Genomic DNA, 72,089 nt, shown 5'->3' on the forward strand with positions numbered 1-72,089 from the left:
ATGCCTTCGACACCAAGTGGCACGCCCAAGTGTTGGATCTTCTCTCCCTTCTCTGGAAAATTGAACTAGCGTGCCACGCCTTCATGTTCAAGTGGCACGCCCATGTTGGTATGAACTCCTTCAAGCCTGACGTGCCATGCCTAGAGCCTCAAGTGGCACGCCCAAGTAATGGGTAATAGTTGGCGTGCCACGGGCCCAAGTGGGCCCAAGATCCAACAAATATAAATCCTAACTCCATCAAACTTCAAACCACCATAAATTTTGATTCGGAGCTTTGATTGACGAGCCGTTTGTAGCCACGCGTCGCTCTTCTCATCCTCTTTGATTCTATCTAGGTATGTGGTGAGTATACTACTGTCCTCTGCCCAGTTTCGATATTCCTCTTTAAATTCAAAATTTGATATAGGTATTGAGTAATTTTGTGATTTTGGTTGTTTAGGAGTGCTCTAATATGAGCTATTGGTGATATTCATCACAAAATTCAGTGAGTTAAGGTAAGAAACCTCAAAACCCTTGTGATTTATCAAATTTTATGAACCCTAGATTAATGTATATTTGAAATTGGTTATGTTAGTGTTGTTGGGTGTATTTGGAGCACTTGGAATAAGGTGTTGGTAGCTAAAGCTTATTGGTGATGATTGAGAGCCTTGAAGCTTAAGTTATGATGTGTTTGGGTGTGAACCACCGTCATTAAGGTACGGTTTAAGTTTCATTTAAGTATCGTGTGGTGTGATGAGAATTCCTAGGCTAGAAGCCCCTAGGATTAGGTTTGGATTGTGTAAATGGTTGGTATTAATATGTATAGTTGATATGTTGTGTAAAATAATGATTAGGTTGAGAATTGTGTAAAATTGCATGTTTGGTGTGTTGAGAAATTTGATGAATTGGATAACGATTATTGGTTTGTGGAATATGCATTGAAATTGTGAATTTGGGCCGGAGATCATGGATTTTGGGCCAGAGACTGGAAAAAGGTAAGGACGGTAAGTGATGATTGAATTGTTGATATTGTATGAGATTGAATGAAGAATAGTATGCAATGTATGAGAATTTGATTAATTGATGAAATAGTGGAAAATGAGGTTTTTGAAATATGGAATGGATGTATTTGAGTTGGAATGTGTAAAAGGAGTAGGTTTGAAATTCGTTGTGTGTGAATATGTAACTTGAGTTGGTTTGGGTTCATTTGTTGGTTAAAATTGATTGAGGCTAGTGAATCATTGGAAAATTGGTAAATGTGTGCTTTTGGTAAAAACAGATTTTTGGCCAACTTCAGTGGGCTATAACTTAGTCCTCGGAGTTGGAAAACTTTCAAAATTAGATTTTTATGAAAATTTATTTATCGATCTTTCCAAGGTTTGAGAATGGTTGAAAAAGGAATTTTGTGGAAAAAGTTATGAGGTTTTGAAAATTGGATTGAAAAACTGATTTCTACAACATATCAAATTTTCTGTTTTCTGATATGAATGCATACGTGGCCTTTGACATGCATACATGGGAGTTGATATGGATGCATACGAGGACACTGCATGCGTACACAGAATGGTCTAAAATTTGGGTCATGCGTACGCGACACCATGCATGCATACGCGACTTACTAAGTTTTCACCTTATGCATACACGGGCCTTTGCATGTGTACGCGGATACCCAAATTTTCAGCCTGTGCATACGCACACCACATGTATACGTACGCACACCTCCCAAAATTTGGAAAAAATGTGTTCTTATGGCTTTCAACCATTATTTTGGTCTCCTAAAGCTTTATAAACTTTGATACGGTTCTAGAGCCGGTGGGATTGAGGATGGAAGAGTTAGTGATAAAGCCAAACGAGTTGAGTTAGTAAAATTGAAAGAAATAAACAAGATGTTAAGTGAGAAGGATGATGATTATGAGATTGTTAATGAGAATGATGAGATTATAAGATGGATAATAAGAATGATGATGCTTATGAGATTGATAATGAGAATGATGATGATTATGATATTGATAAAGAGAAAAATGATGATTATGAGATTCACGATGAGAATGATAATGATTATGAGATTGATCTTGTATATGATTGATGTGAGGATTATTGTCGGATAGGAATTTTTACAAGATAATTCCGTTGAAGTATAGATCCAAACCAACAAATAACCCTCAATTAAAGTTTAATTTGGTTGTCACAAGTTCAACCCAATAAAAATAACCGAGAGTATTACTCTCGAGTCATTCTCCCTGTGAATTACAATCGAGTACTCAATTATTGGTTTATGAGATTCACAAAGTTGGGTTGATGATAAAGAAGCAAGAAATTAAGTGGCAAGAAATGTAAATGGCAATAAAATAAAGTAACCAACTAAAGATAACAAATACTAAAAAGCGGCATTCATGGCAAGGATTGAAAATCAAGATTTTCTATCCTAGTCATCAATCATAACATAATAATTAACAAGAGATAATCATATTTTGTTATCTCCAACACCGAGAGAAAATCAAATAAGACTAGTTAATCTCAATGCATAAGTCCTAATCAACTTACTAATTGAATTAGTAAAAGATTAGCGTCAATGGAAATAATATTAACTAACATCTCTAGATCACCAACATAAGTTGGGTATTAATGACTCAAGAGTACCTAATTTCTCCTTCCAAGCCAAGAATGTACAAAATCTACTCTAAACCTAAGCCAAACATTTTATCAAACACTTGGTGTGCATAAAAAGAAAAGCATATTAGATTGCAAGAAATATAAAATCTAAAGCTACCAAATGCAAGATAACAATAATAACAACTCAATTAAACAATAAGAAACATAAAAAGATATCAAATTGCATTAAAAGGAATCAAAATTGACAATAGTTCATGAACTAAAAAAAAAGTATTAATGAGAAATTGACAAGAATAACTAAGAAAGTTAAAGCAATGGAACAAGAAAAAGTAAAAGAAACTAAATCAAAGCAAGAATTAAAACCTAAATCTAAGAGAAATTAAACTAATTATATCCTAATTCTAGAGAGAAGAGGGAGCTTCTCTCTCTAGAAAATTACCTAAAGCATGATAGCTAAGCTACATTAATTGCTCCCCCTTGTTCCAACTTGAATTCTGCCTCAAATACTTCAGAAATGAGTTGGATTTGGCCCTAGATAAGCTCAGAAACTGTCCCCAGTGAGTTTCTTTAATGAGGTCACGTGACAAGTCATGCATACACGTGGCCTTGCATTCACCAAATCATTATTTTTTCATGAATTCTCCATCTTGCATGCTTTTTCTTCACTTCTTTGATCCAATTCTTGCCTCCTAAGCCTGAAATCACTAAACAAATACATCAAGGCATCGAGTGGAATCAATGTGAATTAAATATAGCATTTAAAGGTTTAAAAAGCATATTTTTACTCTTAGGTGCAATTTAGGAGAAATTCACAAAACCATGCTGTTTCATTGAATAAATGTGAGATAAGTTGGTAAAATCCACTAAATTCAACACAAGATAGACCACAAAATTGGGATTTATCAACCTCCCCATACTTAAACCAAGCATGTCCTCATGCTAAACTCAAGAAAGATACAAGAAAGGGGTATCAACATTTATTCAATGCAAGTAAACTATCTATATGCAACCTATGTACATGCATGCAACTACTTGGTCAAAATAAATTAATTTCCAAGAAAGCATGTATAAACATAAGGGCTAAAGCAATCACAATCAAATCAAATCCACAATTGAATTGAGTTATTGAACAATATTTAACAACTTGCAAGAAAAGAGATGATCATAGGTGAAAACATGTAATTGAGCAATTGAACCCTCACTGGATGTGTATCCGCTCTAGTCGCTCAGGGTTGATCCACTCAATTCTCTTCTAATCATGCTCTCTAAAATTTATTTTTCATCTAACAATCAACAATTATTCAATGCATGCATACAAATATCACGAGGACTTTCCACAAGGTTATAATGGGGCTAGGGTAAAGGTAAGGATGCATATGGTTAAGTGAGCTAGAAATTTGCATCTTTAATTAACCTAAGCTCTCACCAAACACATATAACAACCTATACAATTCTAATACAATACCTAGCTACCCATAGTTCTCAATTTTTCATACACTCATGCATTCTCTTTTTAATCACAACACATATGCATTCCTTTGGGGTATTTTGTCCCCTTTTTATTGCTTTCTTTTTATTTCTTTTTTTATATTATATTTTTTTTCATTTTCATTTTTTTTCAATAACATAATATATACAAAAATATTAATGCATATGGTTCAATATTCAATGCATGAGTATGTACCCAACTTACAAGATTTTTAATGAAAACTCAAAAATACACTTTTATCTCAACCAATGTTCTCAAACTTTCCACACTTGAATGATAAACACTCTCACTAGCCTAACCTAATCAAAGATCCAAATTAAAGACATTGATTGTTTTTCACTTAGGCGTAGTGATGTGCTAAAATTAAGAAGAAAAGGGATTAAATAGGCTCAAAAATGGTTAACAGTGGTAGATAAAAGGATAAGGCTATTTGGGTAAGTGAGCTCAAATGAAATAAATGCCTCAATCATATAAATGCATTCATACACAAAATAATGGATATAAAGAATCAAACAAATCAAAGACTACAATCATAGAGAGAGAATAACACACAAGAAGAAAAATAGTAGTTATATAATGCAATCACAGAATTAGGCTCAAAAACTCACAAGCTTATGTGTTCTTAGCTAAAAAACATGTTGCACAATATATAATTCAAGCAAATTCAATGAAAATTTTTTTTCTCAAATCAATTGGGGTGCCCTATAGATAAATTTCTTGGTAAATTTTATTATTTTGACTAAGCTTATTATATATATATATATATATATATATATATATATATATATACACGCAAACCAAGAAAAATGCAACTAAAAATTCTAAAAGACCTAGTAATAGAAGAAAAATAAATGAAATGTGAAAGCGTTGGGATTAGAAAATTTTCACCAAAAAATCGGCCGATTGGTCGGACAACCTCCCCACATTTAAAAGTTTGTATCGTTCTTGGTGCGTTCAAAGATGAGCAAGGGGGTACGACGACTTCACAGATTGCCACCTTCAACTAGTGGTTCAATTGGCTGCTGCATGTTCTTTCTTTTGCTTCCCTTTTTGCTTATGGTGGTTCATCCTGAAAGATAGAAAATTGGATATAGTAGACGAGTAAATGCAAAAGCAAGGAAGCATATATTGTTAGAATAAGGTAAGAATCACTAAAATAAAGTGAGTTAATAAGGTTGTGACATTGATAAAAATAGTACGTGAATTCTATGTTGCATGCGGGATAGAATTCACGCACTAGCATTCAAAAGCTATGTCACAACTACACAAAAAAGGTATGTACTTCACTCATTTTAGTGTGCTTGAAATACTTGAAATAGAACTTGTAGGTTAAGATAACCAAACAAGTAATAAAGAAGTATAAAAGCATTCAAGCAATAATCAAGCAATTGTGAAAATGGATAATGAATGGACATTGGTTGATGTGCAAGAGAATTCAATGAATAAAAGGAAATATAGAACTCGCACATCAAACAATGATACACTTTGAAGTTTGGTTCGCATCACCTAGTTGACATAAAATGGGAGACATGAGTGCTATGCAATTTAGAAAAAGAGAAATAGAAGTTAAAATCGATCACATAGCAAGCATGATCCATATAGCTTAAGAATTTCAAAGATATATACCTAGGTGAGCTTAGAATCCAATTTCACAAACGAAGCATTATGCCAAAATGACTAGTTTAAAATATGTGTAGAGCACATAGTTAGACAATTAAGGGCTAACATATCATTAAGGCATAAGCATAACTTATGGATGCATATAATCAAGCAACACAATGCATTAAGATAAATGCACATCATCCAACATCAAGAAATTTTCTAGTCATGGTTAATGAATTTAAATCACATGGTGGCCAAAATATGCAATTCAAAAGATTTAGAAAGCTTTGAAGGCAATGTCATAAGCACTTGGTATGCACAAAATTAAGCATGAAGAATTCAATACCAAGCCATAAATTACAACCTCAACAAAGAAATCCAACAATGAATATTTTCAGCATTGAGAAACAGTAAATCAAATCAATAATCTAATACTTATCACCAAAAACAAAAATTAAGCTAACTAACTAACTAACTAAAGGAGGTGGTGGTTGGAGAGGAGAAGAAGAGAAAAGACAAGAAAAGAAGAAAAAAATGGAGAGAAGAGAAGAAAAGAAGAATATGTGAAGCAGGGATAGTCACGCATACGCGTGGGTCACGCATAAGCATGCGAGGGGCAAATAGGGTGCGACGCATATGTGACCGGCAAGCATACGCAGGGAAGAGAAAAATAGAAGGTGACGCGTACGCGTGGGTCACGCGCACGCATAGAAAGAAATTGTGCTAGACGCACAGTTCCCATATACTACGTGCACAACTCACTGTCTGAACCGTGCGATGGCACAGTGCCAACACCAAAAATTCATTATCCAGGTTTATGGGGTCACGCGTACGTGTGAGAAGAGTTGTGTGTCCCGCATCAAGCCAGCACGGTCCCAGCACAACTTGCTATTTGGACCATGCGATGGCATAACCCACGCTTGATCCTGGCACGTTCAGATTTTAGGGTCACGCATACGCGTGGCTCAAGCGTACGGGTGGGGTGACTCTTTTTTTTTGTTTTTTTTAAGCATAAAAATAGAACAAAACTAATCCAACCATTATATACATTTTTAAAACCAACCAAAATTCAAATTTATTAAAATTCTTAACTCTTTTTGAAAAAATTTTCAAATATTCCACTAGGCAATTCAAACAAAGATGAAATTCAAAACAACTAACCTACAACTTAAGGCATATATCTAAACAAACTAACTAACACATGGCAATATATACAAGAGTAATATAAAGAGAGAAAGTATCTAGTAATAGAAACTCACTTTATTCATCAACTATATACAAAAGAGAAAAGTGGAAAGAGTTTACCATGGTGGGGTATCTCCTACCTAGCATTTTTATTTTAAGTCCTTAAGTTGGACATTGGTGAGCTTCTTGTCATGGTGGCTTGTGCTTGTATTCATCTTTGAACTCCCACCAATGCTTGGATCTCCATTGGTTGCCAGAATTTCCAACCAAATGCACCAAATATTGATGAAGTTCTTCACAAGCTCGGAGCTCCCAAAATTGATCCTCATCACATATGCCGGGATCCCAAACTTTGTTCCTACTCCCGTCTTCAAGTTGATCATTACAATTCTAATAGGGTGATAAGCTCACTTTAGAATTCTCATACAAGCATCCAAACATCCTCCTAGACCCATTCAATTTAGCAATCCTCCAACCATTGGATTTAAACTTTGATGACTTAACCATGATGAATGGTGCACGAAATTGTGATCTCAATGGCGCTAACAACTTGGTACACACAATTGTAATCTCAACTCTTTTTCACAACTTCGCACAACTAACCAGCAAGTGCACTGGGTCGTCCAAGTAATAAACCTTACGTGAGTAAGGGTCGATCCCACGGAGATTGTCGGCTTGAAGCAAGCTATGGTCATCTTGTAAATCTCAATCAGGCGGATTCAAATGGTTATAGATTTTTGATAATTAAAAGATAAATAAGCATAAAATAAAGATAGAGATACTTATGTAATTCATTGGTGAGAATTTCAGATAAGCGTATGGAGATGCGTTGTTCCTTCTGAATCTCTGCTTTCCTATTGCCTTCATCCAATCCTTCATACTCCTTTCTATGGCAAGTTGTATGTTGGGTGTCACCATTGTCAATGGCTACTTCCCGTACTCTCAGTGAAAATGGTCCTCTACGGTTTCTGTACGGCTAATCAACTGTCAGATTTCTCGTCTCGGATGAAAAATATCAAGCACAGATATCGTATGGCTAATCAGCTGTTGGTTCTCGATCATGTATGAATAAGATTTACTATCCTTTTGCGTCTGTCACTACGCCCTACAGTCGCGATTTTGAAACTCGTCACAGTCATCCCATCCCAGATCTTACTCGGAATACCACAGACAAGGTTTAGACTTTCCGGATCTCAAGAATGCTGCCAATGGATTCTAGCCTATACCACAAAGATTCTAATCTTGGATTCAGATGCCCCATTGTCATAGGGGAGTCGATGTAAATCATTGATTAGAAACCCAAGAGATATACATTCAAGCTTGTTTTTATGTAGAACGGAAGTGGTTGTCAATCACGCGTTCATAAGTGAGAATGGTGATGAGTGTCACATAATCATCACATTCATCATGTTTTTGTGTGCGAATGAATATCTTAGAATAAGAATAAGCTTGAATTGAATAGAAGAACAATAGTACTGTGCATTAATACTTGAGGAACAGCAGAGCTCGACACCTTAATCTATGGTGTGTAGAAACTCCACCGTTGAAAATACATAAGTGATGATGGTCCAGGCATGGTCGTGAGGCCAGCCTCCAATGTCTAAGGACTAAAAATAATTCAAAGATATTCCAAAAGGTCGTCCAAAGATGATCTAAGGATAATCCTCAAATGTCTAATACAATAGTAAAAAGTTCTATTTATACTAAATTAGTTATTAGGGTTACAGAAACAAGTAATGATGCAGAAATCTACTTCCGGGCCCACTTGGTGTGTGCTTGGGCTGAGCATTGAAGCTTCCACGTGTAGAGGTCTTCCTTGGAGTTAAACGCCAGTTTGTAACTTGTTTTTGGCGTTTGACTCTATCTTGCAACTTGTTTCTGGTGTTTAACGCCAGAATAGGGCAGAAAGCTAGCGTTAAACGCTAGTCTTCGTCATCTAAACTCAGACAAAGTATGAACTATTATATATTTCTAGAAAGCCCTGGATGTTTACTTTCCAACGCAGTTGAGAGCACGCCATTTGGATTTCTGTAGCTCCAAAAATTTTATTTCCAGTGCAGGGAGGTCAGAATCCAACAGCAACTAAGTCCTTTGTCAGCCTCTGAATCATTTTTTTGCTCAGGTCCCTCAATTTCAGTCAGAAAATATATGAAATCACAGAAAAATACACAAACTCATAGTAAAGTCTAGAAATGTGAATTTTGCTTAAAAACTAATAAAAATATACTAAAAAGTAGCTAGATCCTACTAAAAACTATCTAAAAATAATGCCAAAAGCGTATAAATTATCTGCTCATCACAACACCAAACTTAAATTCTTGCTTGTCTCCAAGCAACTGAAAACAAAATAGAATAAAAAGAAGAGAATATACAATGAAACTTAGTCCCAATTAGATGAGCGGGGCTAGTAGCTTTTTGTTTCTGAACAGTTTTGGCATCTCACTTTATCCTTTGAAATTCAGAATGATTGGCATCTATAGGAACTCAGAATTTTAGATAGTGTTATTGATTCTCCTAGTTCAGTATGTTGATTCTGAACATAGCTACTTTATGAGTCATGGTCGTGGCCCTAAGCACTTTGTTTTTCCAGTATTACCACCGGATACATAAATGCCACAAACACATAACTGGGTGAACCATTTCAGATTGTGACTCAGCTTTGCTAAAGTCCCCAATTAGAGGTGTCTAGAGTTCTTAAGCACACTCTTTTGCTTTGGATCATGACTTTAACCACTCAGTCTCAAGTTTTTCACTTGGACCTTCATGCCACAAGCACATGGTTAGGAACAACTTGATTTAGCCGCTTATGCTTGGATTTTATTTCCTTGGGCCCTCCTATCCATTAATGCTCAAAGCCTTGGATCCTTTTTACCCTTGTCTTTTGATTTAAAGGGCTATTGGCTTTTTCTGCTTGCTTTTTTCTTTTTCTTTTCTTTTTCTTTTAATTTCTGCCATTTTTTTCGCTACTTGTCTTTTTTTTCGCAAGCTTTGTTATTCTCTTGCTTCAAGAATCAATTTCATGATTTTTCAGATTATCAATAACATTTCTCTTTGTTCATCATTCTTTCATGAGCCAACAATTTTAACATTCATAAACTTCACTATAAAAAATATGCACTGTTCAAGCATTCATTCAGAAAAAACAAAAAGTATTGCCACCACATCAAAATAATTAAACTAATTTCAAGATAAAATTTGAAATTCAAGTACTTCTTGTTCTTTTGTAATTAGGCACATTTTTCATTTAAGAGAGATGAATGATTCATGGAATTATTCATAGCTTTAAGGCATAGACACTAGACACTAATGATCATGTAGTGAAGACACAAACATAGACAACACATAAAGCATCAAATTCGAAAAACAGAGAAATAAGAACAAGGAAATTAAAGAACGGGTCCACCTTAGTGATGGTGGCTAGTTCTTCCTCTTGAAGATCCAATGGAACGCCTAAGCTCCTCTATGTCTCTTCCTTGCCTTTGTTGCTCCTCCCTCATAGCTCTTTGATCTTCTCTAAGAGGTGTTGAGTTGCTCCCAATAGTTGTGTGAAAGAAAATGCATCCCTTGAGGCATCTCAGGGATTTCATGAGGAATTTTCTCATGCTCTTGTTGAGGTCCATAAGTGGGCTCTCTTGTTTGCTCCATCCTTTTCTTAGTGATGGGCTTGTCCTCTTCAATGAGGATGCCTCCTTCTATGTCAATCCCAGCCAAATTACATAGGTGATAAATGGGATGAGGAAAGGCTAACCTTGCCAAAGTGGAGGACTTGTCAGCCACCTTGTAGAGTTCTAGAGGTATGATCTCATAAACTTCCACTTCCTCCCCAATCATGAAACTATGGATCATGATGGCCCCATCCACAGTCACTTCAGATCGATTTCTAGTAGGAATGATGGAGCGCTGAATGAACTCCAACCATCCTCTAGCCACAAGCTTAAGGTCCGGTCTTCTTAATTGAACCGGGTTACCTCTTGAGTCTCTTTTTCATTGAGCTCCTTCCACACATATGTCCATGAAGACTTGGTCTAACCTTTGATTAAAGTTGTCCCTTCTAGTTTAGGGGTGTGCGTTTTCTTGCATCATTGGCAAGTGAAACGCCAACCTTACATTTTTCGGACTGAAATCTAAGTATTTCCCCCGAACCATTGTAAGCCAATTCTTTGGATTCGGGTTCATACTTTGATCAAGGTTCCTAGTGATCCATGCATTGGCATATAACTCTTGAACCATTAAGATTCCGATTTATTGAATGGGGTTGGTGAGAACTTCCCAACCTCTTCTTCGGATTTCATGTCGAATCTCCGGATACTCATTCTTCTTGAGCATGAAAGGGACCTCAGGGATCACCTTCTTCTTGGCCACAATTTCTTAGAAGTGGTCTTGATGGACCTTGAAGATGAGTCTCTCCATCTTCCATGACTCAGAGGTAGAAGCTTTTGCCTTCCCTTTCCTTTTTCTAGAGGTTTCTCCAGCCTTAGGTGCCATAAATGGTTATGGAAAAATAAAAAAGCAATGCTTTTACCACACCAAACTTAAAAGATTTACTCGTCCCCAAGCAAAAGAAGAAAGAAAGAAGGGGGAGAAGAAGAAATTAGAGGAGATAGAGGGAGATAGAGGTTCGGCCAAGGGGTAGGAGAGTGTTTGTGATGTGTGAAAATGAAGGAGTGAGGAGGGGTATTTATAGGGAAAGAGATGGAGAGTGGCCGAATGAAATTGGGTGGGTTTGGAAGGGAAAAATGTTTGAATTTGAAAGTGAGGTAGGTGGGGTTTTTGGGGAAGAGATATGAAAGTGATTGGTAAAGAGAATATAAGGAAGAGGATAGGATTTGATTGGTGAGTGGTGTTTTGGGTAGAGTGTTTATAAAGATGTGTGAGGGAGAGAGAGAGAGGTGGGGTAGGTGGGGATCCTGTGGGGTCCACAGATCCTGAGGGATCAAGGATTTCTCATCCCTGCTCCTTTTAGGCGTGCAAAACGCCCTTAGTGTGCAATCCTGGCGTTTAACGCTAGACTGCAGCTTGTTTCTGGCGTTAAACGCCAGCTTTTATTCCTTTCCTGGCGTTAAACGCCAAGCTGCAACCTATTTCTGGCGTTTAATGCCAGTTTGTTGTTTCTTTCTGGCGTTTAACGCCAGTCTGGTGCTTTTTTCTGGCATTTAACGCCCAGAATGGTGCCAGACTGGGCGTTAAACGCCCATGCTGCTACCCTAACTGGCGTTTAAATGCCAGTAAGTTTTTCCTCTAGGGTGTGCTATTTTTAATGCTATTTTTTATTTTTTTTATTTTTGCAGTTGTTTTTGTGACTCCATATGATCATCAACCTAAAAAAGAAAATAACAAAGATAAATAAAATTGGGTTGGCTCCCAATAAGCGCTTCTTTAATGTTAATAGCTTGACAGTGAGCTCTTATGGAGCTTCACAGATGTTTAGAGCATTGTTGGGGCCTCCCAACACCAAACTTAGAGTTTGAATGTGGGGGTTCAACACCAAACTTAGAGTTTGGTTGTGGCCTCCCAACACCAAACTTAGAGTTTAACTGTGGGGGCTTTGTTAGACTCTGCATTGAGAGAAGCTTTTCTTTCTTCCTCTCCATGGTTACAGAGGGAGATCCTTGAGTTTTAAACACAAGGTAGTCCTCATTCAATTGAAGGATCAACTCTCCTCTGTCCACATCAATCACAACTTTTGCTGTGGCTAGGAAGGATCTTCCAAGGATAATGGATTCATCCTCATCCTTTCCAGTGTCTAGGATTATGAAATCAGCAGGAATGTAAAGGCCTTTGACCTTTATTAGCACGTCCTCTACCTGTCCATAAGCCTTTTTCATGGATTTGTCTGCCATCTCTAATGAGAATTTGGCAGCATGTACCTCAAATATTCCCAGTTTCTCCATTACAGAGAGTAGCATTATGTTTATACCTGACCCCAAGTCACACAGAGCCTTCTCAAAGGTCTTGGTGTCTATGGTACAGGGAATTAAGAATTTACCAGGATCCTGTTTCTTTTGAGGTAATGTTTGCCTAACCAAGTCATTCAGTTCATTGGTGAGCAAGGGGGTTCATCCACCCAAGTCTCGTTACCAAATAACTTGGCATTCAGCTTCATGATTGCTCCAAGTTACTTAGCAACTTACTCTTCAGTAATATCTTCATCCTCTTCAGAGGAGGAATAGTCATCAGAGCTTATGAATGGCAGAAGTAGGTTCAATGGAATCTCTATGGTCTCTAGATGAGCCTCAGATTCCTTAGGTTCCTCAATTGGAAACTCCTTTTTGTCCAGAGGACGTCCCATGAGGTCTTCCTCACTGAGATTCACGTCTTCCTCATCCTCTCTAGGTTTGGCCACACCAAGTAAGGTTATGGCCTTGCACTCTCTTTTTGGATTCTCTTCTGTATTTCTTGGGAGAGTACTAGGAGGAGTTTCAGTGACTCTTTTACTCAACTGACCCACTTGTGCCTCCAAATTTCTAATGGAAGACCTTGTTTCATTCATAAAACTTAGAGTGGCCTTAGATAGATCAGAGACTGTGTTTGCTAAGCTAGAGGGGCTTTGCTCAGAATTCTCTGTCTGTTGCTGAGAGGATGATGGAAAAGACTTGCTATTGCTAAACCTGTTTCTTCCACCATTATTAAAGCCTTGTTGAGGCTTTTGTTGATTCTTCCATGAGAAATTTGGATGATTTCTCCATGAGGGATTATAGGTGTTTCCATAGGCTTCACCCATGTAATTCACCTCTACCATTACAGGGTTCTCAAGATCATAAGCTTCTTCTTCAGAAGATGCTTCTTTAGTACCGTTAGATGCATTTTGCAATCCATTCAGACTCTGAGAAATCAAATTGACTTGTTAAGTCAACATTTTGTTCTGAGCCAATATGGCATTCAGAGCATCAATTTTAAGAACTCTCTTCCTCTGAGGCGTCCCATTACTCACAGGATTCCTTTCAAAAGTGTACATGAATTGGTTATTTGCAACCATGTCAATGAGTTCCTGAGCTTCTACAAGCGTTTTCTTCAGGTGAATAGATCCACCTGCAGAATGGTCCAATGACATCTTAGACAATTCAGATAGACCATCATAGAATATATCCAGGATGGTCCATTTTGAAAGCATGTCAGAAGGACACTTTTTGGTCAATTGCTTGTATCTTTCCCAAGCTTCATAGAGGGATTCACCTTCTTTCTGCTTGAAGGTTTGAACATCCACTCTAAGCTTGCTCAGCTTTTGAGGAGGAAAGAACTTGGCTAAGAAAGCCGTGACCAGCTTATCCCAAGAGTTCAGGCTATCTCTAGGTTGAGAGTCCAACCATGTTGTAGCTCTGTCTCTTACAGCAAAAGGGAAAAGCATAAGCTTATAGACCTCGGGATCAACTCCATTGGTCTTAACAATATCACAGATCTGCAAGAATTCAGTTAAGAACTGAAAAGGATCTTCTGATGGAAGTCAATAAAACTTGCAATTCTGTTGCATCAGAGAAACTAATTGAGGCTTTAGCTCAAAATTGTTTGTTCCAATGGCAGGGATTGAGATGCTTCTTCCATGGAAGTTGAAATTTGGTGCAGTGAAGTCACCAAGCATCTTCCTTGCATTGTTGTTGGGTTCGGCCATTACTTCTTTTTTGAGATTCTCTGTAAGGTTTTCTTTGGATTGTTGTGCTTTAGCTTCTCTTAGCTTTTTCTTTAGAGTCCTTTCAGGTTCAGGATCTGCTTTAACAAGAGTGTCCTTGTCCTTGCTCCTGCTCATATGAAAAAGAAGAGGACATAAAAGGAAGATGAATCCTCTATTTCACAGTATAGAGATTCCTTTATGTGAGTAGAAGAATAAGAATGAAAGAAGAAGAAGAAAAATTCAAACACAGAGAAGGGAGGGGTTTGAATTTTGAGAAGAGAAGTGTTAGTAAATAAATAAAATAAATAGAAAGAGAGAGAGAGGGAAATTCGAAAATTAGAAGAAAAGAAAAGAAAATTGTTTTTTATTTTAAAATTTAGTTAGAATTCGAAAATTAAGAGAAGAAATAAAATTAAAATTAAAATTAAAAACTATTAGTTAATTAAAAAGAATTTTGAAAAAGAGGAAGGTGATTTTCGAAAATTAGAGAGAGAAAAGTAATTAGGTAGTTTTGAAAAAGATAAGAAATAGTAAAACAAACAAAAAGTCAATTAATTAATTGGAAAATATTTGAAAATCAATTTTGAAAAGATAAGAAGTTAGAAAAGATTTTGAAAAAGATATGATTTGAAAAAAAATATATTTGAAAAGATAAGATTGAAATTTATTTTGAAAAAGATTTGAAAAAGAAATTTAGAAAGATTTGATTTTGAAAATTAAAGTTAATGACTTGACTAACAAGAAACTAAAAGATATGATTCTAAAATTTAAAGTTTGAATCTTTCTTAACAAGAAAGTAACAAACTTGAAATTTTTGAATCAAACCATTAATTGTTAGTGTTAATTTCGAAAATAGAAGATAAAATTAAGAAAAAAAGATTTTTGAAAATTAATTTTAAAGAATTTTCGAAAATAATAAAAGGAAAAAGAAAAGATTTGATTTTGAAAAAGATTTGAAAAGATAAATTTTGAAATTGAAATCTTGACTTGACTAACAAGAAACAACTTATTTTAAAATTTTTTGACTAAATCAACCCAAAGATTTCGAAATTTGTGAGAGAAATAAAGGAAATATATTTTTTTATTTTTGAACTTTTAATGATGAGAGAGAAAAATCACAAAATGACTCAACACATAAAAATTTTTGGATTAAAACAATTGATGCATACAAGAACACTATGAATGTCAAGATGAACACCAAGAACACCTTGAAGATCATGATGAACATCAAGAACTTATTTTTGAAAAATTTTCAAGAAAAGAAAAACATGCAAGATACCAAACTTAGAGATTTTTAATGCTTAGACACTAACAAACTAAAAATGCATATGAAAAACAAGAAGAGACACAAAACTAGAAAATATGAAGATCAAACAAGGAAACTCATCAAGAACAACTTGAAGATCATGAAGAATGCAATGCATGAATTTTCAAAAATTTTTTTGAAAAATTAAAACATGCAATTGACACCAAACTTAAAAATTAACACTAGACTCAAACAAGAAACACAAAATATGGGGGTTTTTATGATTTTATTAATTTCTTTTTTTGTAATTTTTCGAAATTTATTTTTAGAAAAACGAAAAAGAAGAAAATTTTTTGAAAGATTTTGAAGACTTTTTGAAAATAAAATAAAGGTTGAAACAAAAGGAAAATTACCTAATCTGAGCAACAAGATGAACCGTCAGTTGTCCAAACTCGAACAATCTCCGGCAACGGCGCCAAAAACTTAGTGCACAAAATTGTGATCTCAATGGCGCCAACAACTTGGTACGCACAATTGTAATCTCAACTATTTTTCACAACTTCGCACAACTAACCAACAAGTGCACTAGGTCGTCCAAGTAATAAACCTTACGTGAGTAAAGATCGATCCCACGGAGATTGTCGGCTTGAAGCAAGCTATGGTCATCTTGTAAATTAAGTGAGGCAGATTCAAATGGTTATAGAGTTTTGATAATTAAAAGATAAATAAGCATAAAATAAAGATAGAGATACTTATGTAATTCATTGGTGGGAATTTCAGATAAGCGTATGGAGATGCGTTGTTCCTTCTGAATCTCTGCTTTCCTATTGCCTTCATCCAATCCTTCATACTCCTTTTCTATGGCAAGCTGTATGCTGGGTATCATCGTTGTCAATAGCTACTTCTTGTCCTCTCAGTGAAAATGGTCCTCTACGGTTTCTGTACGGCTAATCAACAGTCAGATTTCTCGTCTCGGATGAAAAATACCATGCACAGATATCGTATGGCTAATCAGCTGTTGGTTCTCGATCGTGTAGGAATAGGATTTACTATCCTTTTGCGTCTGTTACTACGCCCTACAGACTACAGTTGCAAGTTTGAAGCTCGTCACAGTCATCCCATCCCAGATCCTACTCGGAATACCACAGACAAGGTTTAGACTTTTCAGATCTCAAGAATGCTGCCAATGGATTCTAGCCTATACCACGAAGATTCTAATCTTGGATTCAGATGCCCCATTGTCAGAGGGGAGTCGATGTGAATCGTTGATTAGAAACCCAAGAGATATACATTCAAGCTTGTTTTCATGTAGAACGGAAGTGGTTGTCAATCACGCGTTCATAAGTGAGAATGGTGATGAGTGTCACATAATCATCACATTCATCATGTTCTTGTTTGCGAATGAATATCTTAGAATAAGAATAAGCTTGAATTGAATAGAAGAACAATAGTACTTTGCATTAATACTCAAGGAACAGCAGAGCTCCACACCTTAATCTATGATGTGTAGAAACTCCACCGTTGAAAATACATAAGTGATGATGGTCCAGGCATGGCCGTGAGGCCAGCCCCCAATGTCTAAGGAATAAAAATGATTCAAAGATATTCCAAAAGGTCGTCCAAAGATGATCTAAGGATAATCCCCAGATGTCTAATACAATAGTAAAATGTTCTATTTATACTAAACTAGTTACTAGGGTTACATAAACAAGTAAATGATGCAGAAATCCACTTCCGGGCCCACTTGGTGTGGGCTTGGGCTAAGCATTGAAGCTTCCACGTGTATAGGCCTTCCTTGGAGTTAAATGCCAGTTTGTAACTTATTTCTGGCATTTGATTCTAGCTTGCAACTTGTTTCTGGCGTTTAACGCCAGCATAGGGCAGAAAGCTAGCGTTGAACGCCAGTTTGCGTCATCTAAACTCGAGCAAAGTATGAACTATTATATATTACTAGAAAGCCCTGGATGTCTACTTTCCAAAGCAGTTGAGAGCGTACCATTTGGGTTTCTGTAGCTCCAAAAATTCCATTTCAAGTGCAGGGAGGTCAGAATCCAACAGCATCTACAGTCCTTTGTCAGCCTCTGAATCAGATTTTTGCTCAGGTCCCTCAATTTCAGCAGAAAATACCTGATATCACAGAAAAATACACAAACTCATAGTAACGTCCAAAAATGTGAATTTTGCTTAAAAACTAATAAAAATATACTAAAAAGTAGCTAGATCCTACTAAAAACTATCTAAAAATAATGCCAAAAAGCGTATAAATTATCCGCTCATCAATGAACCTAGAATGGTGCTTCCAAATTTCTCTCTTGCTCTTAATTCTACAAAGAGCTCTAAGTTGACCATCCGTTTCAAGCAACCCATATTCAAGCGGAATAAGAAGGCTAAGGGATATGAATTTTACCCACTTGAGTGATGTAATGGATGATGGTGACCTAGGAAGGGATGATTCCAATAGTCTTGCAAGTTCCACTTTCTTGTGCTCTTCTTTGACTATTTTCACCTCTTGATAAGCTTCCTCAAATTCAAATGTTTTCTCACTAACTTCTTCTAACTCTTCCCCATCACATAAGTCATATCTTGGAGGTTGAGGAAAATCTACCTTAACATCAAATTCAAGTTCAATGGGGGGAAGGATTCATCAAGCTCAAAAGGATCATATGTTGATGCAAAATAATCATCAATAAGAGGACTTGTTGCTTGCTCCATTTCTTCCAATTCTTCACTCACAATATGCTTTGGAGGTTGTGCACTATCCTCCTCAACATCACTTTCAAACTCCATGGAAGAGGGCTCTACAACTTTAGATTCCTTTTTGCATTCAACATCTCCTAAATCTTCAACCACTTCTTCCAGTTCAATTATCTCAACTTCCTCCTCTTGTTGCAACTCTTGCTTCAACTCATTCTCTTCTCCTTGAAGCTCGAAATTCTCCTTCTCAGTATGCCCCTCAATTAATCCTCCACATTCATCGATGGGAGTGTCCTGATTGCATGAGCGTAGGTGGAAGGCTATGTGGTTAAAAACTTCAGTCATGGTAGCCACCATGGTTCCTAGCCTCTCTAGCTCCTTTTGCTCCTCTTCTTTTTTCTTTTGGCAATAAGCTAGAAGTTCTTGTTGTTCTTTGCGTTAGGGGTTGGAGAAATTCGTCCAATGAAGGCGATGGTAGAAAAGAGGATTCATTATTTGGAGAAAATGTGTCATAGTTGGAAGGTGGTTCATATTGGTGAGAGTCTTGAGGTGGTGTATATGAAATTGGTGGTTCTCGGGAGTATTGGTATTGGAATGGTGGTGACTCTAAGTATGGCTCATATAATTATTGATATGGTGGGTATGAGTAAGGATTATATGGAGGTATTTAGTGGTATGGGGCTTGTGAGTATGGTGGTTGAGGGCTATGTCGAGGATAGGGTTCATTGGCATATGGTGGTTGTGGTTGATACCCGCAAGGAAGTTCATCGCATTCGTTAGATTAGTATGCATTAGGAGTTGGATTATATCCATAAGAAATCGGAAGAGGTTGTTGCCAAGAAGAGTATCCATATGCTTAAGGCTCTTCCCACCTTTGATTTCCAATTCCTTGATGCAAACTGATGAGCGGATATTTTATACGCTTTTTGGCATCATTTTCATATAGTTTTTAGTAGGTTTTGTTTAGTTTTTATTAAGTTTTTATAGGTTTTAGTGTTAAATTCACATTTTTGGATTCTATTATGAGTTTGTGTTTTTGTACAATTTCAGATAATTTTTTGCTGAAATTGAGGAGCTGGAGCAAAAGTCTGATTCAGACACAGAGAAAGCACTGCAGATGTTGTCCAGATCTGACCTCCTTACACTCGGAAGAGCTTTTCTGGAGCTACAGAAGTCTAAATGGAGTGTTCTCAATGGCTTTGTCAGGCTTACTTCCAGAGCTTTCCAGAAATGTATAATAGTCTATACTTTGCTTCAGATTAGAAGGCCCAAAACTGGCATTCAACGCCAGCTTTCTACCCCCTTCCAGGCGTCCAGCGCCCAAAGAGCAGAGACCAGTGTCCAAACTTCTAGAGAAGACCCCCTAGCCAGCGTTCAATGCCCTAGAGGTCCCCTAGCACGTGGATCTCATCAAAGTTCAGCCCAAACACTCACCAAGTGGGCCTCTGAAATGGATTTAAGTATTAAATAGATTGTTTTACCCTTACTAGTCATCTGTTCAGTATTGAAGAGTTATTTTACACGATGTCTTCAGACCTCTTTGGGAAGATACACATTATTTTCGAGTTTTATCACTGTATTTCCTTTCAGTATGAGTTTCTAAACCTCCTAGGTTGAGGGGAGGAGCCTTGTTGAGTCATATGAATTAATAAAAGTATTACTGTTTCTTCTTCAATCCGTGTTTGATTTATTTCTAAGATGTATATCCGCTCTTTAACATGCTGAATAGGATGATCAGTGACAATCAGCTCTGTTCATCATACTAAGACGAACGTGCCTAACAAACACCCGTGTCTACTTATTTTCGTGTGAATACGTGACTAGAAAGCACGAGCCAACAGCTATGTTTATACATCTCTCAGATGGCTAATCCACGACTTCATTGGGGACTTCTCGAGACACCAGTTAAGCCGATTTCCAGGGAGATTAGGGTCTTTGTGGTATAGGCTAGAATCCAAAGAAGCAGTATTCTCTGATCCGGAAGATTCGACCTTGTTTGTGGTGTTTTAAGTAGGATCTCCAGGAGAATGAACTGCTAGAGCTTCACCCTTCGTCAAATTGGATGACCACGGCCAATGGTGTTTAATCTGTAGCAGAGGAGATCAATGACCACGGCCCATGGCATTGATCACATACAGCCTACCACAGAAGAGATCATTCACAAGCAGAGAAGACAGTAATACCAGAGTTAATTCAGAAAGACAAAGCAATTCCAATCTTCAACTATATTCCTATTACTGATCACATTCTAGTTTGCAAAGTATTTTCTATCCCTTTTGCTTTATTCCTTTCATGTCAACCCAGTTTAGATATCACAAATCCACAACCTTCTGATTCGCCTGACTAAGACCTGCAAGATAACCATAGCTTGTTTCAAACCACAATCCTCGTGAGATCGATCTTGACTCGCTCAAGTATTACTTTGACGACCTAGTGCACTTGCTGGTATAGCTGTACAAAAGTGTGAGGATTCGTGAACCAAGTTTTTGGCGCTGTTATCGGAGATTGTTGAGTTTGGACAAACTGACAGATTGTCTTGCTTCCTAGATCAGGTACTTTATTTCTTGATTATTTTCAATTGAGTGTTTTATTTTTGTTTTTATCTTCTTTATTTTTTCGAATAATTTAAAAAGTTTTCTCAAAAATATTTTTCTTTTCTTTGTTTAATTCTTGTTCTTGGTTAGAGTATTACATGTTCGTGTTTTTCAATTCCAAAAATTTTAAAACTTTCCCAAAAACCTTTTTCAAAGCAGTTTATTTTCAAGCATTCTTAACTTTTTGTTTAAGTCTTTTGTGTTTGTTCTTGTTGAGTTTTTCGTTTTCTTTGAGTCTTTCATGTGTAGAATCTTTCGATAATGTCAATAGAATCATCAACATACCGCCACCCCTTTCCATCTATTCACATCACAACCATCAATCCATAACCCAATAACCCAATATCATAATAACCATCAACATCCACCAATTATTCAATCAATAATAACAATATCACCATGAACACTAAGCATTCCACATACACATACATTCCAGCCTTTCATATGGTCAGCTAGCCTAAGTTTTCACAGAACATTATATATTAAATATGCGAAACCTAAACCATACCTTGGCCGATTTCCACGTATTTCTTGAGACACCACCAAGGCACCAAACACAACCCTCAAGGTTCAAAATCTCCAAGACAAGGTCTCCCAAACTCCATCAAGCCTCCAACATACACATATACAAGCCTAATTCACCTACATCACACATAGATACCCAAATTCAATACCCAATACACAAATTCAAGAAATTGACTAGGGTTGATGATCTTTACCGTACCCACGGACCAAACGGACCAAGCCCAACAAGTTTTGCAAGCTAGAACGAACCTAAAGAACCAAAATCAACAAATCTCAATATGGATACTTACTAACTTTTTAAATTCAAGGGGGTAGAGAAATTGGAGTGAGAATGACGCTTACCTATGAAATTGTTCCGGTAGATTTCTAGAGCCCGACGCGGTGGTCTCGTGGCCGCAAACAGTGCGGCGATTGGAGCTCGGAGCTCGGAGATATAGTGGTTTGTTCACAAGGTTAGGGTTGAAAGCTTTTTCCCCTTCTTTCCTTGTTGTGCAGCGTAAATGAAGAAGAAGGAGAAAGGGGGAAGCTGTGGTTTATTAAGGTTAATGGGTTGAGTTGGGCCTTGGGCCCAGTTCGTCCGGTTCGGTCCGTTTGACTTAATTTTGGGCCAAATTCTTTTAAATTAGTGTCAAAATTTTCGTTTTAATGAGCTCTGTCATATTTTACTATAAAATTTGCATTTTCTAATTTCCTTTATTAAAATTTAATTTATTAGTTAATTATTCGCTAATTTTTCGGGGTTTACACTCATCATATATAGTCGTTTATATATATTTCGGATATTGTGAATGTGTGGCAAGTAGGGAAGCCCGCCCCGTCCTCCCAAAAACCTGTCCTTTGGCGGGCTGGCCCGCCCCGTCCCGCCTAATGAGGCTGTCTTGAAATCTCACCCCGCCCCGCTTAACAGCGAGCTGGCGGGCAGGCTGGCCAAAACCGCCAAATCTCTTTTTTTTACTATTAAATATTAAATAATATAAATTACCAAAAAAAGTATTAAATAATATATATAATTTCACAACTATTTTAATAAATTATAATTTTTAAATACATAAAAAATATATTTTTTAAATTCACAAACATTAAAGTCTTTATAATTATAAATATGTAATAAATATAATCATAAACCAAGTTTTTTGAAACAAAATAATAAAACCAATATTGTCCAAAGTAAAATAAATATTGTCCAAAATATATAATTAAACATCTACAAGTTTAGAACATAATCAATCAAAAATAAAACATAATCCAAAATACTAAATTAGAACATTTTCAAAAATTCCTAAACCCGACCAGAAAGCCTGCCCCACCCCGCCAATACCCACCAAAACTCACAGTTTAAGTGGTGCAGGTTAGGCGGGCTTTTAATGTGTGACGGTCTCAATTTTTCAGTCCGACCCACTTTTTTTTGGCAAGTTAGCTAGCGGGCCCAATGAATTTAGACTCGTTTGTCACTCTTAATTGTGATCCGATTTTTTTTTACGCATATATCCTGAGTACTGAGTATTTGGTTTCTACTTTGTGCCTTATTCCGAATGCATTTTGCAAACGTATAGTTTTTGTTGAATCATATCCTGGTGATTGAGTATCCAAAATACGTATTAATGTGTATTTGAATACATCTACGATGTATAAAATTATATATATCAATAAATATTTTTTGCATTATGAATTTTGATAAATAATATATTTAATTAGTTTAAATAAAAGAATCCTTTCAAGTTGTCTTTGGTTGAGTATTAATTTTGTATGAAAAATTATATTTGCTTTTAATTGCTTTTAATTTATTAAAACCCGATTTAATGTTATCTTTTAAGAAATAATCCAATTTCTATAAACCGTGTTAATTTAGGGACTTTTTAGTTTTTACTACTAATAATTAGCATGGTCGTCGTATAGTGGCAATGGCCCATTGAGCTCGAGACACTCAAGAGAGAGAAAGAGAGAGTGTGACGGTGAGAGAGAGAGAGACACACACACGAGCTTTGGCTTTTAGCCTTTGCAACCTCTTACTAGTTATATTGTGTCAATTTCATTCATCAAAATGGCTTCAACCCTTTTGAGAAGGGCACTCTTGAGTGCTCGCTTGATTCACCCTTCCGCCACTTTCCCACCTCAAACGTCACAGATTCTCTCTTCCTTATCCACTGTAAGTATCATAATTCTTATTTTAATTCACGTTCTCGATTGCTTGTTCGTTTTTTCCATTTTTTTTATATCTAAGAAAATTGGCGCTCTCTCGCTGGATGCTTTCATGAGGTTATTGTTGTTTTCTTGTTCTGGCCTTCTGTGGTATGCGATTGTCTCGATAAAGTTTAGAAATTTTGTGTGTGTGGAATTGGGTTGTGTTGCTAGAAAGGCGTTTGTTTCTTGTTCCGTGTGGTAATTTCCAAAAAGAAATGAGTTTCATATAACATCAGTTTCCGTTGATTAATTTTTTTTTAACTGTGTCAACTGAAGTGGTATCAGCAAGTCAAATTCATAACAAACTGGCTCTGGTTTTGGTTTCTTTTCTTGCTAGTTCTTAGTCAAAGGATATTATCTGACTAATTAACTGAATTGAAACATCTTTTTGTTGTTTTTGATTATAGTTTTTGCACTAGGAAATTGGTCCTCCTTGTTTAAAATTTCAGTCACAGTAGCATTTGGTTGCAGTTACATAACATTTAAGGAAAATTCATTGTATGTGGCAGAAATTTTGAATTAGCAGGATTTATCGTTTCTCTTTTGCACCTGTGAGGTATCATCAATTCTAATACAAGTTTTGGTTTTCTCTATATAATTACATTTGTGTTCATTGGTTGTATGAGGGAATCACTGATACACACAATTGATTCTGATGTTATTATAATGCATGAAAAGTTTAAAAGAAGCAATTTCACAAATGTTATCTTGTACAGAACTCTTCCCTTTTCAATCTAAACTCTCTTTAAGTTCATCGTTTATTTTAGCATAAACAGAAAATAAAAATATTGATGAAGGTAACTCACTAAGTTATTACCGTATTATCCTTTTGACCTCGATGATTTTTATGTTTCTATTAATTAGAAACAGAAAAAAGATATTATGGTAGTGAGCTGAACTATTTATTGTATATTTTCTCTTCTAGGTGCAGAAGCGGCTGCTATTTAACGGAACTGTGAAAACCTATACAGTTCATAACCCAAAAACAACTGGTTGGATTCGTTGTATGGCTTTCTCCGCAGAAGCAAAATCCACAAGATCTGTATCAACAAATGAACCAGTTGTTTCTGTCGATTGGCTTTATGATAACCTTAAGGATCCTTATGTGAAGGTACTTGCTTAGTCTTCTTTATTGCTTGCTTGGCAGTGATCTTACGGAATTTTAAACTCTATATTTCTAAGGTTGTTGCTTCCTCCGTGGAAACAACCACTGATGTAATTATCAGGTTAGATTGTGTATATGCGGACCTTTCCTGGACCCTGCGTTAATGCGCGATGCTTGTGTACTGGGCTGGCTGCCTTTATTTTATCCATTCCTGCATGTGTGTTTTGCATACCCCAGAAATGGCAGACAAGGAAAGTGCTGCATTCATTAATTTGATCACATGTGGAAAAAAAAAAACCGAAATAGCTCTTTATTGATGGCGTGCATTAATTATTAACTGAACTTTGTTATTGGCAAATTATTGACTAAAGATCCAAAAACTTGTGTGATCTTGATGTATTAGGTTTAAGAATCTCGTTACACCATACAATATGTGTATTTATGGCATGTATTAAAATTTGATGAATTGTATAGTCAGTTCTTGGTTCTTTGCATAAACTGAATATGCTATTTCAACTTCTTCAAAACTTCCTAGCTCCATATACACTGTCTGAAGGGTACATCTTCAGAAATGGTTCCATAGTTTCATTTTAATTACGTTATCCATTCAAGAACTAAGGCTTATCTTGTGTATTTGATTTAAGGTGTTGGATGCATCGTGGTACATGCCGGATGAACAGAGGAACCCAATCCAAGAATATCAGGTATGGACATGATTTCTCAGGATTTGCATTCTTGAACTTTGAAATTCTGTTGCAGAGTACGTGGCATCATTTGAATGTATCTTCTACAATTACTTACTTCTTTGGTTTTTGTATCCTAGCTTCCCAATCATGTGTAATTTGTGTAATGCCACATCCAACAGGTTGCTCATATTCCTGGGGCCCTTTTCTTTGATGTTGATGGAATATCAGATCAAACTACAAAAGTGAGTTTATCAGATCAGACTACATGTTTATGCATGTGTCTTATCAATGTGTGACATGCATATTGTCAGTCAATGCTATTACATTTTACATTATGACTAATATTTAAAGCTCCACTCTTATTTTTTTGATTAGTTGCCACACATGTTGCCGTCAGAGGAAGCTTTTGCTGCCGCTGTTTCTGCTCTTGGCATAGAGAACAAAGATGATTTGGTTGTTTATGATGGAAAAGGACTATTTAGTGCTGCTCGTGTTTGGTGGTGAGCCATGCTGGTTGTTTATGAACAATATATTATTAATGGATCATGTAGTAACTGATTTCGCTATCTTCTTTAACTAATACCTGTTTCCTCTTCTTTTGCTTATTCAAGGATGTTCCGAGTATTTGGCCACAATAGGATTTGGGTTTTAGATGGTGGCTTGCCAAGATGGCGTGCATCGGGTTACGATGTTGAATCCAGCGCCTCTAGTGATGCTATTCTTAAGGCTAGCGCTGCTAGCGAGGCTATTGAAAAAGTGTATCACGGGCAAGCAGTAAGTTTGGAATTTGTCCTTGTATTTTAATGTGATAATGTATTTGTATTTTTTCTTTTGACTGCCTTTCTTTTACATGTAGTAAACGTGTAATGTCATAATGTGAACACATTCATTTTGTTTCTATGATCGCTTCTTATATGTATGTTTTGTTACTAGGTTGGCCCAATCACTTTCCAAACAAAGTTTCAGCCTCATCTTGTGTGGACACTTGATCAGGTTGGTTGCATTATATACATCATCTGTGAAAATAAGTAAATGAATTATAATACGATCATTCCATTTTAGAAATTGGATGTTCAAACTGATTTAATCACTTATGCAATTATTTAAATCATGTTGGTAATATTCTTGCTTGTGGAAATTTTGGAAGGTTGCATCCTAGAGAGCCCAAAATTAGTTAGATTTTTTTTTAAAAATATCATTATTGATTGCTTATGAAGCCAAGGTCTGAATATAGCAAAAATGTTTGATAAATTGACATCTTTGTTAGATTAAAATGAACTTTTTACCATAAATAAACCTACAGATAGCCCACAATACATGCAGTAATCAAATATTATATCAACTATAAGAGAAATTGTAATGCTTTAAATGTTTCCTTATTTCTTTTTTTCTTCTCTCGACTTTCAGGTTAAGAGAAATGTTGAAGAAAAGAGTCACCAACACATTGATGCTCGATCACAGGCCAGGTACTTCATATATCCTCCAGACAGTTTGTATATTTTTTGCATGATTTCATGTATTTGCACGCATGTAGTGGATAACTATATGTTGGCACTTTCAAGACAAAATAAAATGTATGTTGATAAACTGCAATCTGTTTTGTGATTATTACTATTATTATTAACAATGATCCATAAGCCTTTATGTAAGTCCTGAAGTAATGAGCTGATTTAGCAAAAAGAGTAATTTTTAAATCTGCCAATTGGAACCTCAATGTGAATCTGGTTCTATATCATTTCAACTTTTTAAAAGGAAACATAAAAGATACTCATTTTGTAATGGTGGTTGTTTCTTGTTCATTAATCTTGCAAGGATTGATAAAAGTCAATTAATCTTTCATTATCAACATGTCAAATTTGTTAACATGTCAGGTTTTGTGAAGCTGAATAACTATTAACTAATTGAGAACATTTAATTGTTTAGAAGCATGTGTTTCATGTGTGAAATAGTTGCTTATTATCTCAACAAGCAAGTATTACAGTTTTAAATATTTAATATAATATAATCTGAATGATCTTGGGTGTTTAATTTCCCCTCCTAACATGAACTTTAGTATTTTGAGGTTTCAACATCCTCCCACTGAATATTTTCTTGTGTATAAATTTCTTACCCCATAGTTCACTTTCTTTCCATGGATTTAGTAGCTTTCTTTTTTTGAGTGAACAAAAGTTTACTAGCTTAGGGATTCTGTTCCTGATATGTGTCTTGTATTTATGGAAATTTTATCGTTTGGCAGGTTTGATGGAGCTGCACCAGAACCGAGAAAGGGAATCCGAAGTGGTCATGTACCTGGCAGCAAGTGCATTCCATTTCCCCAGGTACAGCATATTGTCATGTCGATTTTGTTGTGATTTACCCACTAAACCAAATTATGGTTCATTTGGTTTGTGTGTTCATTTTCTATTTTTATTTTTAGTATTTTCTGTTTTCTGGATTTTGTGAAAGAAAGAGTGAAAACAATAAAGTCTTCTTTTCTGTTTTTTTGCCAAAAAAATTCTGAAAATAGAAAACACTGAAAATAAAAACAGAAAATGAAAATGCAAACCAAACGCAACCTAAATTTTTTACTTATAGCACTATCCTCTGCTAAATATCTGGCTACCCTCGGTTCATCGTTTTGGTGCTATCTTTCTCTAGCATGGCATATATATATATATATATACATTCCACATAAATGAAAACTTTTCTAAATTGCAAGTATAAAGAAGCTGCTTCGTGTTTGTTAAACTGTTGCATTCTTATAAAAACGAGTATTTGCATTGTTATCGTATTGTATTGGGAATGGGAAAGAAGGTAGTAAAATGCACACACATGTATATTTTTTGGTTTTAAACAAAAAAAAAAAACTGCTTTTACCAACTCTATGTAGTTCTAAACATTATATGCTAAAGCTTTTACAGCATTTAGAATTTTTCAATGCATGCATACACATATATCAGTTCTTTGCCTGTAGTTGCTAGATGGTTCACAAGCATTGTTACCAGCAGATGAACTTAAGAAGCGATTTGAACAAGCTGGTACGACTAAACCTATGTTGATGGATATTTATAATGTTGAAGTTAGTTTACTTCCTTTGTTTTTGATACTTGTATATATTTTCCAATTCCTTTACAGGCATCTCATTGGAAAGCCCTATCATTACTTCTTGTGGAACAGGCGTAACTGCTTGCATTCTCGCATTGGTACATCTCTCGTTTAAATGAATTGAGTGTGTTCTTTGCTTTGGAAGATGAATATGCCTAAAGTTTACTACGACTATGAATCGGATAAAAGAACAAAGTAAAATAAAATATAACTTGATATAGCTGTAGGTTGATGTTTCTTTAGTTTCTTGATATTAAAACAGGAGTCTCTGGAAATTACATGAATTTTTCATATTAATTTGAATATTCAGATTTTAGTCTTCTCTAATATTCATTAAACAAAATCTTTTTATATTATTCAAAAAATATATATTTCTAGGTGAGTATGGGAAGACTATGCCATCTAGGCTGTAGCTCGTTGGCATGTTAATGTTACCAATTAAAACATTATTTATAGAAAAAATTATAAAATTTAAAATTTCAATGTATTATGTTTATTAAAGTAAAAAGTTTTCTTTGTAGGGTCTTCACCGACTCGGAAAAATTGATGTTCCGGTTTACGATGGATCTTGGACAGAATGGGGAGCAAACCCTGATACTCCTGTTGAAACCTCATCTTAAGACTCAAATATATAGTTTAGATTACCATGGCACCTTGTACAACTATAGTTTCTTAACAAAAGTCTCAGTTCTCAAACATGTTGAGCACACCGTTTTTCATTCACTAGATTGATTGCATGTGTTTATGGCAAACATTAATTTATGTGAAAATAATGGTAGGGTTATTCTAAGGTTTAGATATTTTATGCTGTTGTATAAGGTTTTATTTTGTCATTATTATTTTTCTAAACAAGGTATTATTTCGAAATTGGACAAACATCCTTTTGGTTCAAATTAGGGTGGTTTCTGGTTTTTTAGCTATCAACTATATTACCAAAATGCTAGTTATGAAACCTCTTCACCATATACCTAGCTATTGCATTTCTTATTTGTTTTAGGTCTTCTCGCGAATTTTTCTCATAGCCAAAAAATGTATATTTTCCATCATGATCCATTTTGACTTAAAAGTTATATTGTTTAGAGTATTGTTACATGAACATTTAATTAAGGTTGAAAATCCTAGAATGAAAATAAAAAAAAGGGGTATGATAGAGTCGATATGATAAGGTATGCGGTGACGTACATAGTGGCTTGAATGGTTCCTGTAGGTAGAATGGAGCAGTTGACGATTACTTCTATTTTTTTTTGGTCGATGAATTAGAAAGAAAGGGGAACATATGCCACTTGAAATAAGGAGTGGTTGGTTAATCTTGTGAGCCTGCTGTTCGTGTGTTGTTGTTGTTGTGCCTTGAGGTGTAATTGTTATATGATTTAATAAACTCTTGATTCGTGATTTATATTTTATGATAATGCCAAAAGAGATAGATCATGAATCAAAGATTTTTCTTCCAATTTTGGATTGATTTAAAAAAAAAAACTTTTTTTTATTGTTTTGATAAGAATGGAGGATGTGGATGTCCATTTCCAAGAGAATCACATTAAATGAAAATTGAAAAATAAACATTTCATGCATGTATAAATAGGACATGATATGAGGCTGTATATATGCGAACAATCAATAAAATTTTCTCCCTCTCTTATACTGCTAACTCACTCTTCTCTCTCTTTTATATTTCTTTATTTTATATTTGTATCTCTTCCTTATTTATTTAGTTATTTTACAACACGTTATCAGTATGAGACTCTGATCAAATTTTAGAAAGACTCCAGGTAACAAATTTCCATTATGTCAAAATTCTTTCATCTTGAATTTAATGTTCTTGATATATTTGGAAACGATTATTTATCATGGATACTAGATGTTAAAATCCATCTTGATTCAATGGATCTTTGAGATACCATTAAGGCTGAAAATAATACATCCTAGAAGGATAAAGCTAAAGCCATGATTTTCGTTTGTCGTCATCTTGACTGAAAAATGAATATCTCACATTAAAAGATCTTGCAGATCTTTGGAATGACCTTGAAGAAAGGTACAATCATTAAAAGACGGTGATACTTCCTCAAACCCGATATGTTAGAGAAAACTTTTTCAACCTTCCATGCCTCGAATTTGCTCCTGCAGCAAGGGGTGTACATGGTCCGACCCGACCCGGCCCGGCTCCAAACACTTTAGGGGCTAATTTAGTGTGATTTCATCGGGTCTAGGGCCGGGTAAGGGTCTCAAAAATAGACCCGGTCATTATTTCGGGTCGGATCCATGCCATAGTTCGGGTCACTTGAACTCGGCCCGGTGGCTCGGTCATCATACACAATTAATATTTTGTGTTATTAGTGATAGACGATGGTTATTCTTATGTAGAATTTAAATATTGTAAACCTTAATATTTTGTGTTATTAGTCATTATAAGATTATAAGTTAATGTTTTATGTTAAAAATGTCTAAGACTTTAAACTAATGCATAATATTGTGTTATTTGTATTGATTTAAATATTTGGTATTATTAGACAATATTAGTATTGATTATGGTTATACTTTAGGAAGGTTTTCACATGTACCACGGTATTTTTTGGTACACTGCTATTCCATTCTTTTTTAGCATTAAGATATATAATAAAATAATTAGAAGGATAAGATTGAATAGAAATACATTGAGTGGTTTTGCTTTTTTAGAGAACACCATAAAACAGAGACAAGTTGTTTCCTTAGCCTATGAAAAGAATGAAAAAATTACTATCTTGCACTTGTGTTCATGTGTTGTGTTGTTTCCTTTTAATACACCTTTTACTTTTTTTTTCTAACCAATTTTTATTGATCATTTTATCTTTCTATTAGTTTTTCTTCTTTTTTTTCGTTTTTCTAAAACAGATGACTTCCTTTGGCACGATATATTTTATTTGTCTATTTATTTTACAGGAATATTATTATTATTATTATATGAAATAATACTATTTTATAATTTAGTTTTGTTTCTCTTGTACATATATAGTACTTACTTAATTCAATTTTTTCCATTATATTGAATACATGTTATTTTACTAAATGCATATTATTTTCTAAAATTTTAAATATTAATTTTTTAAATATTAATCTATTTTTATTAGGTTATTTAAAAAGAGATAAAATTAAAAATAATGAAAAAAAGGATAAAAAGACCATTTTAATATTAGTATAAGTTAAATTTAATTGCTCAAGTAAGTATTACTATAATAATATTAATAAAAGTTTGTGCAAGAATAATATTACTTATATTTTAATTTTATCAACTAAACTCATTTTAAAGTATAAGTATTAAATTTATTGTGCTAAAATTTTTAGGATAATATAGAATTTCACAATAAATTAATTTTATTTGATATTCGTCAATTAAAGAAATAAATTTATTAAAATATTTTTTAATTAATTAATTAATGATAAGCCTTAGAAAAAAAACTAATCTAATCATTCTTGTTAATTAAATTATGATATAAGATAGTGGTATGGATAGTCTTATGGGTAGGACTTGTCAAGAAATAACTTAAAAGTTGACAATAAATAAGTAATAAGAAATTGATAGAAAAAATAAATAATAAATTTTGTGCATCATTAATACTATTGGTGAAAAATATTTATTAAAAAATTAAAATATTAAGTCATAAATGAACATCTTTAGGTGAAAGATATCTATAGTCAAATTAAAAAAAAAGTTAGAATTATAGACTCATGAATTTTGTCAAGCTATAATAAATTAACTTTTTTGTATATAAGAAACTATTTAATAAAAAAAAATTAAAATTAATATTAAATATATTTTTGTTAAATTATATTAACTAATTGCTTACACTTGTAAGTTAAGGATATCTACTTATAATCAAGTATAACCAAGTTAGTTTAACATAACAAAAATTAGTTATAGCTAATATATTTCAAGTCTTATAATTTAATTTGGTTAGACTTGGTTCATAAAAAAATTTGAATATGTAGTATTACTCAAAAAAGTATTTATTTGGATTAGATTTTTTTTGGGATAAAAAAATACTTTTTAAAATAATAAAATATGTTTATTAAATTTTAAACATATTTAGATGCATTTAAAAGAAAAATTTTCACTAAAAAATTAAATTATTTGATTTTTTAAAATATCAATAATACTTTGATTTTAAAAAAGTAGAAGTAAAATAAGTTTTAATTAATTTTTTTACTAGGCATATCATTGATCATAATTAATAATTACAATTTATACCTTTAAAAATAAAAAATAAATTACTCAAATTGAATAATTTTATTTTAGCAATGAAAAAGTAAATTGTAGTAACATAATATTATCATATTTACAAATATTAAATTTAATAATTTGTCATGTATTATGTACAAAATAAAATTAAAGTTTATGATTTTTTTTTCAATTAAAATTAATGTGTCAATTTTATAAATCGTAACTTCTTAAATTAAGAAATAATATATAAAATAGATACATAATTATTTAATCAATATAAAATAACATGATATATATAATTTTTGAAATATAAAAAATTGTTATTTCTTTTAATAAATTTATTATTTTTATAAGTTTACCTCACATTATTGTAAATAATCTTATTTTTAAACATTTTTTAAACAAAATTCTCTTTTTTTTTATGAGACTTCACAGACAATATAATTTATAATAAATAAAGAAATAAAATTTCTGCACATTGTTTTAGTGTGTAGCAGTGCACGTATATTTCTTCAAGCTAAATGTGTTATCTTTTGTTTTTTTATGATTGAAGGGTTATTTTTGTCTTTTTATAAATAACTACAAGACAAAAAATCAACTTACAACCTAATCATACATGAAACATTGAAGTTCCAATAAAGTAAATGGAACATTTGAAAACTTTCCTATACTTTAATTTTAGAGAAAGGTTGGTTCTAGTTATATTTTTTTAAGTGAATTTTACTATGTGAATTGTGAAATAATGATTGGAGATTAGGTGATTTTTACATGCTAAAGACCTGGTTTTTACCCGATTTTCACCCGGCCCGAAGGTGCGTAACTTTCATCGGGTCTAAGATCGAGTTAGGGTGTAAAAGTTAGGCTCGGTCTATATTTCGGGTCGGGTTTGGGTTAAGCCAAACCCGATGTGACCCGGCCCATGTACACCCCTACCTGCAGCAGCAGTATCGAGAGAAAGGATTTAAAAAATATTCTGAGCTAATTTCTTGCCTTCTTGTTGTTGAACGCAATAATGAATTACTCTTAGGAAATCATGAAGCGCGCCCAACTGGCACCGCCCCATTTCCTGAAGCAAATGCGGCAAATCATTACCCTAGAAGAGGTAAATGTCAAGGTTTTGGTAACAAGAAAAATTATGGAAGGAAAAAGAATTACGTTCACAAGAAAGGATTTCACCAAAAGTGGGATAAAGAATGAAATAATGGGCAAACTAAATCAATTGAGGATAAATGTTTTCGTTGTGGTGGAAAGAGTCATTGGTCACGTACCTGACGTACCCCCAAGGCACCTAGTCGATTTTTATCAAGCATCTTTGAAAAAAGACGATAAAGAAAAGGAAACAAATTTTGTTTCAAATGATGTTGAAAATTTCACCACTCATTATGATGTATCTGATTTTTTTGAGAATCTTGAAGGAAATATTGACCATTTGATTAATGATGGAATAGTTTAATGTGTGTGTTTGTTAAGTATTCATATGAATAAATAATGTAAGAAACTTCTTGTTAATTTTTATGCATTTGAATTTCAAGTGTGATATATATAAATAATGTTTGATAAAATATTTATGTTTATGAATTTCAAAATTACTGAATGTGCCAAGATAATAATAACAAAAAGTTTTAGTATATGATACTATGTACTGTACTTCTTAGAAAAACGATTTCAATTAAGAATATAATTTTACTGTGCATATACTTTTACTCATTTTATTATTATTATTTGTCTTTGAAGAGAATGGCAAGGACATATAATGAAGATGTATACCTTTCGGATAGTGCAAGTTCGTACACCATTCTCAAAAGTGATATATATTTTACCCATCTTGTGCCAAAAGAAGAATATGTTAATATTATTATTGACTCAGGCAATGTGATAGAAGGCTCCGGAAGAGCTATAATTTTGTTTTCTAGAGGAACAAAATTCATAATAAATAATGCACTATTGTCTACTAAGTCTCTAAGAAACTTATTGAGTTTCAAAGATATTCGCCGAAATGGATATCATATTGAGACAATGAATGAGGAAAATCATGAGTACTTATGTATCACAACTCATGATTTAAATAAAAAGGTTATATTAGAAAAGTTACCCTCACGTTCATCTGGGTTATATTAACCAAGATTAGTGCAATTGAATCACATGCCATTGTAAACCAGAAGTTTACTAGCCCAAATGAATTCATAACTTGGCACGACCGATTGGGTCATCCGGGAACAACCATGATGAGGAGAATTATTGAAAACTCCTATGGACATTCACTAAAAAACCAAAAGATTCTTAAATCTAGTGAATTTTGTTGTGCTACATGTTCTCAGGGGAAGTTAATTTTAAGGCCATCACCAGTAAAGATTGGATTTGAGCCCCCTGAATTCCTAGAAAGGATTCAAGGCGATATATATGGGCCTATTCATCCACCATGTGGATCTTTTAGATATTTTATGGTCCTAATAGACGCATCTTCGAGATGGTCACATGTGTGCTTATTGTCTTCTCGCAACCTGGCGTTTGCGAGATTTCTGGCTCAAATTATTCGATTAAAAACACATTTTTCAGAAAATCCAATCAAAGCAATTCGTCTTGATAATGCTGGTGAATTTTCTTCCCAAGCATTTGATGCTTATTGTATGGCTAATGGAATAAGTGTTGAACATCCAGTAGCTTATGTTCACAAATAAAATGGGTTAGCAGAATCACTTATTAAATGCCTCCAATTAATTGCTAGACCCTTACTTATGAGAACAAATCTCCGAACCTCAACTTGGGGGCATGTTATTTTACATGTCACAACACTTATTCGTTTGAGACCAACGAGTTATGCAATTAGCTTTTGGCCAGCAGCCAAATGTTTTCCATTTAAGGATATTTGGGTGTGCGATATATGTTCCCATTACACCACCTTCTCGCACCAAAATGGGACCCCAAAGAAAATTGGGGATATATGTTGGATATGATTCTCCCTCTATAGTGAGGTATCTTGAGATACAAACTGGAGATGTATTTAAAGCCCGGTTTGCGGATTGTCATTTTGATGAATCAAAGTTTCCAACATTAGGGGGAGAGAAAAAGCTTCCTGAAAAGGAACTTAATTGGAAAGCATCATCTTTGATGCATTTGGATCCTCGATCAGGGCAATGTGAATTAGATGTTCAAAAGATTATACATTTACAAAGGATAGCAAATGAATTGCCTGATGCATTTTCTGATAGAAAAAGGATAACTAAATCCTATATACCGGCTGAAAATGCTCCAATTCGAGTTGATGTCCTAATCGGACAAATTGGCACCGAAGCAAATTCACGCCAGAAGCGTGGCAGGCCTGTCGGTTCCAAAGACAAAAATCCTCAAAAAAGAAAAGAGGTAAATACTATTCCTGTTGAAAAATACATAGTAAAGACACCTGCAGTTGTCCAAAATTCTGATATAGTTTTAACGCCAGAAGACGTTCAGGTACCTGAAAATTGTGAAAATGACGAGATTTCGATAAATTATGTCTTTACAAGAGAGAAATGGAACCGAAATAAGATAATTTTCAATAAAATATTTTCATATAATGTGGCATTAAGTATCATGCATGAAAGTAAAGATCTTGAGCCAAGATCATTCGAAGAATGTCGACAAAGAAATGATTGGCCAAAATGGAAAGAAGCCATGAAGGCTAAGTTAGACTCACTTGCAAAACGTGAAGTCTTGAGACCTGTAGTCCATACACCATAAGATGTAAAACCTGTTGGATACCGATGGGTATTTGTGAGAAAACGAAATGAGAAAAATGAAGTTGTACGCTACAAAGCTCAACTTGTAGCACAATATTTTTCACAAAGGCCCAGTATAGATTATGAAGAAACATATTCCCCTGTAGTGGATGCAATAACATTGCGTTATTTAGTCAGTTTATCTACATATCATAAAATGCATATGCATTTAATGGATGTGGTAACATCCTACTTATTCGGCTCATTAGATCGTGATATCTATATGAAAGTCCCTGAAGGACTAAAGATATCTAAACCATCCAATGAATATTCGCAAGGGTTATACTCAGTCAAATTGTAAAGATCTTTATATAGTCTAAAGCAATCTGGACGAATGTGGTATAATCGTCTTATTGAGTATCTGGCCAAAAACGGATTCAAGAATGATGATATCTGCCCGTGTGTTTTCATAAAGAAATCTGCATCTGGATTCATTATAATTGTATGTACGTTGATGATTTAAATATCATTGGAACTCTTGAAAAGATTCTAACAAAAAAGAAGAGTTTGAGATGAAAGATCTTAGAAAGACTAAATTTTGTCTTGGCCTGCAGATCGAGCATACAAAAAATGGGATCTTTATCCATCAAACAACATACACAGAAAAGATCTTGAAGAGATTTTATATGGATTAGTCACATCCATTAAGTACCCCAATGATCGTAAGATCTTTGGATGTGGAAAATGTTCAATTCCGTCCTAAGGAAGAAAATGAAGATATCATTGACCTTTATATATACACTATATATATATATATATATATATATATATATATATATATATAAGAAATAAACAAATGATATTTTGCATCTTATTCCTTTTATTGTGATCAAAATCACAATAAAATTTAATATATAAATAAAATCAAACAAACTATTTGATTATAAATATAACTTTTATATTAAAAAAATGATGATTTAATCACAATTAAATAATTAAAATAAATTAACTATTAATTTATTAGAAAACCATCTCAATGGAAATAACTGCATCGCATGCTTAAAAAATTTTTGAATTAATCCTATTAATTCATAAATTTAAAGAAAATATGAATAGGAATTTAAATACAAAAAGCCAAAGCTCTGACACCACTGAAGGATTACCATGTTGTTCATAACACATAGCGGAAGTAATAAAGTAATCCTAAAGATCTATTTTGTGCTTAAACTTTATTCCAATAATAAACATATAGATCAGATCTTGATACCTTTAGATGCTTTAGTAAAAACTTTATTCTTCGATTGTACGAAGACTCTATGCATATCCACACCGAGACCAACATTTGCTGCCAATTCCTTGACCAATGGACATCTGATCCAAATTGAGAAACCTCTTGCAACTCTTTGCACACCATAAAATTCTTCTCCAAGAATTAGGCTCACATACATTTATATGCGTAGAGGTAAAGGAATAAAACCCTTGTGTTTTATTCTCATCACCGTCACATTCTTCTACTCTTAACATACATATATATAGTATGAGATTTGTTACTAATTTAAATTTGAATCTCAATTCAAATTTAAATCATATCTTAAAATTCTAAATCTGAATCCTTCAAATTGATGAATCACATCATAACTCAATTTGAAATAGAATCGATTTGGATCTCATCCAAATTTATAATTCAAATTCAGAAATAGAATAACTAATTATTCTCAAATCTCATTTAATATTCTCAATTATCATATTATTATTATATTCTTGGTGCTAGCAAAGAATATAATAATATTTGATTTGAATTAATATAATTATTTATTTGATCAAATCAAAATAATAATTAAATAATTCTACAGCAAAGATTAGAACACTCGTTAGTGTGTGACCTCATAGATTCAATACTAAGCGGATAGTAAATTAGTCATACTAAATTTACTAATCAAGGTTGGTGTCTAGCAACACTCCTCAACAACCCGATAGTATGAAGTAATATATTTTTACTAAGAACCTTAAAAGAACCAAGTATAGTTCTTTCTATCTTTCCAGCTCTTGGTTAACCCTTAGAGTATGGTTTAATTGTTAAACTCTAACTTGTTACCATTATTATAATGAACTGTAAATGACCTAAGAAACTCATTTCTTCATTCATTCAATCTCCTTGGCCAAGGTTTTATTTATCTCAGTCATTATAATCATAGAGCTCAAACTCTTTACCGAGAGTTGACAGATTCCTTATTGACTAATAATTAATTCTACAAGTATTTAAATTATACCCAATATCCTTTTAACTAGCATCCTAGGGTATTAGGTGTCCGAAATCAAAGTATAATAAATACATTGTCAATTACTATGACAGTCGCAGGTCAAAGAAAACTCTCTTACTATGTTGACGAGCGGATAATTTGTATGCTTTTTGGCATTGTTTTTAGTATGTTTCTAGTAGGATTTAGTTAGTTTTTAGTATATTTTTATTAGTTTTTAGTTAAAATTCACTTTTCTGGACTTTACTATGAGTTTGTGTATTTTTCTGTGATTTCAGGTATTTTCTGGCTGAAATTGAGGGACTTGAGCAAAAATCTGATTCAGAGGCTGAAAAGGACTGCAGATGCTGTTGGATTCTGACCTCCCTGCACTCGAAGTGGATTTTCTGGAGCTACAGAAGCCCAATTGGCGCGCTCTCAATGGCGTTGGAAAGTAGACATCCTGGGCTTTCCAGAAATGTATAATAGTTCATACTTTGCCCGAGATTTGATGGCCCAAACTGGCGTTCCAAATCAGCTCAAAACTGCCCGGCGTTAAACGCCGGAACTGGCACAAGAATGGGAGTTAAACGCCCAAACTGGCACAAAAGCTGGCGTTTAACTCCAAGAAAAGTCTCTACACGAAAATGCTTCAATGCTCAGCCCAAGCACACACCAAGTGGGCCCGGAAGTAGATTTTTATGTCATTTAGTCATTTCTGTAAACCCTAGGCTACTAGTTCTCTACAAATAGGACCTTTTACTATTGTATTTTCATCTTTAGATCTTTGAATCTTTAGATCTTTGAATCTTTGGATCCTTGATCATTTTTAGATATTTGAATCTTTTGATCATGTTTTGGAGGCTGGCCATTCGGCCATGCCTAAACCTTGTTCTTATGTATTTTCAATGGTGGAGTTTCTACACACCATAGATTAAGGTGTGGAGCTCTGCTGTACCTCGAGTATTAATGCAATTACTATTGTTCTTCTATTCAATTCAGCTTATTCTTATTCCAAGATATTCATTCGCACTCAAGAACTTGATGAATGTGATGATTATGTGACGCTCATCATCATTCTCACTTATGAACGCGTGCCTGACAACCACTCCCGTTCTACAAGCAAACAAGGCTTGAATGTTTATCTCTTGGATCCCTTAATCGGAATCTTCGTGGTATAAGCTAGAATTGATGGCGGCATTCAAGAGAATCCGGAAGGTCTAAACCTTGTCTGTAGTATTCTGAGTAGGATTCAATGATTGAATGACTGTGACGAGCTTCAAACTCCTGAAGGCTGGGCGTTAGTGACAGACGCAAAAGAATCAATGGATTCTATTCCAACCTGATTGAGAACCGACAGATGATTAGCCGTGCCGTGACAGGGTGCGTTGAACATTTTCACTGAGAGGACGGGACTGTAGCCACTGACAACGGTGATGCCCAACATACAGCTTGCCATGGAAAGGAGTAAGAAGGATTGGATGAAGACAGTAGGAAAGCAGAGAGACGGAAGGGACAAAGCATCTCCATTCGCTTATCTGAAATTCTCACCAATGAAATACATAAGTATCTCTATCTTTATGTTTTATTCATATATCATCCATAACCATTTGAATCTGCCTGACTGAGATTTACAAGGTGACCATAGCTTGCTTCATACCAACAATCTCCGTAGGATCGACCCTTACTCGCGTAAGGTTTATTACTTGGACGACCCAGTGCACTTGCTGGTTAGTTGTGCGAAGTTGTGAAATTATGTTTAGACCATGGTATTGAGCACCAAGTTTTTGGAGCTATTACCGAGGACTGTTGAGTTGTGAAAAGAATGAATCACAATTTCGTGCACCATATATTCATCTTGAGAATATCCTATTGACAAATATATAGTAATTATAACAATTAGGAATTCTCAAAGTGAGTCAGTTCAATGGTCATATCTCTATATGCTCCATCTATATATATAATTTAATAAATGAGATCTATTAATCTTTATCCAACGAAGACCATTATATATATATATTGATTTTTCCGGATTATTAATGTCTTTTTTAATAATCCTATGACCAAGAACAATTTAGATTAAATTATAAAATATTTATCTCTCAATATTATGATCACTATCACAATGATAAATCTCTAAATCTAATCAATGATCTTATTATATTAAAATTTTAATATAATAACAATAACAAATTATTTGACACATAATTGATAGGATTGTGGTCATACTACTTATTCCCAACAATCTCTCACTTGCACGAGAGCCAATCATGATACATTGGATCTTGGGCATACTGTTATCTCAATAATCTCTCACTTGCACTAGAGCCAATCAATGATGTGTATAATTTTTCAATGCATGTTTGTGTTTATCAAAACTCTTTTGACTTCAAACACCTTAGCTTTTGAGCATATGTGCTTGACTTTTTTGTAAAATATACCTAGTGTATAATAAATATCACGTTTTCTCAAAACATGAAATCTTCCACTACAATAGTGCATAATTTTATTTTAAGGACAATCCTTATTGAATATGATTATAAAAAAAACTAAGTAACCATTAGATCTATCTTTATAGAATTGTATCATTATACAAATAGACTACTTTTTCGAAAAGTTAGTTTGACGATAAAACCTTTTATACTTTCAGGAGAAAGTATATCCTCTATTGAGTGGTAAACAATTCTAATAAAAGTAATTACTCCCACTTTTTTTTTAAGATGGAATCCTTTTTATAAAAAGGAGTTTAACCTCTTATCACAGACACTTTGTCATAAGAAGAGTGATAAAAATAATCTCATTATTTTTTTAGGGTAACCAATAAATCTCGTTTATCGGACCTAATATAAATTCTATTGTTGTGCAATCTCTTAACACATATAAGACGTCTCCAAACTCTAATATTCTTGAGTCTTAGCTTATGTCTTTTCCATATCTCATATTGGTAAAAAATTAATTTAGTGAAAAATTTGTTAATTTAGCAACATTTCTAAAATGTAGTCCAAATATTTAACAAACAATGATACTCGACTAAATTAAATTTCATGTTTTTTTTAAACATGATAGGGTACATAGAGTACTGATATTTGTGCATTGAGAATCTCATTCTCTATTCAATAGAATATCAATTAGATAATTAGAGATTTTACTTTAAGCTTTTATAATAAAAATACTCAATATCTTTATTATTGGTCAAACCAACCCTTAAGAGCAATTTTGATTGGCATCCTCAATACTCATATTGAGTTTTTCTAAAAAGATCACAAACATTAATCATATTAAGACCAATTATAAATTGTTTGTAACAGTATAAATCTCCAAAAATGCCTGCGAGAACAATTCTCGCTAAAGCCATTTGCCTAATGGCATTCTAACTTCTAAAGTTGTTTAATTCAAAATATATCGTCCAATACTCCCACTAATTTAAACAAAATTTTTGATAGTCATACTATCTTATTTTGGGGACCATACATCTTCTCAAGATGTTTAATAATAAATAGTGGGTAGATGCCTTTGAAATTGGAACTCATGGTTGTAAAAAATAATACATATTGCAGTAAAGCAATATTTCAAATACTTCACAAGTACTGACTATTTCATCATCAATTTTATTGGAGGATATTATTTTAATAGAATTATCATCTCCATGACCTTTCATACATGAGAACAATTCTCAAATGTTAGCTAATATATTACTTTCAAGTATGCCACACAAAAAAGGGCATATTTAAAAATTTAAAATATGAAAGTAAATCAAGAAATCTATATTTCTGAAAAAAAAAATATTTAGAATCGCGAGTGAGTACCTTGGTTGTCAAGTTGTTACTCATACCTATTCTAAATAAACGTGATTAAATTGCATCCCATACGATTATAATCCCAAATAATTATACGGTTGTGAGACAATTATTTAACTGAATTATACTTTATACCCCTAGGTTGTCTAGGTTCAAGTATAAAATTAATTCTCCTTATACATCATCATATGCATAAATAAATTCTATTTTTTAGTACAAGTCTTCTGGTTGTCAGGTTGCTCCTTGTAAACAAGAGATAAATTTATTTTTGACAAACTCCTAACTTTTAGGATTTATCTCAATTGTTAGAGAATTTCTACCAGTATTCATGGATTAAGTTTTATACTCCCAAGTTGTCTAGGTAAAAGTATAAAATTAAATCCTTAATACATCAAATGTATACACCGGTTATTATCTTGAAAATAAAACTCCTGGTTGTCAGGCCGCTCTTTATAATCAAGAACATTAGAAAAAACTAATTTCTAAAATGATTGTGTTCAAAACACATTAATCAAATCTAAATTTAATATTTAATGGACTAACATTTAGCCTTATAGTACTGTCAAATCAAATTTGACCTTTATATATACACTTATATATATATAAAAAACAAACAAATGATATTTTGCATCTTATTTCTTTTATTGTGATTTTTTATCACAATAAAAATTAATATATAAATAAAATCAAACAAAATATTTGATTATAAATATAACTTTTATATTAAAAAATGATGATTTAATCATAATTAAATAATTAAAATAAATTAACTATTAATTTATTAGAAAACCATCTCAATGGAAATAACTGCATCGCATGCTTAAAAAAATTTTGAATTAATCCTATTAATTCACAAATTTAAAGAAAATATGAATAGAAATTTAAACACAAAAAGCCAAAGCTCTGATACCACTGAAGATTACCATGTTTATAACACGTAGCAGAAGTAATAAAGTAATCCTAAAGATCTATTTTGTGCTTAAACTTTAATCCAATAATAAACATATAGATCAGATCTTGATACCTTTAGACGCTTTAGTAAAAACTTTATTCTTCGATTGTACGAAGACTCTATGCATATCCACACCGAGACCAACATTTGCTGCCAATTCCTTGACCAATGGACATCTGATCCAAATTGAGAAACCTCTTGCAACTCTTTGCATACCATAAAATTCTTCTCCAAGAATTAGGCTCACATACATTTATATACGTAGAGGTAAAGGAATAAAACCCTTGTGTTTTATTCTCATCACCGTCACATTCCTCTACTCTTAACATACACATATATAGTATGAGATTTGTTACTAATTTAAATTTGAATCTCAATTCAAATTTAAATCATATCTTAAAATTCTAAATCTGAATTCTTCAAATTGATGAATCATATCATAACTCAATTTGAAATAGAATCGATTTGGATCTCATCCAAATTTATAATTTAAATTCAAAAATAGAATAACTAATTATTCTCAAATCTCATTTAATATTCTCAATTATCATATTATTATTATATTCTTGGTGCTAGCAAAGAATATAATAATATTTGATTTGAATTAATATATTTATTTATTTGATCAAATCAAAATAATAATTAAATAATTCTACAACAAAGATTAGAACACTCGTTAGTGTGTGACCCCATAGGTTCAATACTAAGCAGGTAGTAAATTAGTCATACTAAATTTACTAATCAAGGTTGGTGTCTAGCAACATCCTCAACAACCCGATAGTATGAAGTAATATATTTTTACTAAGAACCTTAAAAGAACCAAGTATAATTCCTTCCATCTTTCTAGCTCTTGGTTAACCCTTAGTGTATGGTTTAATTGTCAAACTCTAACTTGTTACCATTATTATAATGAACTGTAAATTACCTAAGAAACTCATTTGTTCATTCATTCAATCTCCTTGACCAAGGTTTTATTCATCTCAGTCATTATAATCATAGAGCTCAAACTCTTTACCAAGAGTTGACGGATTCCTTATTGACTAATCATTAATTCTACAAGTATTTAAATTATACCCAATATCCATTCAACTAGCACCCTAGGATATTAGGTGTCTGGAATCAAAGTATAATAAATACATTGTCAATTACTATGACAGTCGCAGGTCAAAGAAAACTCTCTTACTATGTTCATCTTGAGAATATCCTATTGACAAATATACGGTAATTATAACCATTAGAAATTTTCAAAGCGAGTCAGTTCAATGGTCATATCTCTATATGCAACATATATATAATTTAATAAATGAGATCTATTAATCTTTATCTAATGAAGACCATTATATATATATTGATCTTTTCGGATTATTAATGTCCTTTTTAATAATCCTATGACCAAGAATAATTTAGATTAAATTAAAAAAGATTTATCTCTCAATATTATGATCACTATCACAATGATAAATCTCTAAATTTAATCATGGACCTTATTATATTAACATTTTAATATAATAACAATAACAAATTATTTGATACATAATTGATTGGATTGTGGTCATACTACTTATTCCCAACATAAGGGTTATCGCGTTTTCGTGAACGAATGAGGGTAAATAAGTTATTTCACAAAGAAACAAGTAAAGGTAAAGGTCGAAACGAAAGAAAGTTGAGATTTTGGACATGGAATATAGACACTCTAACAGAAAAATCTATAGAGGTGATGGATATCATGACAAGGAGGAAGATTAATATCATGTGTCTACAAGAAATAAAATGGGTCGATGTGAAGATTCCATAGAGATTTTTTTTTGCTAGGCTCTTATGTCAACACACCCTCATTCACACCACCACCTCCGCCATTTCTTATATGCAATGTGTTGCGAATTGGGTTGATGATCTTGATAGAGCTCATTGCCTCACATGCTACCTTCATGTCTCTAAAAAAGAAGATATACTCTCCAATTCTCGGAAGATACGCATTGCGAATTGGCTACGTCTATACTTCTAATTGCAAAATTTGGTTAGTATTGCAAGATGAAGTTGGTGTGCCATTCCTACGACCCTAGTTTCAAAAATTCTAATCCCTTAGCGCTCCGGGGCGAGAGTGGAGGACACCTTACGCGCAAGCCGACTCTACGAAGTCAGAATTGAATAATTTTTTTGAATAAATTAGTGTTTAACAAAAACAATGATGCTGATTTTTTAATAAGACTATTTTTTAGAAAAATAAATAATTAATTTATCACTTATTTAAAAATGATTAAAAATTAATTTACCTTTTATTTTATGAGAGATGAAAGGTCAAGAATTAATTATTATTTTAGAATGATTATTATAATATTATACAATGTAAAAAATTTACAGAAAACAGAAAAGAATTAGGGACTAATATATATTGTAAAGAAAAATCTATTTATGTGGTCATAGTTCAAACTTAGAACATTTGTAGCGGTACAGCAATTATACATTGTATATTTCACAAAAAACAAATAACTTAGTACAGTCATAATTAACCTAAGTAATATGGGATTTTTTATTTTTATAAATTAAATAAATATAATAATTACTAAAATAAATAATTTTAAAAATATTTATCGAAATAAATACTTCTCTCTTATCTCGTTTACACCGTACACAAGATAATTTTGCATGTATCTCATTTACAGTGTAAACGAGATAAGACAAATGTATGTGATACGTGTTTATCTTGTTTACTGTGTAAACAAGATATATGTATTTTTTAAAAAAATTTAAAAATAGTAAAAAATATTAATAATATCAATAATTCAAATTTTTACCATGCAATTAGTATATAAAAAAGTTAGTAGAAGAGATTAAAATGGATATATTTGATCAATTTTAGTCCATTTTAAATGATAGGGATTTATACATTTATTTGAAAACTATTTGTAACTACCCATTCTTATTTATACGTGGTTTATTTAATGGGCAGTAACTACCTATTTCTAGTTACCCATTCCCATTTACACGTAATTTATTTAATAGACAGTAACTACTCATTACTATTTACACGTGATTTATTTAATTGGCAGTAATTCACCTATTTTTTTGTTTGTTGCACGGGAATACATGAGTCATTAAATAAATCACGTGTATTTAAATTATATTTTAAATTTTTAAACAATGGGTAGTTAGAAAAGAGGTAACCGTATCAATAGTGGGTAGTTAGTACCCATTAAATAAATCACGTGTAAATGATAATGGATAACTAGTAATAGGTAGTTACTGCCCATTAAATACATTAGGTGTAAATAGTAATGGGTAGTTACAAATGGTTTCCAAGTAAACGTGTTAATTCCTATCATTTAAAATGGACTAAAATTGATCAAATATATCCATTTTAATTTTTTTTACTAACTTTTTATGTACTAATTGCATGGCAAAATTTTGGATTATTGATATTATTAATATTTTTTATTATTTTTAAATTAAAAAAAATACATAAATCTCGTTTACAGTGTAAACGAGATAAATACATGTCGCATACATTTATCTTATCTCAACGAGATACATGCAAAATTATCTCATTCACAGTGTAAACAAGATAAGAAAGAGGTATTTATTTCGGTAAATATTTTTAAAATTATTTATTTTGGTAATTATTACATTTATTTAATTTATAAAAATAAAAAATCTAAGTATTATGGTATACAAAAAAATAAATACGTTAATGTTTTTTTTTTTTTAAAATATATATCATCATGTTTACTAAAATATTTTTATCATTAATTAATAAATGATAAAAGTATTGTTTTATTAGAGGTGTAAATTTAAATATTAATTATCAAATTTAAATAGAATTTATGCTTTTTTTTATAAATATATATAATGAAGGATGATTCACAAAAGTACTGTAATAAAAAAGACAACGTGACTATAATAGTAGTTGAACTCAGCAAGCATGACTTTGTAAAATATTTACAGCCATAAAAGATACTAATTTAACAAATTGATATACATTAATAAAAAGAGTAACCGATATTTAAAAAATATTTGAGCTCAATGGCATCCCATTACCTCAAAGTTGATTTAAAAAAAAAAAACAAACTTTCATCTCATCATCATGCATCCATTCATATTGGATTAATTGTTTAATATCAATAAATTTTATAACATAAATCTCACTACAAATAATAATAATAATAATAATAATAATAATAATAATAAATAAAGATCTATTCAATTTTTAATCCACTCGTCTTAATAAAAATATTTCTAATCTATTATCTAATAACAAATTATTTTTTTTTAGCCAAAGATAAAAAGACTCAGAATCCATAATCTTTTAGATGAGTATGGAAAAATTATACTATTTGAATTATAACTCATTAACCAATAACAAATTACTTTACATACAAAAAAAATTCATGTTTCATTCCGGATAAAATATATAAATAAATAAAGTTTACTCATATTCTTGTATTCTAATATTGGACTGAAATATTAGTTTTTGGTGGCCAACATCAAATTGTAAAAGACCTACAATTAACCCAACATAAAGCCCCATACCATACAGGACTAATCCAAGATCCGTGTAGTAACTCACTAACTCCCACACCTTTATCGTATTCACCCCATAACAATACTTACCAAACAAGGCTCAACGTCGCACTTGTTAGACCATCTTCAGGAAACTCATTTTAGTTTCTGTTTATGACCCACCTATCATAAAAAGTAATTCTATATCAGTTTTTGCATTATAAATAGTAAATAGAAACTCAAAGTATTTTTCTATTCTCCATTAGAAAGAACTAACTTTAGTCTCTGTTGTGGTCCCACTTAATTAATTAATTAAAATACTTAAAATTAATATAATTAATTTTTTTAATAATGTAATTTAAATTTTTAAATTTAAAAATAATTCACTATTAAAAGATATTAATATTAAATAAATTCATATATAACAATAATACACAATATATAATTCGGAGTTACACTAATTTGTAAAATTACTTAATACAAAGAAAAACATAATTAAGCTCTATAGTTGACGACAAGCATTGTGAAATTGCCATATGTGTTCAATAAAGTCCTCTTTCAATTGTCTATGCTGCTGCCTATTTCGAAGTTAGGCATTTCTTTAGAGAAAATGATAGTATGGTGCAAAATCTTCTTCTCCTAGCTGAGGTTGTGATAAGCCATTTTCGACATCATCATACTCTAAGCCTTGAGCAAAATTTCCTGCATAAGTGTCTCTTTCATCCTCAACAATCATATTATGCAATATAATATAAGCTCTCATTATGTTGGCAAGCTTCTTCTTTTTCCAAAAATGAGCTGGACCACGTATAATTGCAAAGCGTGCTTGCAACACTACGAATGCTCGCTCCACATCTTTTCTTTGCCCTTCTTGGTATTGTGCAAATAACTTGCGTTTATCCCCTTGTGGCTTTGAGATTGATTTGACAAATGTGACCCATTCAGGATAAATACCATCTGCTAAATAGTATCCCATAGTATAATTATTACCATTAATAGTATAATTTACCTCTGGAGCACGGTCATTTAGAATATCATCGAACAACTGGAGAATGATCTAACATGTTGATATCGTTATTTGAACCAGAAACTCTGGTGCACGAAATTGTGATCATCAATGGCGCCATCAACATGGTACGCTCAATTGCAATCTCAACTTTTTATCACAACTTCGCACAACTAACCAGCAAGTACACTGGGTCGTCCAAGTAATAAACCTTACGCGAGTAAGGGTCGATCCCACGGAGATTGTTGGTATGAAGCAAGCTATGGTCACCTTGTAAATCTCAGTCAGGCAGATTCAAATGGTTATGAGTGATATATGAATAAAGCATAAAGATAGAGATACTTATGTAATTCATTGGTGAGAATTTCAGATAAGCGAATGGAGATGCTTTGTCCCTTCCGTCTCTCTGCTTTCCTACTGTCTTCATCCAATCCTTCTTACTCCTTTCCATGGCAAGCTGTATGTTGGGCATCACCGTTGTCAGTGGCTACAATCCCGTCCTCTCAGTGAAAATGTTCAACGCACCCTGTCACGGCACGGCTAATCATCTGTCGATTCTCAATCAGGTTGGAATAGAATCTATTGATTCTTTTGCGTCTGTCACTAACGCCCAGCCTTCAGGAGTTTGAAGCTCGTCACAATCATTCAATCATTGAATCCTACTCAGAATACCACAGACAAGGTTTAGACCTTCCGGATTCTCTTGAATGCCGCCATAAATTCTAGCTTATACCACGAAGATTCCGATTAAGGGATCCAAGAGATATACATTCAAGCCTTGTTTGCTTGTAGAACGGAGGTGGTTGTCAGGCACTCGTTCATAAGTGAGAATGATGATGAGCGTCACATAATCATCACATTCATCATGTTCTTGGGTGCAAATGAATATCTTAGAACAAGAATAAGCTGAATTGAATAGAAGAACAATAGTAATTGCAATAATACTCGAGGTACAGCAGAGCTCCACACCTTAATCTATGGTGTGTAGAAACTCCATCGTTGAAAATACATTAGAACAAGGTCTAGGCATGGCCGTGTAGCCAGCCCCCAAAAGTGATCAAAAGATTCAAAGATCTAAAGATGATCTAAGATCCAAAGATGATCAAAAGATCGAAAATGATCAAAAGATGAGAATACAATAGCAAAAGGTCTTATATGTAGAGAACTAGTAGCCTAGGGTTTACAGAAATGAGTAAATGACATAAAAATCCACTTCCAGGCCTACTTGGTGTGTGCTTGGGCTGAGCATTGAAGCTTTCATGTGTAGAGACTTTTCTTGGAGTTAAACGTCAGCTTTTGTGCCAGTTTGGGCGTTTAACTCCCATTCTTGTGCCAGTTCCGGCGTTTAACGCCGGGCAGTTTTGAGCTGATTTGGAACGCCAGTTTGGAACATCAAATCTTGAGCAAAGTATGGACTATTATACATTGATGGAAAGCCCAGGATGTCTACTTTCCAACGCCATTGAGAGCGCGCCAATTGAGCTTATGTAGCTCTAGAAAATCTACTTCGAGTGCAGGAAGGTCAGAATCCAACAGCATCTGTAGTCCTTTTCAGTCTCTAAATCAGATTTTTGCTCAGGTCCCTCAATTTCAGCCAGAAAATACCTGAAATCACAGAAAAATACACAAACTCATAGTAAAGTCCAGAAAAGTGAATTTTAACTAAAAACTAATAAAAATATACTAAAATCTAACTAAAACATACTAAAAACATTCTAAAAACAATGCCAAAAAGCGTACAAATTATCCGCTCATCACAACACCAAACTTAAATTGTTGCTTGTCCTCAAGCAACTGAAAATCAAATAAGATAAAAAGAAGAGAATATGCAATGAACTCCAAAAACATCTATGAAGATCAGTATTAATTAGATGAGCGGGTCTTTTAGCTTTTTGCCTCTGAACAGTTTTGGCATCTCACTTTATCCTTTGAAATTCAGAATGATTGGCTTCTATAGGAACTCAGAATCCAGATAGTGTTATTGATTCTCCTAGTTAAGTATGATGATTCTTGAACACAGCTACTTTATGAGTCTTGGCCGTGGCCCAAAGCACTCTGTCTTCCAGTATTACCACCGGATACATACATGCCACAGACACATAATTGGGTGAACCTTTTCAGATTGTGACTCAGCTTTGCTAGAGTCCCCAATTAGAGGTGTCCAGGGTTCTTAAGCACACTTTTTTTTCCTTAGATCATAACTTTATTTCTTTCTTTTTCTTTTTCCTTTTCTTTTTTTTCATTTTTCTCTCTTTTTTCTTTTTTTTTTGTATTCACTGCTTTTTCTTGCTTCAAGAATCATTTTTATGATTTTTCAGATCCTCAGTAACATGTCTCCTTTTTCTTCATTCTTTCAAGAGCCAACATTCATGAACCACAAATTCAAAAGACATATGCACTGTTCAAGCATACATTCAGAAAACAAAAGTATTGCCACCACATCAAAATAATTAATCTGTTATAAAATTTAAAATTCATGCAATTCTTCTCTTTTTCAATTAAGAACATTTTTTATTTAAGAAAGGTGATGGATTCATAGGACATTCATAACTTTAAGGCATAGACACTAAGACACTAATGATCATAAGACACAAACATAGATAAACATAAGCATGAAAATTCGAAAAACAGGAAAATAAGGAACAAGGAGATTAAAGAACGAGTCCACCTTAGTGATGGCGGCTTGTTCTTCCTCTTGAAGATCTTATGGAGTGCTTGAGCTCCTCAATATCTCTTCCTTGCCTTTGTTGCTCCTCTCTCATGATTCTTTGATCTTCTCTAATTTCATGGAGGAGAATGGAATGTTCTTGGTGCTCCACCCTTAGTTGTCTCATGTTGGAACTCAATTCTCCTAGGGAGGTGTTGATTTGCTCCCAATAGTTTTGTGGAGGAAAGTGCATCCCTTGAGGTATCTCAGGGATTTCATGATGAGTGGGATCTCTTGTTTGCTCCATCCTTTTCTTAGTGATGGGCTTGTCCTCATCAATGGGGATGTCTCCCTCTATGTCAATTTCAACTGAATAACAGAGGTGACAAATGAGATGAGGAAAGGCTAACCTTGCCAAGGTAGAGGACTTGTCCGCCACCTTATAAAGTTCTTGGGCTATAACCTCATGAACTTCTACTTCCTCTCCAATCATGATGCTATGAATCATGATGGCCCGGTCTATAGTAACTTCGGACCGGTTGCTAGTGGGAATGATTGAGCGTTGGATAAACTCCAACCATCCCCTAGCCACGGGCTTGAGGTCATGCCTTCTTAGTTGAACCGGCTTCCCTCTTGAATCTCTCTTCCATTGGGTGCCCTCTTCACAGATGTCTATGAGGACTTGGTCCAACCTTTGATCAAAGTTGACCCTTCTAGTATAAGGGTGTTCATCTCCTTGCATCATGGGCAAGTTGAATGCCAACCTTACATTTTTCGGACTAAAATCTAAGTATTTCCCTCGAACCATTGTAAGCCAATTCTTTGGGTCCGGGTTCACACTTTGATCATGGTTCTTGGTGATCCATGCATTGGCATAGAACTCTTGAACCATTAAGATTCCGACTTGTTGAATGGGGTTGGTAAGAACTTCCCAACCTCTTCTTTGAATCTCATGTCGGATCTCCGGATATTCACTCTTGTTGAGTTTGAAAGGGACCTCGGGGATCACCTTCTTCAAGGCCACAACTTCATAGAAGTGGTCTTGATGCACCCTTGAGATGAATCTCTCCATCTCCCATGACTCGGAGGTGGAAGCTTTTGCCTTCCCTTTCCTCTTTCTAGAGGTTTCTCCAGCCTTGGATGCCATAAATGGTTATGGAAAAACAAAAAGCAATGCTCTTTCCACACCAAACTTAAAAGGTTTGCTTGTCCTCGAGCAAAAGAAGAAAGAAGAGAGTAGAAGAAGAAGAAATAGAGGAGATGGAGATGGCTTTTTGGTTCGGCCAAAGGGGGAGAAGTAGTGTTTAGGGTGTGTGAAAATGAAGGAGTGAAGATGGGTTTAAATAGTGGTGGAGAGAGGGGTAGGGTTCAGCTATGGGAGGGTGGATTTGGGAGGGAAAGTGGTTTGAATTTGAATGGTGAGGTAGGTGGGGTTTTATGAAGGATGGATGTGAGTGGTGAAGAGAAAGATGGGATTTGATAGGTGAGGGGTTTTTTGGGGAAGAGGTGTTGAGGTGATTGGTGAATGGGTGAAGAAGAGAGATGGTGGTGGGGTAGGTGGGGATCCTGTGGGGTCCACAGATCCTAAGGTGTCAAGGAAAAGTCATCCCTGCACCAAGTGGCAAGCAAAAATGCTCTTCATGCCAATTCTGGCGTTAAACGCCGGGCTGGTGCCCATTTCTGGCGTTTAACGCCAGCTTCTTGCCCTTTCCTGGCATTTAACGCCAGTCTGGTGCCCCTATCTGGCGTTAAACGCCCAGAATGGTGCCAGACTGGGCGATAAACGCCCATTTGCTGCCCTTACTGGCGTTTAAACGCCAGCAAGGTCTTCCTCCAGGGTGTGCTATTTTTCTTTCTGTTTTTCATTCTATTTTTGATTTTTCAATTGATTTTGTGACTTCTCATGATCATCAACCTACAGAAAATATAAAATAACAAAGGAAAATAGATTAAATATAACATTGGGTTGCCTCCCAACAAGTGCTTCTTTAATGTCAGTAGCTTGACAGAGGGCTCTCATGGAGCCTCACAGATACTCAGAGCAATGTTGGAACCTCCCAACACCAAACTTAGAGTTTGAATGTGGGGGTTCAACACCAAACTTAGAATTTGGTTGTGGCCTCCCAACACCAAACTTAGAGTTTGACTGTGGAGGCTCTGTTTGACTCTGTTCTGAGAGAAGCTCTTCATGCTTCCTCTCCATGATGATAGAGGGGTATCCTTGAGTCTTAAACACAAAAGATTCTTCATTCATTTGAATGATCAATTCTCCTCTGTCCACATCAATCACAGCCTTTGCTGTGGCTAGGAAGGGTCTGCCAAGGATGATGGATTCATCCATGCACTTCCCAGTCTCTAGGACTATGAAATCAGCAGGGATGTAATGGTCTTCAATCTTTACCAAAATATCCTCTACAAGTCCATAAGCTTATTTTCTTGAATTGTCTGCCATCTCTAGTGAGATTCTTGCAGCTTGCACCTCAAAGATCCCTAGCTTCTCCATTACAGAGAGAGGCATTAGGTTTACACTTGACCCTAGGTCACACAAGGCCTTCTTGAAGGTCATGGTGCCTATGGTACAAGGTATTGAAAACTTCCCAAGATCCTGTCTCTTTTGAGGTAATCTCTGCTTAGACAAGTCATCCAGTTCTTTGGTGAGCAAAGGAGGTTCGTTCCCCCAAGTCTCATTACCAAATAACTTGTCATTTAGCTTCATGATTGCTCCAAGGTACTTGGCAACTTGCTCTTCAGTGACATACTCATCCTCTTCAGAGGAAGAATACTCATCAGAGCTCGTGAAAGGCAGAAGTAAATCTAATGGAATCTCTATGGTCTCAATGTGAGCCTCAGATTCCCATGGTTCCTCATTAGGGAACTCATTGGAGGCCAGTGGACGTCCATTGAGGTCTTCCTCAGTGGCGTTCACTGCCTCTCCCTCCTCTCCTAGTTCAGCCATGTGGGTCATGTTAATGGCCTTGCATTCTCCTTTAGGATTCTCTTTTGTATTGCTTGGAAGAGTACTAGGAGGGAGTTCAGTAATTTTCTTGCTCAGCTGTCCCACTTGTGCCTCCAAGTTTCTAATAGAGGACCTTGTTTCAATCATGAAACTTTGAGTGGTTTTGATTAGATCAGAGACCATGGTTGCTAAGTCAGAGTGGCTCTGCTTAAAATTCTCTGTCTGTTGCTGAGAAGATGATGGAAAAGGCTTGCCATTGCTAAACCTGTTTCTTCCATCATTATTGTTGTTGAAACCTTGTTGAGGTCTCTGTTGATCCTTCCATGAGAGATTTGGATGATTTCTCCATGAAGAATTATAGATGTTTCCATAGGGTTCTCCCATGTAATTCACCTCTTCCATTGAAGGATTCTCAGGATCATAAGCTTCTTCTTCAGATGAAGCATCCTTAGTACTGCCTGGTGTAGCTTGCATTCCAGACAGACTTTGAGGAATCATATTGACTTGCTGAGTCAATATTTTATTCTGAGCCAATATGGCATTCAAAGTGTCAATCTCAAGAACTCCTCTCTTTTGATTTGTCCCATTGTTCACAGGATTCCTTTCAGAAGTGTACATGAATTGGTTATTTGCAACCATTTCAATTAGTTCTTGAGCTTCTGCAGGCATCTTCTTCAGATGAAGAGATCCTCCAGCAGAGCTATCCAAAGACATCTTGGACAGTTCAGATAGACCATCATAGAAAATACCTATGATGCTCCATTCAGAAAGCATGTCAGAAGGACACTTTCTGATCAATTGTTTGTATCTTTCCCAAGCTTCATAGAGGGATTCTCCTTCCTTCTGTCTGAAGGTTTGGACTTCCACTCTAAGCTTACTCAATTTTTGAGGTGGAAAGAACTTTGCCAAGAAGGCATTGACTAGATTTTCCCAAGAGTTCAGACTTTCTTTAGGTTGTGAGTCCAACCATATTCTAGCTCTGTCTCTTACAGCAAAAGGGAATAGCATAAGTCAGTAGACCTCAGGGTCAATCCCATTAGTCTTGACAGTGTCACAGATTTGTAAGAATTCAGCTAAAAACTGATGAGGATCTTCCAATGGAAGTCCATGGAACTTGCAATTCTGTTGCATTAGAGAAACTAATTGAGGCTTAAGCTCAAAGTTATTTGCTCCAATGGCAGGGATAGAGATGCTTCTCTCATAGAAGTCGGGAGTAGGTGCAGTAAAGTCACCCAGCACTTTCCTTGCATTGTTGGCATTGTTGTTGTTTTCGGCTGCCATGGGTTCTTCTTCTTTGAAGATTTCTGTTAGGTCCTCTACAGAAAGTTGTGCCTTAGCTTCTCTTAGCTTTCGCTTCAAGGTCCTTTCAGGTTCAGGGTCAGCCTCAACAAGAATGCTTTTGTCTTTGCTCCTGCTCATATGAAAGAGAAGAGAACAAGAAAATATGGAATCCTCTATGTCACAGTATAGAGATTCCTTGAGGTGTCAGAGGAAAAGAAAAATAGAAGGAAGAAGTAGAAGAATTCGAACCTATCAAGAGAGATGGAGTTCGAATTGTTCATTGAGGAATAGTGTTAGTCCATAAATAGAAGGATGTGAGAAGAGGGGAAGAAATTTTCGAAAATTAAGTAAAAGATTTTAAAAACATTTTGAAAAATACTAATTGATTTATGAAAACTAAGAGTGGAAAAGAAATCAAGTGATTTTTGAAAAAGATTTTGAAATTAGAAATCAAAAAGATATGATTGAAAACTATTTTGAAAAAGATGTGATTAAAAAGATATGATTGAAAAACAATTTAAAAAGATTTGATTTTAAAAAATGACTTGGCTAACAAGAAAAGATATGATTCAAACATTAAACCTTTCTCAACAGAAAAGGCAACATACTTGAAATGTTGAATCAAATCATTAATTGTTAGCAAGTATCTTTGAAAATGAAAAGAAATTGATTTTGAAAAAGATTTGATTGAAAAGATTTGATTTGAAAAAGATTTGATTTTGAAAAGATTTTGAAAACTTGAAAAAAATTTGAATTGAAAACAGAATCTTCCCTCTTGTGCCATCCTGGCGTTAAACGCCCAGAATGGTGCACATTCTGGCGTTTAACGCCCAAAGCACTACCCTTTTGGGCGTTAAACGCCCAGCCAGGCACCCTAGCTGGCGTTTAAACGCCTGTTTGCCTTTCTCACGCCCAACTTTTTCTGTGTAATTCCTCTGCTGTATGTTCTGAATCTTCAATTCTCTATATTGTTGACTTGAAAATACACAAAGTAAAAATATTTTTTAGATTTTTAATAATGAGGAATAATCAAAAAGCAACTAAAATCAAATAACAATGCATGCAAGACACCAAACTTAGTAGTTTGTATACTACTGACACTAACAAAATGAGAATGCATATGAAAAACAACAAAATACTCAAGTTAAGAGAATTCAAAGATCAGAGCAAGGAAATCATCAAGAACATCCTGAAGATCACTTAAGACACATGAATGAATGCAAGAAGAACAGAAACATGCAATTGACACCAAACTTAACATGAGTAGACTCAACAAGAAACATAAAAAATTTTTGGTTTTTATGATTTTGTAATTTTTTTGGATTTTTCGAAAATTAAGTGGAAAAGAAAATAAAGATATCAAAATTCTTAATGAGAATTCCAGGAATCATGCAATGTTAGTCTAAAGCTTTAGTCTAAAGGAATTAGACATGGCTAGCCAAGCTTCAGCAGGACATTGCATTCAAGAGCTAAATTGATGAGAATCAATCAGCTTTGGTGATGATAAGAATATCACCTTGAAACACTAGAATTCATTCTTAAGAACTTTGAAGAAAAATGCCTAATCTAAGCAACAAGATGAACCGTCAGTTGTCCAAATTCAAACAATCCCCGGCAACGGCGCCAAAAACTTGGTGCACGAAATTGTGATCATCAATGGCGCCATCAACATGGTACGCTCAATTGCAATCTCAACTTTTTATCACAACTTCGCACAACTAACCAGCAAGTGCACTGGGTCGTCCAAGTAATAAACCTTACGCGAGTAAGGGTCGATCCCACGGAGATTGTTGGTATGAAGCAAGCTATGGTCACCTTGTAAATCTCAGTCAGGCAGATTCAAATGGTTATGAGTGATATATGAATAAAGCATAAAGATAGAGATACTTATGTAATTCATTGGTGAGAATTTCAGATAAGCGAATGGAGATGCTTTGTCCCTTCCGTCTCTCTGCTTTCCTACTGTCTTCATCCAATCCTTCTTACTCCTTTCCATGGCAAGCTGTATGTTGGGCATCACCGTTGTCAGTGGCTACAATCCCGTCCTCTCAATGAAAATGTTCAACGCACCCTGTCACGGCACGACTAATCATCTGTCGGTTCTCAATTAGGTTGGAATAGAATCCATTGATTCTTTTGCGTCTGTCACTAACGCCCAGCCTTCAGGAGTTTGAAGCTCGTCACAGTCATTCAATCATTGAATCCTACTCAGAATACCACAGACAAGGTTTAGACCTTCTGGATTCTCTTGAATGCCGCCATCAATTCTAGCTTATACCACGAAGATTCCGATTAAGGGATCCAAGAGATATACATTCAAGCCTTGTTTGCTTGTAGAACGGAGGTGGTTGTCAGGCACTCGTTCATAAGTGAGAATGATGATGAGCGTCACATAATCATCACATTCATCATGTTCTTGGGTGCAAATGAATATCTTAGAACAAGAATAAGCTGAATTGAATAGAAGAACAATAGTAATTGCATTAATACTCGAGGTACAGCAGAGCTCCACACCTTAATCTATGGTGTGTAGAAACTCCACCGTTGAAAATACATAAGAACAAGGTCTAGGCATGGCCGTGTGGCCAGCCCCCAAAAGTGATCAAAAGATTCAAAGATCTAAAGATGATCTAAGATCCAAAGATGATCAAAAGATCGAAAATGATCAAAAGATGATAATACAATAGCAAAAGGTCCTATATGTAGAGAACTAGTAGCCTAGGGTTTACAGAAATGAGTAAATGACATAAAAATCCACTTCCGGGCCCACTTGGTGTGTGCTTGGACTGAGCATTGAAGCTTTCATGTGTAGAGACTTTTCTTGGAGTTAAACGCCAGCTTTTGTGCCAGTTTGGGCGTTTAACTCCCATTCTTGTGCCAGTTCCGGCGTTTAACGCCGGGCAGTTTTGAGCTAATTTGGAACGCCAGTTTGGGCCATTAAATCTTGAGCAAAGTATGAACTATTATATATTTCTGGAAAGCCCAGGATGTCTACTTTTCAACGCCGTTGAGAGCGCGCCAATTGGGCTTCTGTAGCTCCAGAAAATTCACTTCGAGTGCAGGGAGGTCAGAATCCAATAGCATCTGCAGTCCTTTTCAGTCTCTGAATCAGATTTTTGCTCAGTTCCCTCAATTTCAGCCAGAAAATACCTGAAATCACAGAAAAACACACAAACTCATAGTAAAGTCCAGAAAAGTGAATTTTAACTAAAAACTAATAAAAATATACTAAAATCTAACTAAAACATACTAAAAACATTCTAAAAACAATGCCAAAAAGTGTACAAATTATCCGCTCATCAAACTCCAAAGAACACATGCCATATCCAAAGGTCTGAAGATGCTACAACCTCAAGTACTATGGTTGTAACCCCACGATAACCACTCATGTACATACCTTTCCACGCCTTCGGACAATTTTTCCATTGCCAATGCATGCAGTCAATGCTACCCGACATGCTAGGGAAGCCACGACCCTCCGCCATTTGTAGCAGGCGTTGTACGTCATTTGGATTGGGTTTTCGCAAGTATTCATCCTCGAACACCGAAATGACACCTTCAACAAATTTTTCCAAGCATTCAATTGTAGTGCTCTCGCCTATGCGCACATAATCATCAACAGCATCAGCTGATATGCCATATGCTAACATCCGTATCGCAGCGATACATTTCTGGAGTGGCGACAAGCCTCTTCTTCCAGTTGCATCAACCCTCTGTTGGAAATACGGATAGACATTTGAGAGAGCATCTACTATCCGAAGGAACACATGTCTTCTCATTCGAAATCTCCGTCGGAAAATGTCAGCATTATACACCGATTCATCTACAAAGTATTCTTGGAAAAGGCGATGATGTCCTGCTTCTCGATCTCTGTTGATCCATCTACGAGTAATTGGGATAGAACTTCTATCGATATCTTCTTCTTCTGAATCTTCGAGTAAACACTCATCGAACCAATTATCTATGAGTGTGTTATCTTGCCGTCTTCTTTTGCCATACAAAGCCTCATTAAACATATCATCAAAATTTCTAGCCATATTTAGAAATATATTTTTAGTTCTCTTCCGAGGTGAGAAACAAGAGTTGAAGTAGAGTTGCGGAGTCATTGATAGTTGATATTTATAAGTGTGTCTGCAATAAGTACCTTAACGGCTAGTTTTGCAACGGCTACTTAACGGCTAGTTTTGCAACGGTCACTTTCATGAACAATAAGGGCACAATAATATTGACTAATTTAAAAACTTACATCAGAAATAAATAAAACAAACTACATCACATACCAGTAATACGCAATAAAAATAATAACATACTACATAACTCTACGAATACAAGGAACCATTAAGTAAACCACTTGACGATTATTTTCTCACATGCAATCTCATGAAGAGCTTGTCATTTTTCACTCATTGAAAACGTGTCAGCATTAAGTATTTGCATATCCATCTCCCTTTCCCTTTCCTTGGCCATCCTTTCCATTTCCCTTTCTTTTGTTTTTATCTCAATTTCTTTAATATACCTCTAAGTTTGTAATTCTTGTTCTTTCATTGCCGCCTGAGCTTGTAATTCTTGTTCTTTCATTGCCGCTTGAGCTTGTAATTCATTCTCTTTGATAGCCATAATCTTTGCTCTATGTTCCTTCTCCTCTTCTCTTTCTTTTCCCTATCCATTAGTTTCTTTTCTCTAACATTCTCAATATCTTCCATGAAAGACAATTTTTTAACAACCGATTATTTTCTTTAGCTAAAATCTTCAGACATTTGTGCTTTTCCCTTACCTTTTCGCTTGCTCTTCTTTGATCCTTGTGGGCGAACGGGAGAGTCCACATCAGGCTCGTTAGCCAACGGTGTTTCTGGGTTTGATGAGGATGAGTATGCTCCAGTTGCACTAACCTTGGTTCTCTTTGAGCTGCCACTCTGTGTAGGTAGTTGGCTCCTCCATTTTTGCTCTAACCGAAGCATGTTCCAATGCCTCTCAAAAGTGAATTTTTGACCATAATTTGTGGAATAAAGTTTATAAGCCAACTCCTTTATATCATCAGCGTTCGAACCACTCTTTATGTTTCGACTAGCTTGATCGTAGCAACCAGCAAATTGTGCAACAGCCTTGTTAATCTTATACCATCATTTCTTACATGCAACTACCCCCTTGTCATATCGGAGCAATATTCTACACAGTAGCTATGAATTCGACTCCAAAATGTTTCCTTCTTTTGATCGGTACCAACTACAGGATCAGTTGAAACATTTAACCATGCACTGATCAACATCTCATCCTCTTTCCAATGTCAGTGTTGAATACTATCTTGCCTCCAATCTTCAATATCATCATCATTGAGGTCGATAGCATCTAATCCAAGAGGGTTGGCAAAATCTGAATATTACGAATTTGGACTAGATTGTATAGGAGTTTGAGAGGATGGGTTAGAAAAGCCACAAACACCAGATGAGTTATGTCTTGATGCACTGAATTGAGTTGGAAACGGCAAAGAAGTTGGAGTAACATTTCCGATAGAGGGGTTAAATATAGATGAAAATAGAAAATGTGGTGTTTGTGAATTTTGATTTTGTGGTTGGAATATAGGAAATTGATTATTATAAGGAGCTTGAAAATTGAAATTAGACAAATTTTGTGGATTTGGATTTTGAAATGTATTCGGTAGTGTGAAGTTTTGATTTGGGACTTGAGAGTTTGAGGTTTGAGATTGTTGGGTATTTGGAATTTGAGAAAAGTTTTGTAAGTAATTGAAGAAAGAGTTGAGTTGGTTTGGATCCATTTTTCCAAACAAAAAACAATATCAGCAGAACTTTGATTTCGTAAACTTGGAAGAAGATGAAGAAGAGTAGTAGAAAGTGTGAGAATAGAAATGTATGTAAGTGGTATATATAGAGTAATAAAATATTAATTTATTAATAATAACGGTAACATAGTAACGGTTAATTTTCAACGGCTAATTTTGCAACGGCTAATTAAATATAATAATATAAATCATTAATTAAATAAAAATTTAATTATTTAATCTAATTAATTATTTTAATTATTAATTAAATAAAAATATAATTATTTAATATAAATAATTATTATAATTATTACTAAATTAATTATTATTTAATTATTTAATATAATTAATTAAAATTTTATATAATTATTTATTTAAATAATAATTTGCCATTTGGCAAGTTATTATTGGCTTCTCAAAGTTCCTGTTTAGAGGGCCTAGTTCCTCTAGAAATTCGTGTGAAGACCTTCTTTCCTTTTGCTCCAACGGCTAGGACCTTCCGACTCAACTAACTACGGAATACGTGTCTAGTTTTCATTACCTAAAATAAAATCTCTATAAATCTGTATCAATTTAGCTCTGTACCGTATAATTGACCAAAATTGTATATATATTTAACAACAAACAAGGTTCAACTTCCTTATTTTAATTTTCATTAAAGTTTTGTGGCTATTTTTTATTTTAAAGATATATTTTAATAGTATAATAATAATTTTTTTAAGCTTTTAATATTTTCAATAACTTTAAGTAAAATGTTTTTTTATGTTGCTCTTAAAATGTATTTTTAGAATATATATTAACAAGATTCAAAAAAATAATTGAGGTATTTGTATTATTTTTTGCTTTTTGTTCTCCCATCACATTTTTTAGCCAAATGTTTCACCCACATATCTTATGTTAATAAAAAATATTAGTTTTTCAATTATGGTTTACTTTCTCCATATTAGCATTCCCCGAATACTGATTTGGTCCATAAAAAAAGTATAATATTTTTTAATAATAATTAAAAAATAGTTATTTTAAATCATAAATTATGACTATTTTTTAAAATTTAAAAAGCATACTAAAGTTAATCTTCGAGTTTAAATTATGTTATATCACGGTAAATTGGGCAATTAAATAAATAAAGTATTCATATAAATCTAAACCATTTATACGAATGTAAAAAAATATATGGTCAAAATTTATTCGTATAACAAGGAATGAAAGACTCCGTGTTCTTTGAAAAATGACATGCTATTATTAGAGGTAATAAATAATAAATAAAGTAACATTCATTAAAAATATGTACAGTCTATTTAAAAAAAAAAAAAACATTAACCTGATCATTAAACATAATAAAGTAAACTGTTAACAATAAGTGTTGAGCAGGATCATGAGGTGAATTCACCATTTGATAATAAGAAAAATTCAAGAAACGCATTAAATTTGTTCCGTTCATATAAAATGAAATCTAAGGCTCTCGAGAAAAGAGCAACATATATATCTACTGAAGCAACAGACAAAAAAAAGAAGAAAAGTTTGTATGCTGAAACAACTCGTGCTAGCATCTAATAATAAATAATAAATAAGAAAAGAATGAATATTGCTATGCTTTCTTCTGCAAATTGTTTGTTTCAATCAACTCTTTAAGATCCTTAAGGATGGTAGGCTTTGATCGAACATCACGCTGATTTGTCAAAGTTGCAACAAAGTCTTTAGGGACAAAGCATAGTTCCTCAGAATAAAGCTTCTCTTGAACAGAGGGAGAAGTAACAAGAGCACATAGATCTTCACTTGGAGGAGCAACCTCATCTTCTTTCTGCAACCATTATTATTATAGTAAAATATGAGAAGCAGAAATGTTTGAACAAACTCAATTAAAACTTATAAAAAAGCAAGAGTGTTGGATACACACAAGTGCTCAGTTCATTATTTCTAATCGCACTTCTCATGAAGTAAATTGCTAAAATTATTATTTTTAATTGGTGGACCACTTCTCTAATATATAGTTCAGAAAAGAATATTAAAAACCCTCTTGCAATTACCCAAAATAAATAATAGAAAAGAGGCAGTTACATGTTAAACAGTTAGATAAGTAGCTCATTTTTATTTTTTATTTCTCTAAATTTATAATTCTTGTTCCTAAAGTTTCTCTTGTTGTGTTGACCAAATCCTCCCATTCAAATAACTGTTTCCTTAAAATTCTCTTTTACTTTCTCTCTCTTTGTATGTCTATCTCATATAACTAACCATATTAATGCAATAATAACATGTATTTATTCTTGAGGAGCAATGTCGAGTTCATGTAGAATTAATCTTCGGTAATTCTACTTTGTTTAAAAAATAAAACATTTTAAATTCAAACAGAAATTATTATGGACAAGTGAGGGACAAGCAAAAGATTCTAAACCATTAATATCTAATATGTAATTAATCATTGATTTCAAATAACTTTAAACATTAGAGGTGATAAAAGAAATTCATGAGTAAATAACATACAAATAATTTCTCCAAAAATAATATTTGGGATACTCACAATTAAGCCAACCTTAAACAATGAAGAAAAGGAACAACAAAAATTAAGGCAGCACTGTAGAAGAGTACATAAAGTTGCAACATTAAATCTAGAACTTAATTCTAAACAAAATATTTCTTCGGCCTAATTCTTAATTATAAGAATTATCTAAACAAAAAATTCAAAAAAAAAAATATATTAAAAAATATATAAACGTTATTCTCATCCTCAAACCATCGTAATATTACAGTCATCCAAAAAAACACTACTATGGATGCATGTAACAAATAATAATAATAATAATAATAATAATAATAATAATAATAGAAGCAGTTACCTGAATTGTGTTCATTAGTTGAAGCATACCAACTTGAGTTTGAAGGTACTTCACATATCTAGAAGCTGCATGGAGCATCTCAGCTGTGTTCATCTTTGGTCCACCAGGAACCAACTTTCCAAGCTCTTGTGTCTTCTCTGTGATCTTCCTTCTTCTCTCCCTTGCCGCTATACTCTGTGCAGAAATAGTTCTCTCACTGTCCTTCTTCTCACTCTCATTATTAATTCCCACACAAAAACCATTGCGTACAACTTCAGGAACCATGAAGTCTGATGAAGGTACTGCTACTGCTGCAGGTAATAGTAATTCTTCTGCTAATGCTGCTTCTTCTGATGGTAATAAGGAAGATGAATTCAGTATAAACCCATCAAATAGACTGGGCGATGCAAACTCCTTGAGTGGAGGAGGGAGTTGGAGTTCTTCATCCTCATGAAAGTACTTTTGGCGTTTGGGACATGAAAGAAGGGTATTAACATTAGAATATTCGGTCTGAAATAGATCATTGGGTGAGATAAAGGAGTTATGAGAAGAAGTGCAATCAGGACCATGTTGATGAGAAGACAAAAATTCATTATTAAGGTCAAAATAAGGGTCAAAGAAAAAGTTGTTAGGAAACAAGCCTTCCTGGTTGTGTTGGTGGTAATAATGGTCAGGTGTAAGTTCTTCTGGTGTAGTTAGTTCATGAAAATTGGTGGTAAAATTTTCTGATATTAATGAATTTTGAAGTGCATCTCCATTCAAGTACGTACTCAGTGCCATTGAAAATAGTAATAGAAAAACAGAAGTTAAAACCTGAAATGATAGTAAAGTTGAATTAGTGTAATGGAATAGTAAAATAGAAAATTAGTGTAGCATTTAATTAACTACTCTCCTCTACTATGTACATGAGAATGTCCAAGTTAATGATTAAGCTAAAGTTCAAATAAATACATGCTACTAAGTGAAAATAAAAATCTTTCTGTATAAAGATAAAAAATGACAAAAGAATCTTAGTTTGAAAGCTACAAAATCTTTTAACGTACCTTTTCTTGACTTGGAAAGCTACAGAATCTTTGAAGAGAAAGAGAGAGAAAAGAGAGTAATAAGACTATAGAAGACTTATACGAGCAGTACAGTAGAGCTGTATGTAAAAATGATAGTTACATGTAAATACATAAACTGACTCTTATGCTCCTTCCTAGTGTGCTACTTTGTGGGTTCAGATTTTCTAGGAGAAGTTACAAAGGCAGTTACATTTCTATTTTTTTATTTTATGATTTTTTTTCATCACTTACTATGCTATTAATCATTCAGATAATTATAACATATATTGTTTATGTATGTTATCTATTAATTTCTTTTGCCATCAAAATATTAAGTTTGATATCAAAATTATTTGTTAAAAATTGAAAATAAATTTTATATGGATTATTTTTATAAATTATTATATACCATCACTTAAATGAAAGAATAAATTAACAAACATTATTAATAATGTATCACTAAATTATATTAAAGACAACGATAATAAAAAATACTAATAAAAGTTTTAATATTTAAAATATATCTTTTATTATATATATCTATATAAAAAACTATTTGTTAAAAAATATTGGTTAACTATCTTAGCTAAACTAATTACATGTTTATTATAATTATACTTATTTAACTAATAAATAAAAAGGTAGACTAATAAGCACCATAAGTGCATGATAATATAATAATATTTTATTAATATTTTTTTTTAAATTCTGTTCCACTTATTTTTTTTTAGAATTTTCAGTATGTTTTCTAATAGTTAGGTGCCAAATATGTAATTTAACGATTTATCATAGTTTTTTTTGCTTGTTTATGTTGAGTTTAAACAATATATAATTATCAAAAAAATTATTTGTATAACTTATTATTCATAATTAATTTATCGTATATTTTGAAAATACCTTTAATTCATATTTTAAAAATAATTGTACTAAATATAATATAAAATATTTACTTCAAAAAATAGGTACTAATGTTTCATAATTATTATTATTTGTAGTCAAGATAAATAGGTACTAATGTTTCATAATTGTACTAATAGTAAAATTTGAAGATAAATTTTATTCAAGAAGAAGGTATTGTAATATTGCCGTGATAGGATAAAATAAATTAAAGATGTGTACTAAAGATAGAGTACTGTGAGTATTTTATTATATATGATTGAATACTTTTAACTTATTTTATGATGAATGTATAATATAATATTTATATTAAATTGTAAGTAATAAACAACAAGATTTTCATATAAGGATTAAAAAACAAATTTTGTCCGTCATTCATGTTAAAAAATTCATCACGTTCATAATAATAAGATAATGATGTATAAATAATTTTTTCAAAATATACATTGACACATGATTCTAATCACTAAATAATGAGCAAAGAACAAAATTCAACCACTACTATATTCAAATAAAAATTTTTAACCTAAACAAAATCATGTAAAGTTATACACCTGCTAAAATATAAGAGTACACAGTTAAACTGAAAAAAAAAAAAAGGTGGTGCTCTGAAGGCGATTGCAGAAATAAATCAATTCAGGCTGCGCGGGAAAACTGTGTATGTAGGAGAAGCCAAGTTTCGAAGGAATTTTCAGGTGGGGAACCGACGGGTGAATGTGGATACTGGACGAGACTTGGAAAGAAAGCCAGAGAATGCTGTTACTGATAACGGGGCTCAGCGAGAACTGGAGAGGGAGCCCGAGCACATGCTTACTGCTAAGGAGCCGGTGATCAATCCTGGGTTAGGAGACCCGCGTGTAGTTGGCCGAACGCTACTCAAGCAGGGCAAGGGGTGCTCGAAAAGGGTGGAAGTTCCCATTGTGGCGGACAATATGAACTGGTTGGTAAGGAGCTTAGTAGGATGCACGCTGAAACCTATAGACCTCCATTTGTTGAAGAGAGTTATCCAAGCAAATCTGCATCATGTGGAGACTGTTAGGGAGATCGGAGAAACTAAAGTCTTGGTGTAGAATATGCTGATGAGGCTTATAATTTTAAGATGGATACTCTGTTGCAAGTCCTTCATCGGGTCAGGCGTTGGGAAGAGACAGAACGCTGTGTGTCTCGCAGGGTGTGGTTGGAGTGTCACGGAGTGCCTCTGCATGTCTGGTCACCAGAAACATTTAAAGCAATAGGAGGTTTATGGGGCAATGTTCTTCATTGTCTTATCCAAACAGGAGAAGGGGCTTCCTTCCGGGTGGGTAGGATTGAAGTTGAAACAGAGAAGTTTGATACGATTAGCGACTGGGTACAACTTGCTGTTGGGGAAAATGAATTTACGATAATTGTGAAAGAGGTGGGGTTGGGGAATGATGGAACGGCGATCTTGGAGGAGGAAGGGCGGGTCCAGGAGGGGCATAACGTGGCCGGTTCTTGTGTTCATAATATGAAGATGACAAAGGTGCAGTGGGATCCGGCGGCGGATCTGATAATCGGGAATGCCCAGGGGGGTGATTGTGGGGAGGACAGAATAGTAATTCCGGAGGTGATATTCAATGATGTGAACGTTGAGTTTTTGAATTTCAAACATCAAGCATATGCAACAGATTCGGTGAGTCGTACCCAGAATCTTGATCAGGCGGTTATGAAGGGATATGGTTGTGAAGAGGTGGATTCTGACAGAACGGTTACAGAGGATTTTGGTGCAGGGAGAGAAAGGGATATTGGCTATCCTAATATACAAAGTGGGCCTTTAAGTTTGGGCCAGTCACCCTTTTACCGGGTATGTTCATGCAGGAAGGAGTGTGAGCTGGGCCTAGCACAATTAAGCCCAAAAACAAATCAGATTAGGAGAGGGCCACGGGGCTTGGAGAGTGTGCAGTTTGGGAGGGAGAATGAGGGTGGGCCTGATTTTGATGGGCAAGGGTTGGACCGGGATGCTGAAAACCTAACCCAGGAGGATTCGGGTCGGGCAGAGGGGAACCAACTTCAGATTGTCTCCCCTGCTGTGTTGGCGGCGGCGAACCTTGACTCTCCTGTGGCGTTAGTGGCACCTGACCGGGTGGGCGTGGGGGTGGTAGATGGCGAGGCCAGGCCGCTCCCGCTGTGCCAGTTACCGGCCAGCTCTTTGGATGGTGCGAGGTTGGACCTGGCCGGCTCTCTGGACGTCGCGACTTCGGATCTGGGTTCGGTGCAGGTTGTGAGAGGGGATGTGGCTGGTGGCTACGGGATGGAAACGAGGGAGGGGTTGCGGTTTGGCAAGGGAGGCATGGTACAGGGGACAAGGGAGGTAGAAGGGGATTTCGCGGACACGGACGGTGCTGCTGATGGGGCTGAACGGCTGCACCTGGTCCGGCTGGGCGAGAAGGAGACGCCATTGGGGGCAAACCGAAGAGTAGGGGAGGGCATGCAAGAAGCGCTGGCTGAGGTTGAAGACACCTTAGAGGTTGAAGCTGATTCTGGAACAGGTGGAGGGCGGAACATAAAAGGAGCTGAAGTTAGAATTTCCAAGGAAGCACAGGTTAAGGAAAATCAAGTAACATGGGCACTGGCAGTGGAATCTGGTGCGGTGTTGTACGATGAAGACGTGGATATTATGAGTATTTTACAGGCTCAGAATGAAAAAATAGCAGAGAAGCGCAAGCTGGCAAAAAGGAAAGAAAAGGCAAGACGGAGTCGGCCTAAGAATAAAATTAAGGTGAGTAGTACTTTGATTAAATGATTGTGAGCTGTTGGAATGTTAGGGGGTTGAGGGGAGACGGAAAGTTGAGTATGGTAAAAATGTTGAAGACAAAATATAATGTGAACATGTTAGGATTGCTTGAAACAAAAAGGGAGATTATTTCGAAATATGATGTTGCTAGGATTTGGGGTACTAGTTCTGTGGGTTGGGAGTTTGTGGAGTCTGTTGGGGCAGCTGGGGGGCTGTTGTTGATGTGGGATGACATGATATTTAAGAGAAGTAACTGTTATAAAGGTGAGAGGTGGGTGTGCATTGAAGGTTTAGCAACAAAGAATAATTTTCAGTGTGCTGTTTGCTTGGTGTATGGGGCACATGGAAGGGAGGAAAAGAGGGTGGTGTGGAAGGAGTTGAGTTATGTTGCAGGCTTGTGTCAGGTTCCATTCTGTTTGTTGGGGGACTTTAATGAGATTTTGCAAATTGAGGATCGCAAAGGGGCGACAAGTTTGCCGGTTTCTGCGGAAGAGTTTAAGAGTTGGGTTCAAGACATGGAGCTAGTGGATCTACCCCTTAATGATAGGAAGTTCACATGGTTCAGGGGTCAATCTTGTAGCAAAATTGATAGGGTGTTGGTTACTATTGAATGGGTGGAGGAGTTTCCTGACATTAGGCTGAAGGGTGGTCCACGGGGATTGTCAGATCACTGCCCGTTGATTATGGAGACTACAAGAGCAAGCGGGGACCCTAGACTGTTCAGGAGTCTGGATTCCTGGTTTACCCATGAGGGTTTTCTAAGGACAGTAAAGAATGAATGGCGAAATTTGAGCGGTGGTCCGTTTATTGGTAAACTGAAGGAATTGACGATACCTTTGAGAAAATGGCACAAGGAAAACTTTAGTGATATGGATAACAGGCTGCAAAGGTTTGAAGATGAGATCAGAAAGTTGGACGACCTGGTTAGTAATGGGATTTATGATGGTACAACGGAGGCCAGACGGAAGGCGTTGGTGAGGTTTTGTGAAAAGTGGTACATAAGGAAGGAAATTCATTGGAAGCAGATGTCTCGGTCTAAGCATGCTAGGGATATGGATAGGAATACCCGGTATTTCCATAACATTGCCTCGGCTAGAAGGCGGAATAACAGGATTGATGCCCTGATGATTCATGGACGACTTGTGAGGAATCAGATAAGAATAAAGCATGCAATAAGGGAATTCTACAAGGAGTTGTATCGCCAGGAGGATGCTCCACGGATTGGGGTTCGAGATGGGCTGTTAAAGCAAGTTGGCAGAGCTGAGGCAGAAGCTTTGGAGGTTCTACCGACGGTAGAAGAAATCAGGGAGGCGGTTTGGGATTGTGATTCTTCTAAAGCACCAGGGAGTGATGGGTACAATATGAACTTCATTAAGAAATGCTGGGAAGAAATTGGTCATGAGTTCACTGCAGCGGTGATGGAATTCTTCCACAGTTCAAAGATACCAACGGATGTGAATACCACATGGGTGGCCCTGGCCCCAAAATTTGTGGGTGCGAAGGAGATCAAGGATCTTCGCCCGATCAGTTTGGTGGGATGTGTGTATAAAGTGATTTCGAAGGTCCTGGTCAGAAGAATGAGACCAGTTATGCCGGGGTTGGTGGGGGAGACTCAGACTGCGTTTGTCAAAGGCAGAAAAATTCATGATGGTGCTCTCATCGCCTGTGAGACTGTCCATTGGCTGAAGGCGCGGAGGAAAAAAGCAGCAATCATCAAGCTGGATTTTCATAAAGCTTATGATAGAGTTCGATGGAGCTTTGTGGATATAGTGTTACAGAAAATGGGGTTTGGACAGCGCTGGAGGAATTGGGTAAAGGAGTGCGTTAGTACGGCCACTATGTCTGTTCTGATAAATGGGTCACCGTCCAAGCTGTTTCACATGGAGCGAGGCCTTAGACAAGGAGATCCTCTCTCTCCGTTCTTGTTTGTGCTAGTGGTCGAGGTGTTGCATCGGATGTTGGGAGAAGCAGTTAGGAATGGACGCATTGCTCCACTACTGGTCGGAGGAGAGCATATTGAATTGTCACACTTACAATTTGCAGATGATACGATCCTGTTTTGTCCACCAGACACGGACACAATTGTGAATTATAAGAGACTGCTGCGGTGTTTCGAGTTGATGTCGGGGCTCAGCATTAATTTTGATAAGTCAAATCTGATATCAGTGAATTGTGATCAGGATTGGGTAGATCAGGCGTGTGGTATGCTAGAGTGCAATGAAGCGGTTTTACCAGTGAGGTACCTTGGCATCCCCTTGGGTGCGAATCCGCGCATGGTGAAAACTTGGAAACCGATAATAGACAAGGTGGAAGAGAAACTTAGCCTGTGGAAAGCGAAGGTTCTGAACAAAGCGGGTAAGCTGGTGCTCATCAAATCAGTGCTGAATAGCCTACCAATATATTACCTTAGTTTGTACAGGATGCCAAAGGCGGTTGCGGATAAACTTATTGTGTTACAAAGGAGATTTTTGTGGTCTAAGGGGGATGGTAATGATGGTATCCCGTTAGTTAAGTGAGAGTTGGTTTAGGCACCGAAAAAGGTTGGGGGCTTGGGGATTGGGGATGCAATGCTTTGAAACACAACTCTCTTATTCAAATGGTGGTGGCGGTTTTCAAAGGAGGAATGCCCATTGTGGAAAAAGATTGTATGCTCGTGTAACAACCTGAACTCTGATGAAATGCTCATAAATCAGCAGTTGCCGAATAGAGGAGGGCCATGGAAAGACATTTGTCATTTGAACATTAAGGAGCAGCGGCTAAAGGACAAACTGCTTATTGGCCTGGCGAGGGAGGTAGGGAATGGGAGGAGCACCCTGTTTTGGGAAGATAACTGGCTGCAAGGTGAGCCCCTAAAACGGACTTTTCCAAGACTATTTTCTATTTCAAACAAACAAGGGTCTATGATAGGGGATTGTGGTTTTTGGGATGGACTCGAGTGGATATGAAATTTTCAGTG

The 72,089-nt window shown here is 34.7% G+C and overlaps 4 protein-coding genes and 1 non-coding gene across 8 annotated transcripts; 2 read left to right on the forward strand and 3 right to left on the reverse strand.

Moving 5' to 3' along the window:
- Positions 1-13,973: 13,973 nt before the first annotated feature.
- On the forward strand, positions 13,974-14,081 carry LOC130943006 (small nucleolar RNA R71). The gene has a single exon (XR_009071546.1). It is a non-coding gene; the product is annotated as a small nucleolar RNA R71 (small nucleolar RNA).
- Positions 14,082-23,435: 9,354 nt separating this feature from the next.
- Positions 23,436-29,401, forward strand: LOC130941461 (thiosulfate/3-mercaptopyruvate sulfurtransferase 1, mitochondrial-like). Of its 4 annotated transcripts, none has more exons than XM_057869971.1 (12): positions 23,436-23,679; positions 24,640-24,825; positions 25,464-25,523; positions 25,685-25,747; positions 25,881-26,005; positions 26,117-26,279; positions 26,439-26,498; positions 26,913-26,971; positions 27,742-27,823; positions 28,459-28,522; positions 28,620-28,687; positions 29,111-29,401. In XM_057869971.1, the coding sequence occupies exons 1-12, from the start codon at positions 23,575-23,577 to the stop codon at positions 29,207-29,209; spliced, it is 1,134 nt and encodes a 377-aa protein (XP_057725954.1). In that variant the 5' UTR covers positions 23,436-23,574; the 3' UTR covers positions 29,210-29,401. The 4 variants fall into 4 exon arrangements, with proteins under 4 accessions (XP_057725954.1, XP_057725955.1, XP_057725956.1 ...); XM_057869973.1 differs by lacking the exon at positions 23,436-23,679 and adding an exon at positions 23,702-23,822; XM_057869974.1 differs by lacking the exon at positions 23,436-23,679 and adding an exon at positions 23,711-23,789.
- A 29,750-nt stretch (positions 29,402-59,151) lies between these two features.
- On the reverse strand, positions 59,152-59,889 carry LOC130939995 (uncharacterized). Its single transcript, XM_057868053.1, has one exon. The coding sequence runs from the start codon at positions 59,887-59,889 to the stop codon at positions 59,152-59,154; it is 738 nt and encodes a 245-aa protein (XP_057724036.1).
- Positions 59,890-60,588: 699 nt separating this feature from the next.
- LOC130939996 (glutathione S-transferase T3-like) lies at positions 60,589-61,118 on the reverse strand. The gene is made up of 2 exons (XM_057868054.1): positions 61,023-61,118; positions 60,589-60,963 (listed from the first exon to the last, which is right to left on the reverse strand). The coding sequence occupies exons 1-2, from the start codon at positions 61,116-61,118 to the stop codon at positions 60,589-60,591; spliced, it is 471 nt and encodes a 156-aa protein (XP_057724037.1).
- A 2,098-nt stretch (positions 61,119-63,216) lies between these two features.
- On the reverse strand, positions 63,217-64,726 carry LOC130939997 (transcription factor bHLH52-like). Its single transcript, XM_057868055.1, has 2 exons — positions 64,463-64,726; positions 63,217-63,429 (listed from the first exon to the last, which is right to left on the reverse strand). Exons 1-2 carry the CDS (start codon positions 64,724-64,726, stop codon positions 63,217-63,219), a joined length of 477 nt encoding a protein of 158 aa, XP_057724038.1.
- Positions 64,727-72,089: the final 7,363 nt, after the last annotated feature.

This window comes from Arachis stenosperma, chromosome 7 (genome assembly GCF_014773155.1).
Source record: "Arachis stenosperma cultivar V10309 chromosome 7, arast.V10309.gnm1.PFL2, whole genome shotgun sequence".
NCBI lineage: Eukaryota > Viridiplantae > Streptophyta > Magnoliopsida > Fabales > Fabaceae > Arachis > Arachis stenosperma.

Bases quoted from the DNA above. Each gene is read 5' to 3' on its own strand.
- LOC130941461 (XM_057869971.1), top strand. From the start codon at position 23,575: ATGGCTTCAACCCTTTTGAGAAGGGCACTCTTGAGTGCTCGCTTGATT. The intron at 24,826-25,463 runs GTACTTGCTTAG...ATTTGATTTAAG, and splicing joins TTAAGGATCCTTATGTGAAG to GTGTTGGATGCATCGTGGTA. The intron at 26,280-26,438 runs GTAAGTTTGGAA...TTTTGTTACTAG, and splicing joins AAGTGTATCACGGGCAAGCA to GTTGGCCCAATCACTTTCCA.
- LOC130939995 (XM_057868053.1), bottom strand. From the start codon at position 59,889: ATGGCTAGAAATTTTGATGATATGTTTAATGAGGCTTTGTATGGCAAA.
- LOC130939996 (XM_057868054.1), bottom strand. From the start codon at position 61,118: ATGTTGATCAGTGCATGGTTAAATGTTTCAACTGATCCTGTAGTTGGT. The intron at 60,964-61,022 runs GTAGAATATTGC...TGATGGTATAAG, and splicing joins GTCGAATTCATAGCTACTGT to ATTAACAAGGCTGTTGCACA.
- LOC130939997 (XM_057868055.1), bottom strand. From the start codon at position 64,726: ATGGTTCCTGAAGTTGTACGCAATGGTTTTTGTGTGGGAATTAATAAT. The intron at 63,430-64,462 runs GTAACTGCTTCT...TAATGGTTGCAG, and splicing joins AACTAATGAACACAATTCAG to AAAGAAGATGAGGTTGCTCC.